The following is a 72089-nucleotide window of genomic DNA, read 5'->3' as shown; positions in this document are numbered from 1 at the left end:
TTATTGGAGTTGGAATTATGAGCAAATAGGTAGTGTGGATGTTACTCTTCTGCATGGTAAAAAGAATAAAAGGCACTTTGTTCTTTTACGTTTCTGAATCTTACAATATTTGTTTGATCCAGGATCTGGTGCCCTACATGGACAAAGGTCCCATGGACCATCATCCCATCCCTCATAAACGTCCAAGAGAAACTACGCCAGCTGCTAAAGCAACATTGCAAGGTAACTTTCTCAAAAAAAAAAAAAAAAGAAACTTTACAAGGTAAATCTAGAAATCTGTTGTTTTCAATATGCCGATTTAGAGAGAGAGAAGAAATCTGTTGTCTTCAATATGCCACTTTAGAGAGAGAGAGAGTTTCATACTCTCTGCATTCCTTGCAGATAAGCATACGGAAGATGAGGATGAAGAAATTCAACGTGCCTTTGCTGCCTCTTTGGAGGGCATGAAAGAGCCTATGGTCCCTTCTAATGGGGGTGATAATAGGGAAACTGATAGCGAGGCAAAGGTAGAGCAGACTTGCCCTAGTACTACGAAGCCATCATATCCTCCTCTCCCTGAGGAGCCAAAGGGTGATAGAAGCCTTCTCTGTAGAGTTGGTGTGCGCCTTCCTGATGGCCGTAGGCTTCAGAGGAACTTTCTCCGAAAAGATCCCATACAGGTAACCAGTTTTCTGTCGATATGCACTACATCTTTCTAATGTCATAGAAAATTATACAATTAGACTGATTATCTTCGGTAGAAATATCACCCCTAGCCATCAAATGTGAAATTGCGTGGCTGGGTTTTGGCAATGATCATGCGCAAAGTCTACGAAATAGTTTTTCATACTGCATACGACGAATTGATGCACCCCTCATTGCACTTGGAGGGTGGGTCGCGTTAGCATCTCCCCATGTGGGAGAATGCACGTTATAATTGATGCACTCCTGCTGTCTGATACTGCATCTGGTGGCATGGGGTGTTTGTGACAGTGGTGGGATTCATCCCACCAAATTACATCTTCTACAACATGAGTTCATTACTGAAATGCGGCTGTAAAAGCTAAACCCTAATGCTAGAAAGAAATAATAATAACAACATTAAATATAGCAAGGGACATGATCAGATAAGAATTGTTTGGCTTTCTTATGTATTTGACAGTGGTTGGATCCTAACCAACTTTGAGATGTAGGGTATGTTGGTTATTATTGGTTGAGTCCATCTCAATGTAAGCCAATGGTTTCATGTGCATGCTTACTAGAAAGATGTGGCAATTTTTATGCCTGATCATTTTATTTATGATAAGTACATTAGGAGACCATACCCTGGGGCATGCTATATGGTATACCGATAGGTTATTGACTAGTCCTTCCAAAGTCTGGTGGAGATTAAGTGTACCTTGGAAAGTGTTGTCATTGGAACTACAGTCACTCTCGATTATCCATCATTGGAAATGGGGTTGGATGCTCCCATGGTCTCCTATATGGTGTATATACTTAACCACTATATGGTTTTTTGTGTAAAAGTAATGTGCTTTTCTGGGTTATTGCATTATTACTGCCTATAGTAGTTTTCAAATCCAATTTTTTATGCAAAACACTACCATATGTCCCCTCGCTCATATAAATTATGTGTTCCTCCTCTCCCAGCCGTCCGATCTAAATGGATGGCTGGGATAGCTTCAGTCATAATGTCACAATGTGACAAGTCTGCCTTTGACCGTTTGATCTCAATTGCATGGCATAGAGTATTTTATTTTGAAATCGTCTTTTATAAATCAGCTTGACTTGAAATTTGGGTGTGCCCTATTCTCACAAGGGATCACCTAAAGAAATATAAAAAGAATATTTTTTACCGTTGTTTTAAAATGTGGTATTCGGACCTGATGCGGTCCAGGATGCGGCTTGATGCAGGCCCAATGCAGGCGTATCACGTCCACTGCTGCAAATAACTGGAAAAAAATCTAAAAAATATAAAAATATTATAATACATAGGAAAAACATAGATGTGATTTATGTGATAGCAAGAATTTTAATTTATCTTTAATATATTATTTGTCTGAGACTGAGTCCCCTGGTAGCCCAATAAAGAGTAATAGTTTGTTGTTCTAATTTATGATCTTTAGTCGTTTAGATTGTCTAATACAATTAACATGTAAAACAAAGCAATCTATTCCATCACATATAACATATCTAAATTTCAAACTTCACATAAACATCCAAAATTCCAAACTTTTAACTCCAAACAGGCAACCACCAAAAGTTTATGAAGACGTTAAAAAACAAAAGATAATCAACTCTGAAGTCAACTTTCAATCAGACAAGTCATATGATAATTCTTCATGTGCATATGCATCTCCCATGTCTGAAGCCAAGGATGTAAAGCACCATCATCGCTATCGTTAACCCCCTCCATGTGTACTTTGTCTTCCTCAATCTCCTCTAAGTTAGCCTCCTCCTCCTTCATCTCTGGAATTGATGTACAACAAGACCCGCCTTTTTTCCTTTGCATTCTAGGGCTAAGGCCTTACTTCTTCTCCAGCTCCTGTGGCTTGCTCAGCATCATACCAAGTTAGTTCGTCACCCTCAAACCCAAACTCTGATTGGCTGATCAACCGCCCACTCACTTGTGCCCTCGCTCTAGGGATGATCCAATCAAATTGGGTTGTTAACCATGCACTTCATGTACCTCTCCCTAAGGCACTCATTATATTGCACATACACGAGATCATTCAACTTCTCTTGCTCAAGCATGTTTCTGTTTTTGGTATGGAGCTGTGATACAAAGCAAGGAAATAAATAAAGAAAAAAATGCTATTTCCTACAAACTAGTCTTCCTAGATTTCAGAAAGTTGAAAACTTAGAAATAAAGACTAATATGCTCAAATGCGCTCCAATTGCATTCATAACCAGATGAAGTACATGTGACACTCAATACTGCTCCAATTGCGTTCATAACGAAATGAACTACATGTGACACTCAATACTTGAATAGTGAGATGTTAAAGATTTGGTGGCTCGCTTCCATATGATGCCCACCATGCAGCTGCATATTATATGGATATTTAATTATTTATACAATGGAACTATACAAGTACAACAAAATAAAGTAGACACTTTTTGGTTACTCGATTGTGTAGCATCCCTATTGTGAATTGCAATGTCTTTTCCAAAGTTTCCTAATGCACTCTTGAACTTGATCAACTCATGACTTTGGATCTCATCTAGGATAGCTGGGTCAAGGACCAACTCTCAAGTGCATCTAGGAACCCACCATTTATTGTATTATTTGATTCAATGGATGGCTGCTTATAGTGAAGAGATGGATTCAAAAAGTAACCAACTGCACGGAGGGGTTGGTGAAACTTGTTATCCCATTGGTCAATATAGCATGTATATGGTTTCATCATTCTTCCAAACCATTTTGATCTCTTCTTTCGCCTTAGTCATTGCCCCATGTATGGAGCCATGGCGTCTTCACTTCACCATCAACCAATCGAAGTACTTTTACAAAAGGGCGAGAAACATCCAATGCATAGTATACTTAGGTCTAAATTCCAAATAGATGTACTAAGGACAACATCTTGATGCTTTGACCACCTGCTTCTATTCCACTTTTCTGAAGTGAACATGGTCCTTACGGCAACTTTTTTCTTGCATAGGCTTTGAAGAGTGAGAAATGCTATGGTAAATCTAGCCACTTCTGGTCTCACTATTTATTTGTTCTTTGTAAACTCCCTCATCATCTTTAGGACTAGGGTACAAATATAGACAAAACCAGTGACGAACTTAGCTTTTGTAATTACCGCCATTTGGACGTCTTACCTTTGTTTTCTAGCATGAGATTGAGGCATGAAAATATCCAAAGATATTTCTTGTTTTAGTTAATACCTAAGAACGACCAAAAATGGTTCCAATGGTTTTTTGGGGGGTTATATACCTCCTCAAACCATTTCCCCACCTTTGCAGAAGGGAATGACCACCCATACCCATGGGCCAACTTTTCACCCACGAGCATGGGCAGCATATGCGCCCGCATATGTAGGTGATGCGCCACATGTGTTGGTGCATCGGTCGATGTATTGCATGTGTGGGTGCATCACAAAATCCCTCATATGCGGCCAAAAGCACATCTGAAGCCATGTGATAGAATCCACATAACACATAATGTGCCCACAGAATGCATTATACGACCGCATTTTAAAACTATGTTTATTATAAAATGAAATGTTCAAAATACTCTAGCAAGTTGTAGGGATATTTTGGTCATTTTATTTTATCATGAATATGTGTTTTTTTTAGGTGATGCTTTATGAAAAATGGGCATGCTGTAAATTTCATGTGATGATTTATAAGATTAAAATAAACATAAAATAATGTTACGCATGACAAGCTTTCCCAGCCATTGACAGGGGGGCATATAGAGGAGACAGAAATTTCTCCTGGTTTTTATAGGGAAAGAAGAACATGGTTTTGAATTTCTTTTTTTGTTGGAATTTTTTGTTCTCCTAAATAATATTATGAGTTAATAGCCCTAACAAGGAATATAGAGGAAATATGCAATGCAGAAACTTGATTGGGATTTTCTGTTGGCTGCAGTTACTGTGGTCTTTTTGTTGCTCTGAAGTGAAAGAAGCCAATATACAGCCCTTCAAGCTAACACAGGCTATCCCCGGAGCTTCAAAGTATTTGGACTACAACAGCAATCTGACCTTTGAAGAATCTGGCCTCTTGAACTCCATGATTTCACTAACTTGGGACTGATTGCCACAATATCTGTGACCCTGTGCCCCCCTTTTTTCATATTTATTTGGGCAGATCTTTTTGTTCTTTGGTTCCCTCTAAATTTATCTTGTCCTGTCATTTTCTTTATTTTTTGCAAATGCTTGTTCAGTTTTTTTATTTATAGAAATTTAAAGTCTCTTTGGTCTTGAAAGGGAGAACCCTTGAAATACTTTTCTCAAATTGATACAAAACCAAAAGAGGAAATGTTGATTTGGGAGATTATGTCTAATGTTTGCATTGCTCTTCAGGCTGGGAAAAGTATCATACCCTGGATTTGTGGCGTATGATTCAGTATTTCTATGTGTTTCGAAGGGAATAAATGTTGTTGCATGGACATGGGTATGTGTGTTAGTGTTTAATATGCGCATTAGGTATCGGAGTGTCAAATTTCTCATGCCGTGAAGGAGAGGTTTGGAAATAATTGATTAATATCTCATTTCATGATGAGCAAGAGAATCAATTATATTGTCTATGAGAGATCATTTATCATTTGTACATAGAGGTCACAATCATTTTAACTCATTAGATGTAAAATTGGATGGTTTGGGGTGAGTTACGAAGTTTGAGAATTTTTATTTTTATTTGGAACTTTATGTCTATTCATGACACTTTTACCATCACCCATTTTGAAATTTAAGGGACAATAATGATAGTGACAATACCGTCAATGTTATCTTGGAAGTTTCTGAAATATTTTTGTCTACTCTAAAGTGATAAAAGGAGATTGAGTCTCCACATTAATGTAATCAACGGTTGATAAACAAGAAGGATAGTAAATACTGTCTTGGTATGTGTTTTGGTATGTGCCTGACATGGGTATAAGACCCAGACATATGAATCCATGTTACATGCCATGGATACAACACCCAAACATATGAATCCATGTGACAGGAAAAGATAAGATTAGATTTAGTTTGTGGGAGATCATTTGGCTATGGTAATCTAGGCAATTGTATTTTGGTACATGTGATTACTCTAAATTGCACGTTGTTTGGAATAGTAGGTGGTGGATACATTGGCATCTTACGTTTTTGCAATGGTGTTATGGTATGGGATGTATATGTACATGGGGCATCCATCATAAGTTGTCCACTACAATGGGTGGTGATAACCGTACCCAAGTGAATGTATGCTGTGGAAACTCTGGTTGACTTCTTGGCAAGAATGGACTCTGGGTGCTTGATTGTGTATTGCATATCGTGCACAAGTCCTATGTGTTTTATTTAAGTATGCAGTTTCTATAGGGCCTAGGCTTCATAAAAACAAAATTAAGCCTCACCTCTAGACCCTCGTCTAGAAAGCACTTTGGCAATTGGAAATCTCCATGATTGTTATAAAATTAATTTCCAACACCGACTATGAAATTTGAAGCTCAAAAAATAGTACAAATCTTGCGGATTCATGAACAATTAATTTTTGAGTGAGATGGACAGTTAAGATAATATGTTATAATAAACACTCTTTTTACCGCTTGAATTCTTTTTTTTTTTTCCACAATTATAATGGTCAAGACCACAATGATTGCTTTGATGGTTTTCCAACTCTAAAACTACAATTTTAGATGAGTTTTATGGTGAGGCTTTACTTATTTTGATAGGGTTGCAATCCCATCAAAACATTTTCTTGGATGCAGTTTCTATAAGGATTGGGCTCTATGAAAACCCATTTGGAAAAAACTGGGCAATCTAATCGATAACCGGCCGGTTAGATCGGAACCGGCCACTTGCCGGTTTTGGTTTTGGGCAGTTTTGGTGATCGACTGATATTTTAAAAAAGCATAATTAAAAAAATGTATATAAAATCTCAAAAATAAGGAATTTAGTTTGTAATGTATTTTTTTAATATTTTTTACATTATAGTAAAGACTGTTTTGGTCCTTAATACTTATTTTTATATTTTCACATCTTTTTTAAAAAAAAATTAAAAAATACCCTTAGACACAAATCGATTTTTTTAAATCCCTTTTTCATTAATTTTCAACTTCATTTGAATGTGTTTTGTTTTAATCATTTGTTTCACATTTTAGTAGATTCTTTTTTTTTTGTGCCTTCTTTAATTTTTTTCTAACAATTTTTTGACTGCCCGAGACTTGCCCCGTTAGAACGGTTGTATCGACTAGTTTACCGGTTAGGCCAGTTAAACTGCTTCCGGCCCCATGTTCGGTTAACCGTTCCGGATCGATTTTGCGAATACTAATGAAAACAAAGTAAAGCCTCACGTCAAGTCCTCATCTGAAAAGCACTATGGGCGTTGAAATCTCCATAATGGCTTGAAAACCAATTTTCTCAAAAAATGATATAGATCTTAAAAAAAAAAAAAGTCGGTGCAACTCTAACGGATCTATGAGCACTTATTTTTAGGGGAAAATGGATAGTCAAGATAATGTATTATAATATATACTACTTTTAGGACTTGAACTTTTAAGTTTTGTTTTCACAACCATCATGGCCAATGCTGAGTTGAGATGACAGATTTGAAGGCTTTTTTACTCAGAAACTGCAATTTTTGGTGAGGTTTGGGGTGAGGCTTTACTTATTTTAACAGAGTTACAACCCTATCAAACCATTTTCCTTTATTTAAGGGTGTAGTTTGTATAGAGCCGAAGCTCTAAACAATCAAAGTAGAGCATACCTTCAAATAGTATCGAGAGATGTGGTTTCAATACTTAATCTTTTTGATAGCCTCAAAATATAATTTTCATATCTAATTATAAAATTTAAATCTTAAAAAATAGTATAAATCAAGCAGATATATGAAAACTTAAAAATCTTGAAAATTGATGGTCCAAGAGTGCATTATAAGATGTACTATTTTCGGGACTTGAAATTCATTTTTTTCTTATGTCCATGCATCTTGATATCGAGATGATCAATTTGAAGATTCGTGAACATCAAAATAACCTCTTATAGTCAAATTTTTTAGGTGCACTCTAATTTGATTGTTTAGAGCCTCAGCATCGTATAAACTTTTTCCTTTATTTAATGGAAGAAGTTTATATAAGGATGCTACCTTATAATGTAGAACTACGGATGCCCCTCAAAAATCTATCGGAAAAGGTAATTTTAATGTTGAAAAACTTATTGATTGATCATCTTGACATCGAGATGTATGACTATAAAAAATAAAAAAAAATTTAAGTCTCAGAAATGGTGTATTTTACAACATATTATCTACACCATCCATTTTCAAGATTTTCATATGTTTATAGATCTACTTGATTTTAACTATTTTTGAAATTTAAAATTTTATAATTAGATATAAAAATAGATTTTGAGATAATCCTAAGAACATTTTACATCAAAACTATATACCAAGATAAAATTTGAAGGTGCACCTTACCTCTACACCTACGGATGCATCCGTATGCAAACTTGACCCTTATTTAATACCCATATTTTTGTAACATACTAAAGAGTTGTAATTTTTATTGGGGAATGTATACAATGAGGCCATTTACTTTTGATACAAGGAAGTCACAATCATTATTGACCATTAGATTTGAAATCGGGTTGTTGAGGATGTATTATTGTTTATGCATGAAGTCTAAAACAAAACTTCTTGCACACTTCCGCATCTAATAACTAAAAGTGATTCTGACTTGTGTGTACCAAAAATAAGTAATCTCAAAATTTACAACCCCATTATGATACGGGTGTTTACCTTTCGTACGGTGACTAAAGTGTCTGAGTCAATTACCCCACCTAGAAAGACCTACAACTTATTAGAAAATCTTCAGCTGTAAACGCCCTGCCCTGCCCTGCCCTGCCCTGCCCTGCCTTACCCCTTTAAAGAAAATCATTAATAAGGAATTCTGAGGCTTTTTTGATACCCAAAGTATGCATTCACCGAGAATCAGTTCATGCCCCTTTTTAACAAAGGTTTAGAAAGATCAACTTCTCCCATCGATTCTAACATATGCTACATAAAAATGAGTAATTGTGTCCTCGACTTAAAGCATCAGAAATACCAATTTCAAAATTAATCTTTTGGATACTATAAATCTGTACAGTGTGAAAAGGGAGATATTAAATTTTTTTACAATGAGAATATAAAAGCGATATTAAATATTTTTATAGCAAGAATATAAAAAGAAATAATAGAAAGTATATAAGTTTCTAGTATGTCTAAACATGTTGCTTATCCATAGTAGGCAATCATTGTTAATCAACCACAACCATCTATTAAATGCCCAGAAGGTTTGGGAATTTATTTGCATTTCCAAAGAACCACTCTACGACCAGTTTTCAAAAGGTTTTCCTTCAAATTACTCAATATAATTTTTTTTATATTATTATCATTATTGATATTATTGTTGTTGTTATTATTATATATATATATATATAACAGCAACAACAACAACAATAACACTAATGATAATATTATAAAAGATAAAATATATTGAGTAATTTGAAAGAAAACCTTTTTAACACAATTTAAGGTGAGGCTTTAAATAATCACATTAAGGTGCATCTCAAAAATTCACTAGAAGAGGTTGTTTCGATACCCAAAACTCCTCAAAACGAATATCTTAACCTCAAGATGTATAGACATGACAAAAAATCGATTTCAAGTATTGGAAATAGTGCATCTTGTAATGCATTTTTTATACCGTCAAGTTTCAATATTTTCCGATCTGCTTGGTTTACACTATTTTTGGAGCTTTAAATTTTATAATTAGATATGAAAAAAAAATTTCTGGCCATCACAAATATTTCCAATGCCAATGCAATTTGAAGGCACACCTTACTTTGATTGTTTAAGGCCTCCGCCTTATACAAACTACACCCAATTAACGTGTTTTTTTTGGGTAATTCAGTGAGAAAAACAGGCCCCTACCGCTTTTTTCAAAGTAGATTAAGAATTAGCTTTTTGTGGTTGTGGGATGAAGTTTTACATCTTACTGTTAATAATTTGGGGTCCTTTAGGCCCTGTATTATTATACCTTGTTGAGGTTGGATATGGCAGATGTAGGGTAGTGGTGGAGGATCAATCATGAGGAGCAGGTTGCATATAGCCTTTTTCTTCATATTTTGTAGAGATGGGTAGATTTTGTGAAGGCTTTTGGTAATTTCGAGTGAAAAAGAAATGGAAAAAAAATATTACTTTGCTATGCTATTGCTTTCTTTCTGGGCCGGCGGGGGGGCTGGCCTTTTTCCTTTTCTTTTTCATTGTGATCGTAAACACAACACAAAAAGGAGGACAGAATCTTATGTGAAAAAGTTACAATTGTTGCAGCCACTGACCTTAGACAGGCTTTCATTTTATTTTATATAGTATTTTGCTTTTTCTATAACTTTCTTGGGGTTTTTTATATGTTGTCCATGCCACATTAGATTATACTTAAAATTGCTTTAAGTTTATTCTCTTGTTGGATTTTACCGCAACATTGTATACCATGATTTTTTATATCAAAATGTTGGAATTATCCATAGATGTCAAATGTGAAACTAAGACGCTCGAGATGCATTATTTTCCCAAAAAAAGATAAGAGAAATTTTTTTTAGACTTGCACATCGGCACATCCCGGCCTTTCAATTTCAAATTTGTGTTATTTATCATTGTCATTATCAAACTAACCTATGGGTTGAAATAATCAACATCTTACCCATACTTTTTTATCTTATTTCAAATTGCCAATCATTCTTTTGATCAAATTTCAAAAAGCCCATCAAATGACGTGTCAAAATGGATCTTGAAATTCATCAAAATGCACTTAGTAGGATAAATTGTTAAATAGTTGAAAGGTTAGGTGTATTCTATAAATTTCCCTTGTTTTAATTAGTATTATTTATTCATATTTATTATCATCCTTAGTATTTGTGTTATTATTTATTCGTGTTACCAACCGCATAAAGAAGGTAATCTATTCTTAATTTTAGCATATTTCACCTTTACAACCTAACCACCAATGCAAGAGACAAAACCTGAAGGCATAGGCAAGTTCAATGTTGTTTTTTATATTTTCTGAATTTTGGATGATTTTACAAAGCAACAAATTTAGTGCTTGTTTTTGCTATTTGCTACGGACTTTTTTCACGTTGTATTTGTAAATTTTTTTCAAGTTTTTTTTCCTAAAAATTATACTCCCAATCATTCGTGAGAAATTATTATATGAATGTGACTTAAGATAACAAGCCATCCAATATTTGTGGTCCCCCATTTCACAGTTTATTTAATTCTTTGTGTTTCGACCAACCAAAGTCTATCTTCTCTTATTGGACCTCACGTTTTTGCAATCACCCATCCGAACCGGGTCGCAAAATTCATATCCGGATCAGTAGCTCGCTGATTTTTGTTTTAGGTAATTAAGGATGCTAAATTTTTAATTTTTTTACAATATATAACCCAATTTGACTTGGGAATCACTCGAGTCAGACAGGAAGAAATTAAAAGCAATTCCCTGGTGATCCAGGGACCGACTCCATTTAGAGATGAAAAAAAATTTATTCAGCACCTCCCTCTAGTGCCTTGAAAGGCCCATTTATTTATTTATTTTCTTTTGGTTTCCAATTATTTCAAAAGGTGTGGTTTGTATAAGGCCAAGACCCTAAACAATCAAAATAAGGCACACCTTCAAATAGTATCAAACAATATTGTTTCAATCTTTGTGATGGTTTTAAATTTTATTTTTATCTCTAATTATGAAATTTAAAGTTTAAAAAATAATGTAGATCGAGCAGATCTATGAACACTTAAAAAATTAACTATCCGAAAGTGCATTACAATATATACTATTGCTAATACTTGAAATCCATTTTTTCTCATTTCTATACATTTTGAGGTTGAAATGATCAATTTGAGGAGTTTTGGGAATCAAAACAACTTGTGTTTAATGAATTATTGAGATGTGTCTTAATTTAATTGTTTAAGACCTCGCCCTTATATAAACATTTTTCTATTTGTGTATTCCTATCATTATTGCGCTAATTTAAATTTATAAAAAGATTATATGCAATTCCATACAACCATTTGTTATGAAATTTGATATTTTGGATCATACTAACAAATTAACAATTAACAAAGAGTACACTGTTCCTGGGGCCCCACCATTGATATCCGTACATCAGGGTCGTGCTTCTCATGTGGGGAAAGCAGGTAATTTAAAAAAAAAAAAAAAAAAAGTAGAAAATAAAATTATAAAAAATAATGAATATAACACCCCTTGCATGTTAGTGCTTTATAGGGCAATTTGGTCATTATACGATAATATTTTATTGGGGGCAAGTGACAGGACAGTACGATGAGGGGCATTCTCGTCACTCCTCAGTTTCAGAAAAGGAGACCGAGGGTATTTTGGTCACAAGTTCTGTTTGTCCTAAAAGGAGAGGGTTATGTGACTTGGTGTTGGAGAAAAGGGCGGCAGGATCGAGGTGGTATTGCTGTGGCTTTTATTTATTTTTAAATTTTTCTGCTTACATATTTTTTTCATCAATCACCCCTCTTGTATTTCTTATTTACACTTACGTCCCCACCATATCTCTTTTTATCTATTTTTACATATATTTTTATTAATATATTTTTAAAATATTTAAGAGTTCTTCTTATATTTTATATTTTACTCTTATGTTCTTTTTTCTCTTTTTTATTTTATTTTTCAAAAAAATTATACATAAATAAATTGTCTATTTTTGGTACAATGAGATAAGAATGATTCTTATTCATCATACTTCAAATCGGGTGGTTGTAAAAGTACCATTGACCATATTCAAAATTTAGTAAATGTTTTATGTTTTAGAGAATTTTGTTATACAACTCGATCTAATTTGATATTAAATGACTATAAGTAATTATGATTTCTTTATATCAAAAATAAATAATCTTATAGTATATAATCTCAAAAAAATGCCTCCAACTCTTATATGTTTTATGTTTTATAGAATTTTGTGATATAACTTAAGCGATCCAATTTGATATTAAATGGCTCAAAAAAATACCTCCAACTCTATATTCTAAGTGTGATTTCTTTTTTTGGCCTAATTTTCAGTTAAGAACTTCAAGTTTGATGCATTTGAAAAAAACAAAAAACAAAAAAAAGCAAGTTTGGAGCTTTGAGTTTCATACCAATTGAAGTGTAGGTTTTTCAAATAAATTTGGGTTTGGAATCGAACTTTAGGTGCCAAACCAAATTTCATAAAGAATTGGTTTGGTGCTTTAAGTTCCGAACTAGTTGAACTACCTATTTTTTCAAATAAATTTTAAAATTAAAATTCATATTGCTTTTTTTTTTCTTTTAAGAAACTATGTTCCGGAATAATAACTGTGCCAAAGGAAAAAACGCAATCCTAGTTCGAAACTTTCGAACTAGAAGCATTTTAGAAGCATTTAAGCACAAAAAGAATACATGAGCATAAGTTATAAAGGGATTGTTTACAAAAAGACCATTTATCTTTTATACATGGAGGTCACAATCATTTTTGTCCTTAAAATTTCAAAATGGGTGGTTATAGAGTAACGTTGAATAGACATAATTTTTTTTAAAAAAAATATTCTCGTTTCTTTAATAGAGAAGGGCATTAATATGATTTTAAGTGGTAGTTCAACAGTAGGAATAGAAATCAAAATATAGCATTATTAAACATCAGCAGCTAAACGATCAAGCCCAAGCTCATTTTTTGCCAAAAAGATTAATAATAAGAAGACTTTAAATCTAATAACCAAAGACAATTGTGGCCTCCTTGTTAAAAAAAAACACATACTCATAAGATATGCTTCTCTTGTAATCTAAAGTAAAATGAGGCACAATATATGTTTTATGACTTTCGTCAATCTATATGGGAATCAAGTGGGTTCTGAAATGTTATGGGTCCTGGCCCAAATCCACCCTCTTAGACATTTTTTTTCTTCTTCTTGTAAGCTAGTTTAGGGTTTTCTTAGGTCCTTTAAATCCCCACATTATAAATACTTATTTTTATTTTTATTTTATTTTATTTATTTATAAATTTATTTAGACCACTAATCTAAACTCGATTTGAATCATCGATCCAATAATCCAATACAGATTTATAAAAAAATAGCCTCCCATCCAATAAACACCGTCTTAAAAAGGGAGAGAGAGAGAGAGAGAGGGAGGGAGGGGCTACTCGAGCTAAATTGGAAATAAGTACCAATTAACAGCTCTTTTAATTTTGGCATGAATTAACTTATTATTGTAATTTCCATTATTATTCATTAATCACCGAAATAAAAGACAAAATAGGAAAAACAAGGAAAAGGTAAAATTGGGGTCTTCTGACGCACTCTGTCAACCCGACCTGACCAATGGCAGACATCAGAGATCCAGTCAAACCCTCGGTCAAATACCCCTTAAAAGCCCAACCTTTCCATCATGGGCAAAATTACTATACTGCCCCGATTATTTCCTAAAATTATATTAACGCCCTTGTCTTCTACTTCCTTAACCACGACACCCCACTGACCTTTTAGGGATGAGTCCAAAAGGAACTTCGTCGCCTTTTTCGATTATGACTATTATGCCCTCGAAAAGTGCTCCCATTTTCGAATTTTCTTCACCAGGGGAAAGTCGGCAGAGAATATAATTTCGGAGAAAGTGAGAGGTCTGATGTCCGAATTTTTTATATATTTCGAACCGAAATTTACCCACATTTATGTCGATACAATATTTTAAGGGCAATTTATCAATTTACTCATAAAAGATAAATCGGTAATGATCCTATGAGACCTTCCCATACCCATGTGTAGAATTCGAACGGATCGCAATTAAATTAGACACAGATCTTTAGAAAAGTCATCACATGACTGTGGGACTTGACTTTTCTAAAGATATGTGACAAATTTAATGGTGATCATTTAGAATCCTACACATATGGGTGTGAGAGGGTCTTACAACGTCATTTTTCAAAATAAAGAATCTAACACTTTTTGTATTTTTTGGTTTAATTTCAAAATAACCATAAAAAAAGGCATAATATGGTCTTGAGTTGTAGTTCCAATCGTGCAAAATATTTAGTAATTCAACTTTAATGAGTAGTTTGATAAATTTCTCACATTTTAATTGCAAACATAGGGCCTCTTTATTATTGTTGATGATTTACTCATCATCATCGTCAACGTCTTTTCTCAACTAATTAGAGTTGATTGTACGAATCTTGGTCTGCTATTCTGCTCTATTAAGAGTCTTATTCTCAGTGAGTCCATACTACCTTTTATCTTTTCTCACTACTTCCAACCATATTCTTTTGGATCTATCTATTGCTCTTTTTTAGCCTGTCACTTGAACTAACTCTCATCTCTTAACGGGTGTTGTATTGGATCTGCACCACACATGAGCACTTCACCTAAATCTACCCTCTATCATCTTATTGTTCATTGGTGCTATAACTAAAATTTCGTGAACGTATCCATTTCAAATTCTATCATTTTTTGTCTTGCCACTCATCTATCTCAATATCCTTGTCTTCACTATACGTATTATATGGGTATATTATTTTTTAACCGCCCAACATTTTGCTCTATAAAGCAAAATTGGTCTTACAGTTGTTCTATAGAACTTGCCCTTCAGCTTCATTGATATGCAGCTATCACATAAAATCCCAGCTGTACATCTGTACTTCGCCCCACCCAACTCTAATTTTACGTGCGACATCTTCCTTAATCTCTCTATTTTCCTGGATTATCGACCAAAGATACCAAAAGTACGTTCTTTTTGGTATTTTCTTGCCGTCAATCTCAACTACTTTCTTGTCTCTACTTCTATTATTATTAAATTTGTATTTTATACTTTGTATTAGTCTGCTAATTTTAAAACCTTTATATTCGAAAGCATCCCTCCAAAATTCTAAGTTTGTGTTGAAGCCATTTTGAGTCCAAACTGTGTCATCTACAAAAAACATGCACTACGGTACCTCTTCTTGCAATTGCCTTGTTAAGTCATCCATAACTAAGACAAAGAGGTATGGGCTCAATGTTCACCGTTGATGTAGACAATTGTCACTGAAAAACTCAATTGTTTCTCCACTAGTTATCCATACACTAGTTAGCACTCCTTCATACATATCTCTCACCAAGTCGATGTAATGTCTAGAAACTCCTTTATTTTCCAACACGTATCAAATCAACTCTCGATGTTCTCCATCATAAGTTTTCTCTAAATCAATAAAAGACTATATGAAAGTCTTTTTCCTCAGCCTTAAACTTCTCAATGAGTTGCCTAAGTAGGAAAATAGTCTCAATCGTTGTCCTCCTTGGCATAGAACCAAAATGGTTTTTTAATACTTTCGTTTCATGCCTTAGTCCTTGTTCAATCACTATCTCCTAGAGCTTCATAATGGCTCATAAGTTTGATCCCTAGATAGTTCGCATAATTTTGTATGTGTTTTTTATTCTTGTAAATAAGTAGCACAATATATTTATTTTATTCATCTAGCATTTTATTTATTCTGAACACCTTGTTGAATAGCTTGGTCAACTAGTCATTGCCAATCTCTCTCATGCACTTCTATACCTTTATCGGGCTACCTATGTAGTCTTAAAACTTTTCCTATCTTCAGCCTCTTCAAAATTTCATTCACTTTTGATATCATAGTCCTGCTAATGTATCTATGACATCCGCCCTTAGTTATGCCAATGGAGAATTCTACAGCTATGTTCCAATTGTGCTCGTCATTTAATAAATTTTTAAAATAAACTCTCTACCTTTTGTTGACATCTTTATCATTCATCAAGATCATTTGATTCTCATTTTCAATACATTTAATATGCTCTAAATCCCTACATTTTTTTTATGTTAATAATATTGTTGATGTTTACTATGTTAAGAAAATCAGGAAAATTTTATCTAAATACTCATGAGATGAATATTTAACATTTTATATATAATGTTTGATTTAATTTTAAAATACACATCAAAATCTGTATGATTACTATTTCAGGTATAATGTTAAATAGTTCATCTCTTATAAGTATTTTGATAAATTTCCCTAACATTAATCTAACAATAATGTATTTGTTGTTTGGTAGTATCCGTCGTAAAGTTCTCTAACACAAACTTAGGTAGTTTTACATAGAAATTTATCTTTTTGAAAAAACTGGTTTTTCTTTATTCAAAGTAATTTGCTAAAAATCAGATTTTTTTGACAAAAATAGCGAAAGATGAAAATACCCTAAAAGTTAAACAAGTAAATAATATTGCACATATCACAAGATACATCCCAAACAACTAGCAAAATAATATTATAAAAAATATATTAATTTTAAATAAGATAATATATTTAAAATAACATTTATTGTTACTATACTTGAATTTTTCTTTTCCTCTAGGTTAGGGTTTAACTTAAAAAATCAAAAGCAACGCACACCTTCAGCTCTATTCGAAGATGCAATTCCAGTGCCAAAAATCTGTACAATTGCCTACATCAAACGTACCTATAAACACTAAGAAATATTAAAAAAGAATACGATATCTTAAACTAGATAGTAAAGATCCTATAGGATGCTCCCCCACCCATGTGTGTAGGACCCCAAAGGATCACCATTAAAATTGACACGGATCTCCAAAAAAGTTATCACATAGGTGTGGGACTTGACTTTTCTATAAATCCGTGTCAAATTTAATAGTGATCTTTTGGGATCTTACACACATGGATGGAGGAAGGTCCTAGAGGATCATTTCTCTAAAATAGAATATCCACAATATGAATTACAAGAGGCAATACTTGAAGTCCTTCCGTGTTTAGGTCCACATATATAATGGTTGAAGCTGAAATGATCAATTTGTAAATTTTCCATCCCAAGAACAATTGTTTAAAGTGAATTATGAAGTGTAAAGGTACAAAATATGAACTTTTTTTTATAATTTTTAAAAAAAAAATTAAGGAGAGAAAACCAATACAATCGAAAAAAATGCGGGAATGTTTTTACTACCAATATTTGGTAAAGGAAAATGGTTTTGTAGGGCTGCAATCCTATTAAAATAAGTAAAACCTCACCTCATAACTCATCAAAAATTACAATTCAAGCATTAAAAAAACCTCCAAACCAATCATCTCACCTTGAACATTATGGTTGTGTAAAAAAATTAGGATTTCAAATTTTAAAATTAGGGTATATTACAACAAATCATCTAGCCCATTCATTTCACCCTAAAAATAAGTTTTCACAGATCCGCAAGATTTGTATAATTTTTTAATTTTCAAATTTTATCGTCGGTGCTAAAAATTAATTTTAGATATATCATAAAGAATTCCGATGCCAAAAATGCTTTCTGAATGAGGATATAAGGTGAGGCTTTATTTTGTTTTCATGAGCCTAGGCCCTATAGAGACAGACTTCATCCTTTGGTGAGAGGTGTTCCGGCCATCTCTATAAGGGAATTCAGGTATTTACCTCCTCTTTCAAGGAAAGGGTAATTTCGTACTTTCAGGATAACAAACCCAGGGAACAAGGAATATTCTTATGGGAAAAGAGGCATTCAGCTTAGGTGCCCCAGGGGTATTTCAGGCATTTCCGAAGGTTCCAATCAATATTCTGTAATCGTCTGAGGGGCATTCGCGTCATTTTAACATATACCAGGCGGAGGCATTTTGGTCATTTAGGCAGCTGTTGAGGGCAGAAAGGGGCACAACGCAAAATGATAAAGGGCTTTTTCGTCATTTCAGCTCACGAGATGATTTCTTGAGTATTTTCATGCCAAAAGAACGAAAGTACGTATGGATCCTCTCACTGAATACAATCACCGGTGAGGGGCATTATAGTCATTTTGAAAAGGTCGAACTCCCCATTGGCCAGCCCACTGGAGAGAGAAAAGAGGACGCGAAGCTAGAGAGAGAAAGATGAAGAGAGATGAGCTGTGAAGAGAGAGAGAAAATAGAGGGTAGAGAGAGAGATGGAGAGATGAGCTGTGAAGAAAAGAAAGAGAAGAGAAAATAAAGTGAGAAACTGTAGAGATAGGGAGACATGGAGAGGGGGAGAGATGAGAGAGAAAACGAACGAAAAATACGTAGAGAGAGAAGTAGAGATGAAGAGAGACAAAACAAACAATGGTTGTGTAGGACTGCACCACCAACCTGAGCATCTGCCGCTGCCATTCCAGCATTGAGCAGGAGCCTAAAAAACAAATTCAGAGAGAGAGGAAGATAGGCTTAGAGAGAGAGAGAGAGAGAGAGAGAGAAGTAACTCTCTTTCTCCATTTCTAGAGAGAGAGAGCGCTCAAAAACCTTCCATCCTATTTGGGTTTTTCCCCACTGAAATGCCAAAGCCATGGGTGACCCAAACACCGCAGTAGTAGTGGCTCAAGAACAATCAGGCCCCTCTTCTTCTTCTCCCAATGCACCAAGAGAATACAGGAAAGGGAACTGGACTCTCCATGAAACCATGGTGTTAATCAGAGCAAAGAGAATGGATGATGAGAGAAGAATGAAAGGAGGAGATAGAGAGAGGAACAAAACTGCCGAGCTCCGATGGAAATGGGTTGAGAATTATTGTTGGCAGAATGACTGCCTCCGAAGCCAAAACCAGTGCAACGACAAGTGGGATAATCTCTTGAGAGATTACAAGAAAGTGAGAGATTACGAGGCCAGAAGGGCTGAAGAACCAGGAGGTGGTGCTCCTTCTTATTGGCAAATAGAGAAACAAGAGAGGAAAGAGAAGAATTTGCCCTCAAATATGGTGGCTGAGGTTTTTGAGGCTCTTAATGAAGTGGTGAATAAGAGGTGTAATCCCAATGTTCAAAGGGCATTGCCTCCTATTCAGCAGCAACTTCCACCACCACCTCCTCCTCCTGCTCCTCCACCACCACCACCACCTTCACAACCATTTTCAGGCACTTATTCTCTTGTTTCTTGATTCAATTATCTTGGTTTTGTGCAGTTATTGTGATTATTTATTTGACCGTTTCGTTGCTTTCTATGGTGGATTTTTGGGGTTTGAGAATTTTGATTTTTATTATTTGTTTATTGGTTAATTGGTTTGTTTTCTACCATGGATTTTTGGGGTTTGGGGATTGAGACATGGATCGTTTGGATGCTATTTTTGATTTCTTTGTTTGTTTGCTTGTTTATCCTTGATTTGGAGTGTGCAATAAGGAATTGAAGCTTCTTAGACTTAGATTTATTTGCGTTCTTTATGGATTTTGTTATTGTTGTTTGTTTTCCCTTTGTTTATTTGTTCATTTTAGATTTATTTGGGTTCTTTATGGGTTTTGTTATTATTAATATAAGGGTGGCATGATGATTTGAAAATCATTTGACATTTATCCCTAGCTCAGTTACAAAAATGACTTCAATTTTTCATTTCATAAGAAAAAATATCACTTTATATTTATAATTTTCACATCAAGATATATGTATATATAAAAAAAGTGATCACTTCATATGTGACAATTGATGTTATCAGTTTTGTTGAAGTGCCTTCTATCAAGGTTTCATTTTCTCCGTAATGCTTTTGCTTCTGTTGTTTTTTGTTATTTCCCTTTCCACTTTGGTGTATTGATTTGATCTCCTTTTGTTTTTGTGAGTTATCTTCAATGTATCAATGATATATCAAAATCAAACAGTGTCCCTCTCTCTCTTTCACTAAAAACTTCGCTTTATTGATTTGCAATTCGAACCGAAACCATTAATGGATCTCTGTGACCTTGCAACCTTCAAAGTTGGGCTTTCTCTCACTGGACTTCGTGGCCAATCTCAAACCTCACACCACCCAAGTTTAGGTGCCTCCACGTTAACTCTTGCATAGATTTCGATCCCCCTCTCTCTCTCTCTAAACTTCACATAAAAAGCTATATCCCTCAACCCCACAAATAAACTGTTGTAGATATTGTCATTTTCTCTCTCTAAATAACACCTGAAATGTCTTATCATTCATGGTTAAATATCATCTGAAATGTCTTATCCTTCATGGTTTCTCTTTCTAAATATCATCTGAAATGTCTTATCTTTCATGGTTTCTCTCTCTAAATATCATCTGAAATGTCTTATCTTTCACGGTGTTACAGGTGATATCTATGAGAGTTCAGATTCAGATCACACTGAGAAAACTGATTCAGAGGCCAAGAGGAGGAAGCTCAAGAACTTGGGGCCAAGCGTGGTGAGAAGTGCATCAATGCTTGCACAAACTATGCTCACATGTGAAGAGAAGAGAGAGAAAAGACACAGAGACATTATAGAGATAGAAGAGAAGAAGCTTCAAATGGAGGAGAGAAGAACCGAGATGAATAGACAGGGGTTTTCGGGCCTCGTTTCATCTGTGAATAATCTCTCTAACGCCATTCTTGCCCTGGTCTCCAATAGAAATGATGGGAAATAAGAAACCCAACAAATTTTTATGTTGAGAATCATTTGTATAAAAACAATTGGCCCTCATTTTTATAGGGAGGTATTCTTAGTGTTTCAAGTGTTTGGGGTTTTACTTTCTCACTCATCAACTCTTGGGTTCTTATCACTCATCGAGTGTGACTAAAGAGTATGAAGATCTGTTCCTCTTTCTCTCTCTCTCTCTCTTATTTTTAAAGTTCATCCTTTTGTTTATTGTTTCTTTTTGGGGGGAGGAGAGAGAATAGTTATTGCATTTGAGGGTGCAGGTCTCCTTTTTCTGTCTCTTTTTAGCAGGTCGAGAGGTTCCCCACCCATGGGGTGAGATGAAATCCGGCTCTTTACGAGTGTGATATATTATTATACGACCCAAAGCTTTTGCTTCTTTCGAAAAAACTGACCAAACAGAGAGGGGGAGAGGCTTCGTTTTTTAGAGAGAGAGAGAGAGGGTGGTTCCGTTTTGAGAGAGAGTGGCGTGGTGTTTTAGAGAGAGAAAGAGGTTTGGTGTTTAGAGAATGAGTGGTTTAGTATTTCAGAAAGAGAGAGAGAGAGAGTGTGGGCTTGTAATGGTTTGATAAGGCTGGGCCTATTAATGCAAGTAAAGCCTCGGTTCATAACTCATCAAAAATTGTAATTCAAGCAATGATCAATCTTGTACAAAAATTTTAGGATTTCAAGCTTAAAAAATAGTGCATATTGTAAAAAATAATCTAGACAGTTCATTTAGCACTAAACATAAATGCTCATGGATCTTATCTACAAAATAGATGGTATATTTTTTGAGTTTCAAATTTTACTGAAAATTGATTTTAGTACACCATCATATGGCGCATAGTGCTTTTTGGAGAGGATTTGAGGTGAGAATTTATTTGGTTTTCACAAACCCTAGGCTTTATAGAAACTTTTTTATTTTATTTTATTTTGTTGCATGGTTAGTGAGTGAGGAAGGGTGGCTTGTTTGGGAGTTTTGGGGTTTTTCCAACTTTGCGTAGTTAGTCAGTGAATGAGGAGAGGGCTTCAAAGGAGGCTTAAAAGTAAAAAAAAAAAAAATGAAAAGAAAAGAAAAGGGGGAAAAGATAAAGGGAAAAAGGAGAAAAGAAGGTTGGTGCTGCTTTTGGGTAATATGATGTGCTCCTTAGGTTTCAACATGTTTCGATGCTCCGTGAATCATAGACAACCTGAATAAATCATAACAACCTCCTTGTGTTGTGTGTGCTACACGCACGCACGCACGCACGCACGCACGCACGCACTCAAGAGAGAGAGAAATAAAGGTTAAATTTAACTGCCATGTGCATCTAGTTTCAAAACAACTTTCTGCTATAAAAGAATCTCATTGTTTGGGTTCAGGCACTCATAGTGATAGAGAAATTAGATTAAAGCTTAATTTATAACCTGTATGAAATTCCATGTGCATCAAGTTAACAAGAGAATCTCTTTGTCTGCTCACAAGCATTGCTAGAGAGAGAGAGAGAGAGAGAGAGAGAGAGAGAGCTCATGTATTCTGCCTTGCCTTCTGAAAAACTTAGTAAGATGTAAATGCATTGATCAATAAAATGAGTTGCCTTTCTCTCAAAGAGACAAATAGGTTCATTTTTAGTACTGTTGGGTTCAAGAAGTCAATAAACTTCTCTAGACTTTCCCTTTGAATATGATGAAACCTCTATGATTTTTCCATCCTTTACTTGGAGCTCCCTCGACGACAATAATTAATACTAACCATCCTTCGTTTCTCCGCAGCTTTCTTCTGAGATTTTGATTCATCATGTTGACGTATCTCGGTACCAAGCAACTCTCTTAAAAGTCCAACCCCACTCTCAAAGCCCATATAAAAGCCCCACCCCAAGAAAACACTCCCTCTCAAAGCCCATATAAAAGCCCTGGCCACAAGAAAACACTCTCTCAAAGCCCATATAAAAGCCCCAGCCCAATATAACACCCAAGGCCCGTACAACACATCGAGTAGGCCAATCAACCATGTCAAGAGCTCTCTTTTTTTTTTTTTTCTTTTTTTTTTTGGTGAGTCAACGGAGAGGGGGACCCAACCGTCGGTAAGAATTAAGCCTAGAATATAGTGTTGCAACTCATCGAACGCTAACCAATTAAACCCAGGTTCTTTCCTAGGGCAAGAGCTCATTTTCAGTATACTTATAAGGGTAAATGAGTATACTTATAAGGGTTTTTAACATTTTTGAGGTGCATTTGTGAGCCACTCAAAAGTACTTTTAAGTCTTTGAAAGTATATGAATGAAACGCTCTAAAAGGGTAGAGGGAAAACCGATAAGGGCATGTACGGAAGCAATGAAAAAAGATATAATTGACCTAGAGTGAGGGTACGACATTTAATAGAGTAGAATGACGGAATATAATTCATATATCAAACTTCAAATAATTGAGATAAAGATTAGATGATGATCACGATTAACACTCAGCATTCAATTCGGCTACACGGTTTGGGCATGGATCTTTTGCACTGTTTTGTGCAAGTTTTATAGAAAATCATTAATAAATATTAAATTTATTATTAATATTGCCTTGGCAATAATTAAATGAATCCAATCAAGTGTATTGATACCTTTTTAAGAGTTAGTGACACCTGAAATCCATTAAGCTTTAATCTAAACAAACTCAATTTACACTATTGGAGCTTAATTACAATTTGGTGACACCTCATCCATTATTGAAGTCTGACTAAGGTAAGGCGAGTCTGACTAAGGTAAGGCGTCCTGTCCTAGGTTTCGGCTTAGTGCGGTAAGTTTATCATTAAATTTATAAAAATAAAAAGTTAACTTCTAAAAATAAATTTTAAAAAAAAACTTTTAAAAATAAAAAATAAAAATTATTTTTGTGATGTTCTATTAATACTGTTCATTTTCAGTCTACGTGAGACCACCATTTTTTTACATCCATCTTTAAGATGGATGCGGAATGTTTAAGGGGACGAACATGTAGAAATGTGTCCCCTAACGCATGAAACAATTCACCTTTAAGTTTATTACCTTTTTTTTTTTTATAAGTTGAATTAAAATCAAATTTGATATGTTTATACTTCTCCCTAATATTTATCTATGAGAATATTAAAATACAATTTAAAATAAAAAAAATTACCAAACTACTCCCATACTATTTAGGGGTACCTTAATAATTTTATTTATTTTAATTTTTAAAATGTGTTCTATTGGTATATAATAGTGAAAAGTATGAACATACTAAATTTGAACATAATCTAACATATAGAAAATGAGATAAAATTTAAAAACTCTCTATATTATTAAAAAAATAGACATAATTGTAAAATATGAAATCTTATCGGTAAATTTCCCTAATCTAAACACTTATTACTAACCTTTTTCTTTAAAATATTGCTATGAAAGCACATAACTCACTCACCATCCTACATCCCCTACATTAAACTAAGCTCGTGGCTTCTAATACTCATGTCGACGTTGATGCTGATACGGGACTCCATGTCCATGTACATTCTCCAAATATCTTAGGGCAAATACTACCCTGTCTGAGAATGGTGTTTGGAGAATCTTTGTAGTAGTACCACTTAAGCTCTAGCTAAGATCTAAGCTCTTATTTTCACCTAACGAATTAAAAAATAATTAATTTATTTTAAAAAATAGGTAGAGGCTCGTTATCCCCACTAAATTATCAAACAATATGTATATATATTACAATGTGTAGAGAGAGTTAAAATTAGCATTGTCTTGTAGAATCTATACATTTTGCTTCATTAATAGATACAATAGATGGGATAGTTTGCAAAGAGAATTTATGTTTTGTATATGGATGTCACGATCATTCTTGTGCCTTAAATTTTCGAAGAACAATTGTTTCATGCGGGATGGACCTCATTTCTATAATATGCGGTCCAAAGGTATAAAGTATACATCTTAAAGATAGATGCAAATAGGTGGTCATCTAAAAACATTGTAACTAACGATCCAAATGTTTTTTTTAAATATTTATTATTTCTAGTTTTGAAAATTTGTTTTGTTTTTCATATTCATGATCTCCATGTTAAAGATTATATATTTTCTAAAAATTAGGATCAAATTATATTTAAAATATATATTTATTGTCTACCCTACATTTCTACAACATGCGGGCTGGTCGCATGCTATCCGTCGTACATTTTAAAACGGGTGGTTGTAAGAGTGTCATTTAATAGATACAAAGTTCCAAATAAAATAAAATCTCCAACTTTGTGACTTACCTCAAGTCTTCCAATTTTAACATCTAATGAGTGGGAATGATTTTGACCTCCATATAGATAAATTGTCTCTTTGTAGACAATCCTGTAGTATATTGTCATATATAATCCATGCTCTTTGCTTTATTTTTATTTTGAAAAGGATACATGTGTTTTTCTTAGTAAGTGTTTGAAGAATCAGATTGGCCACCAAACCAATGCAAGGTCTTGTCTACTCAAAATGAGTTTGATTGCTGGTTAAATTGCATTTCAAAAAGTAAAAAGTAAAAAACATAAAAAAAGAAAAAAAAAAAAAACAAAAAATTTGTTGTTTAATTGGTCTAACATATCGAAACTAGCCCATCTGACCAGCTAAAACCACTAAAAGATTGATCCTAATCAACTTTTTGTTCAGCTTTGGACGAGAACTGCCAAGACATCATGTGAGCCATTAGTGGTAACTATACTTTTGGTTCATCACAATGTTATGGTATATAGGGGATCCTTTCTAGAAAAGTAATACTAATCCTAGTGAACCTTCTATCATGATTTTTTTAAAAACTATTTTCCTTTTTTTTTTAAGTCAACCTTCTACGGTGACTATCATGGCTAATAAGCCGCATCAAACAAGGTATATGGGCCTTTATTTTTTATTTTTCAATCATTAACATAAGAGGTCCTTTTACTTCTAAAATAGGAAGAAAATTCCACTACCCATCGTTTCAAAAAACTAAAAAGAGGAAATATCCAGAAAAGAGAAAACCATTTATTTACGGAACTCATAAGTTTGGCATACCAAACACGTTGAAATGTATTTCTCACACTAAAAGCATGGGCCCTCCAACATTTCGAGGCCTATTAGAATGGGGTATTGAACGTGTATGGTCATTTCCGTCATTTTAGAATTTAGAGAGAAAGAGAAAGTGGTTTCTGGATTTGGATGGTTGTGCGCATTGATTGGGGGTGGCCTGCTTATTTTGTTGCTACAATATGATATCTGCGTACCACGGAAACGCCAGCCGACATAAATGGCACTCCCCAACAATAAACCCAAGCCCAGTCAAATCATAGTCAAAACTTGTTTTGATTATTATTATTTTTTCTTTTATTTAACTAAATTTTTATCCACTTTTTTTTATCTATTTTATGTTTCTAATATGGCCAAAGGTGCACCTCAAAATTTTTGGACGTTATGCTCCAATGTATCCATTTGGACCTCTATATGTGTGGATATGAAAAAAAGTAGAATTTCGAAAGATAATGTATCTTATAATAAGTGATCTGGATCATTTATTTTTTAGATTTTCAAATGTTTATAGATATGCTCTATCCTGTGTTAGAAAAACATACCGGTTAGAACCAAAATCGGAACCGGCTGGTTAGATCAGAACCGTTAGGGTTCTGAGTCCGGTTAAAGCCGGTTTTAGGTGTCTAGTAGCCTAAGGTACACCCCCGTAAACTTTTCTGCCCAAAACCGGCCAGTTAGGGGTTGAACCGGTATATTTTTGTCAAACCGTATGGTTTTCTGCTAACCATCCTGGTTAGACGATATAACATACGCTTTCTATTAAATAACGGTAATGTACCCGTTATGGCTGTTATTTTAAAATAGGGGCCGTTATATGTAGCATATATACGTGAATCCAAAATTTCACTTTTTTTTTATTCGTTTTGTGCCATATTTTGTCTTTTTTTTTATGATTTATTACTGTAAATCATCATCTAGAATCTGAAAAATAAGAAATTTGGATTGAAACATCGAAAAAGAAATATTTTTTTGGGTTAAGATGGCAGATTTTTTAGGTTTTTGAAAATTTCCAACATTCTTTCAATAATCTCTTCAATACCTAATGATTCTTGAAGAACTTTGGGGGGTTTGATAAATAGTCAAATTATTTATCAGATTCATGTTTCAATTTGTTCAAAAAACCAAAGATTATTCCTTGATTTTCACCCAAAAGGCTATTGCTCAAAGAACCTGCTTTCGATCCAAAAACACAAATTTTTGATCAATTTATTGGTCGTTTTTTATCAAATTCAGTTGTGGATTTTGATCATCAAGGCTTAATCTCTCAAATAAAATAGGTATGTCTATTTATGATTGATTTTTTTTATACGAAATTTTTTGTTGCACGATATCATGAAAATTTCGTAGATTTGAATTTTTTCCATTTTTCAATTAAATTAAAAATAAAAAATATTTTTTGATGAGATCTGGTGCGTTTGAAAGATGATCGGAGCCTTTACAATGCATGTATGTTGATTTGTTCGATTATCCAAACATTGAGGGTTGTTTCTTACTTGAAATGTTGCTCGATTTTAGGAGTTTTGAGAAATCAATTTTTCTAAAAAAAAAATATTTTACTTAACAAAATTATGTTTTTTTGATGAATATGGGAATTGTTTTTTATTTTGCTTAGTAAAATTATTTTTCTAATAAAATTATGATTTCTTTAATAAAATTAATTTTTTTGATGAATATGAGACGTGTTTTTTTATTTTGCTTAGTAAAATTATTCCTTTTGATAAAATTATTTTTTTAATGAAATCGATTCTTCCTTTAAATTAGTGCATGATAATGTCGTTCGATCTTTTGCTTGATTTTTTTTTTGCTCGATTTTTTTAATTATGTTTTTTTAAGTGCATAATATAGTAATATTTGTAATAATGGAAATGAGACATTTTGTTTTTTTAAGTGCATGCAAATCCAGTAGATCTTTAAACACATGAAAATATTGAAAATAGATGGTCCAAATAATATGTTGCAAGATGCACTATTTTTGTGACCCGAAGTTCTTTTTTTTTTTTCATATTTATGCATCCCGATATCAAGATGTTCAATTAGAGGGTTTTCCATTTTCAAAAAAAGCCTTTTACAATGGATTTTCTAGGTGCACCTTAATTCCACATTGAAAAAGTATTTGGCGAGTTAGCCAACTCACAGTATTTTTGTGTGGTCTCCCTACAAAAAGTATGTCAAAGATATATTTTCAATCCAAAATTTAAGAGTTCGATAATCTAAACCATGACAATTATGTAAATTTGATTTTTTTTTTCAAAAAAAATAAATGTTATTTTTTGCTTTCCTTTCTTCACTATTCATTTTAACTTTTAATGGATGTAATATATTTTGATATCCATCTTAGAATAGACATTGATAGACAAGGGACCGCATGATAATAGGTGAGTGGCTGACCAACCAAATCTGTGTGCGCCTGCATTCTAAGGTTGCACCTTTATATAAACTTTTTCCTTCAAATAAATACGATGGAAGTTTCTTTAGCCTAGAGGAGAATGATTGAACTAGTCCCATACGAACTGAACCTATCAAATCTTTCTCTTTTTTTTTTTCTACATATCACTACGAAATTATCCATTTAATTAATTTCCATATTTTAATCAAATTTATATTTTAGTCCCAGCAGGAGGGAGAGCACACGGCAGTATGAACCACTGCTTTATGGTGGATGTGGCCTTAGTCACCATCCATTTTTTATGTTGAAGGTAGAGATTAATATATTTAAGTAAATAATTTTTTCTTTTGGACAATTAAATGTTAGGATTTGAACCTGAGACCTAGCATTGCAATTGGGAACATTAAGCCCGAGTCCTAATTCTTGATTATCGCTTATTATAAGCCTAAGTTCCTGTTAAATGTTATACTTGACTTTTCTGTTGTATACATTCATTTGAGCTCCTCTATCTCTCCCCCTAAATAATCTCTAATCCAACGAGTTAAAACGTGGTTTAGGCTAGGGACTCGGCCCTTTGAGTAATTTGGGGCGACTCCAAGAGGACTCACCTGCGATATTAGTCCAAAAAGAATTAAAAATTAATTTTTTTAAAAAAGTGTTAACAATAAAAAAGTAAAAACAAAAATAAGCTATAAACAACATTAAAAGTCCAAAAATTGATTTATAAGTTATAACTAGAAGCAAATTAGAAAAGCCCAAAAAAAAAAAAAAAAAAAAAAACTAAAATGTAGAATTAAGGTGCACCTCAAAAATCCATCATAAAAATTTGTTTTTGATGTTGAAAGACCCTCTAATTGATTATCTCGACATCCATATGTATGAATATGAAAAGAAAGTAAAAATTGAATCTTAAAAATAGTTTATCTAGCAACACATTATCAAGACCATCCATTTTCTAGATTTTCAAATGTTTATAGATCTACTTGATTTGAACCTATTTTGGAGTTTACGATTTTATAATTGCATATGAAAATAGATTATCAATAATTTTTAATAATTTTTTACACCAAAATTATATTTATGATAAAATTTGGAAGTGCACTTTAATTTGATTGTTTATAGTTACTACTTTATACAAACTACACCCAAAATTAGATACAAATATATTTATGTCTAATCAATGACACTCTAACAACCTCCCATTTTAAAATTTAAGAGACAAGAACGATTGTTACCTCATTATACAAAAGGTAAATAGTCTCTTTGTAGACGATCTTTTATATATATATATATATATATATATATATATATATAAAGTCTTTCCAACGTCTATAGGCGAAAATTAATAGTAATTTCGCTTATCCTCATCACCGTCTATAAAGTCTTTTCAACGTCTATAGGCGAAAATGAATAGTAATTTCGTTTATCCTCATCACCGTTTATATTTCATCACGCGGTCACGATTATCTAATAGTATTTTGTTATTATTATTATTATTTACAAATCAGAATGACCTAAAATTTGGAGGGTATGTATATCTTACTGAGGCGCATCTAATAAAAATATATAAAAAAAATATCCATGAAAACTAGATTGACCAAAATACCTCTAAAACTCTTTGGGGGTATTTTGGTTAATGTTTTTCATATAAAATATTTTTTTTTTAGTTTTAAAATATTCCACTATTTTTGATGAATACACACTCCAAATTTCAGATCATTCCGATTTGTAAAAAAAAAATGAAAAATGAAACACTACTAAGTAATCGTGACCGTGCGATGAACTTTAGACGGTGATAAAAATAGGCGAAATCACTGCTTATTTTCGTCTATAAGTATTACGTAGTGTTTTTCTCTCTCTCTCTTCTCTCTCTCTCTCGATATATATATATATAATGTATGTATTTTTTTACGTTTGTACACGTGCCTATCCGACCCAAGTTAACTCGAAATCCGAGTCAACTTTTTTTAAAACCTCATTTGAATCTCTCTCTCTTTAATTCACAATGCACTCACCTCAATTATTATTTTCTTTTATTTTTCCATAATTTGCTGCTCAATATGCTCTCTTTTTTTTTTTTTTCCAACTCTCTCTGTCTCGAAAAATGCTACTTTGGCTCGAGTTTATCTCCCTGCGATTCGGTGTTCTGTCAAGGTTTTCTCTTTTTTGGGAAACTGTACAATATTCCCTGTAACCGGAATTAATGTTGTGAGTGTCATCACCGTGGAGTCGAAGGGTATTGAATGGACAGTGGAGTTGTAGGTCCCTTCCATCTTTATCACCATTCATTTAATGAATTTACCTTTTAGATACTTATTACCGCATGCTTTCTTTTCATGGGTTAAGAATTTAAGTTTTTGTTTTTATTTTCACCATTTTCATTGCTAAATTCCTATTCTTGTTTTTAGCAATTTTGCTATGGGATTGTATACAATATAACTATTTACCGTTGAGACAAGGAGGTTACAATTGCATATGGGATTGTATACAATATAACTATTTACCGTTGAGACAAGGAGGTTACAATTACATACAAGCATGTGATGTGAAATCTCCGATAGCTTAGTATGTCACAGAATTTGAAAAAATTACTTTTGAAGTTTGAGCTTGGTCAATTGGAAAAAATATAACTTAATTTTACATCCAATGGTCAGATTCATTATGATCACATTGTATCAAAAATAAATGGTCGCATTGTATATTTTTCTTTTTAATATTTTGAGTGCAAATACCGTGTACTAGTTGCTGAATTTACCAAATATTAGCAAATTGGCATCTCATTATTTTGGAGAGGAAAGGTATAAGATTGAAAAGAAAGAAAATGGATGAAATGTTTTTTCCAGATTAGTATGAATATATAAATTAATTTTAAAAATTCAAGTAATGAGAATATCTTTGAACATATTTAAAGATATTTTGATCAATTTATTATTTAAAAATTATTTTTTATATTTAAGTACACTTAGGTGTGCAAAAACACCTTTACATACTTGTTTTTAAGAATTATTTTTTATTAAGAATTATTTTTAAGCACACCTAGGTGTGCAAAAACACATTATTTAAGAATTATTTTTTTATTAAAATGCTACATTAAATCGTGGCCATCCTTGTTTTTCCCTTCTAATATGAACAATCCTATGAAGCTTGTGTACTCCTAGAAGGAAATTCTCAAATTCTAAATGGTTTTCTACATCAATTCAAACATTGCCCATTTAGACTCGAGGCCCGAGTCTAACAGTATATGCCTATAATTCTAGGCAGAGAAGCCCATAATTGCCAGATTCTCCTTTTTTCAAATTTTTAAAATATTTTGTTAAATATAACAAGTTTTGACTCTAAAATGGAGGGATTCAATATTGGTAGATTCCCCTTTAATAACATTGAATTTTTTATCAGTGTTTTAAAACCCATCAATCCGGATCAAGAATTGGTTGGGATCCAACTAATTTTGAAAAGGCATTACTACGAGCTGAGTTCCTCCTAGAACTCCATATTTTATCTATATATTTTTTCAAGTTATCTTATGCTTTCCCAAATCCCCCACCATAAACTCTTGTTTTAAAATTTTTATGTTTTGTTTCTTATATTTTTTTCACGACATATAACTAGACTACTTCAGACAGACCCTCCAACACAGATATGTAGGGTGGATGATGAGGCCCCACTAATCCAGATTTTGAAGCATTATTTTCCACTCTTGCAAGAATTCTGAGGTCAAAAAACCCAAATTGTCACTTTTTAACTTCTGCATATTTGGTGTACGTAAAAATATTTCTGTATAAATATTTTCGCATGAAAGAACTCCCCGGTATAATTACATGTGAGAGTTTTTTCATGCCAATTAACCCAATTGATGTGGAAAAAAAGTGCAGACAGTAATAACTCCCGCACCTAATTACATTAGGAATTTTTTTTCACATAAAACTAATTTCGTAAAATTATTTGCACTCATAGCAAATATGCACCTTTCCAAGTTTCTCCTCAAATGTATGATACTATGATGTACTATATCGCTAATCAAATACTTCGCAATAAATATGAATCGCAGAAATAGTTGAAAAATTGATAATAAATTTGGAGATGCCAATTCTACGGTGATATTGATTGGCCGTGGAGGGTACTGAAAGCTCCCCTGACATGACTTGCTAAGTATAACAACAACTCCATCAAATGTGAAGCCAAACTACTAATTTACCAAAATACCCCTTGCCCTAAAATTTCTTTTAATTCCCCCTTGACTTCTGCTTAGGTGAAAATGGTTAAGAGAAACTATCATCAAAATTTGTAATTCATTTGAGAAAGTGGGATGGTGCCCAAACTCACTAATTCATTAATGATGGTTACTTTTTAGAAAAGGATACGGTTCATGTAGAAATGAGTCCCCTCTTGAAAATATGTTTTGAGATGGATTTTTTGACCTAATTTTTAAGGGCATGTAATCTCTAACATCGACATCATGGATATGAAAAAATAAATAAAATTTAAAAATTAAAAATAATAATTTTATGAAAAAAATATTTGGACCGTTAGTTTCAATTATTTAAGATTGATGTTTTATATCTCGGGAATCGCAAATATAGAAATGTGGTCCCAACGGCATGAAACAACTTTCCTTAGAAAAATTCATTTTATTCAAGTACTTTACAAATTGTTTAGTTAATAAATATCTAGAATATCCATTTGGGATTTGGGATCTTGAATAAGTAGATTTATTTTGGTAATTTTTTCAACTTAAGTTGTTCAAGCTAAATGATGTAGATGCTCTTTTTATGTTTAGAGTTTCAAACCAAAACACATGTTTTTATGCTTAAATGATGGAGTTTATGTAAGGCCTAGGCTTTATGCAAACAAAGTAAAGCCTCACCTTGAATCATCGTTCAGAAAGAACTTTAGGCATCATATATCTCTATGATGGCTCTAAATTTAATTTCCTACATCGACTATGAAATTTGAAGCTCAAAAAATGGGACAGATTTTACAGATACGTGAACACTTATTTTTAAGGTGAAATGTACAGTCTAGAATCTAGATAATGTATTATGATATATACTATTTTTAGGGTTTGAAATCATAATTTTTTTCACAACCATAATGATCAAGACCAAGACTATTGATGTGAAGGTTTTGGACACTATAACCATTATTCTCAGTGAGTTTTGAGGTGAGTCTTTATTTATTTTGATAGAGTTGCAGCCCTATCAAAACATTTTCCGCTTAAATATATTATTTTTGAGTTTGGAACCTGGGAAAAACAAGTGTATTTGCTCCATCGGGTCAACTCAAGTAGCCAAACCAAATGATGAAGCGACGCTTTTTTATGCCAAAGTCTAAATCTTGTATGTTTTTTTAATTCAAATCCCCTTGTTCCAGATTTGAAAGTTAGAAGTAGAGGTATTTTGATTAGAAAAAGTACATAAAGAGACCATTCATTTTTGGTACAAAAAGATTACAAACGCTCTTGTCCATCAGATCTCAAATTGGATGGTTGTAAGAGTGCCATTGTTTCGATTCAAAATTCAAATTTTTTTATTAAACTTCTTGACACATCTTAAGCCATCCAATTTGACATCTCTAATGATTACATATAAATATAATCTCCTTGTAGCAAAGATAAATAGTCACACATTATACCATCCCTTTTAACTATTTGACCTCTTGCAACATAACCGACCTTGCTTATTCGCCGTTCATAGCGTTTTGAGATTTTTTAACAGAATAGGTAAGGAAGCCCTTGAGTAAAAGAAATTCATGAAAATGATTGTTTTACCCATAAGTTAGTCAATTTGTCTCCCCAATGATTTTTTTTCCTTTTGAAGTGATTTGAGAATTTCAATAATACAATTTAAGTGATTTGACAATCTCAAATAAACACCACCTCTATATAGGGTTGACACAAGCATGCGGCCAAACCTCCACATGTACCATATTACGGGTTTGGTAATAAATATATTTTTTAAATATAATTTAATCTTAATTCTTCGATAATATATAAAATTCAATATGCAGATCATGAATAAGAATAAAAAAAATAAATTTAAAAATTAAAAATAATAATTATATTAAAAAAACATTTGAACTGTTAGTTACAATTGTTTTTAGATAGATCACCTATTTTCATCCATCTTTACGATGGATGCTTTATACCTCTGGACCACATATTATACAAATGCAGTCCAGCCCGTATGAAACCATTGTTTTTGTATATATGGACTAATTCATGCTCATTTCTTATTTGAATTTTGGGTTCTTATCAATCCAAATTTAGTCACAGTTGCAATGGTGATTTACGTATGAGAAAGGTTTATGCGCATTAGCAACTGCACTTTATTTGGGTGCTTCCATCTTCTATAATATACAGTAGAATGGATTTTGGATCTAAAATTAGGGGTGGCAATGGACCCAGACTCGACCCGGGCCCCAACCCGAGTCCAAGTATAGGTTCAAGAATTAGACCTGGCGGGTTGGGTCCAGGTCCAACTATTAGACCCGAACACTATTCAAGTCTGCGTCCGGTGCATGTGGACCGACACCGATGCCGACGCCGACCTGATCAATATTATTATAATTTTGGGCTTTTTTGCCCTCCTTCAATTTTAATAAGGGCATGGTGTCGATTAGCGACCCCCCGTTTTTGAGTCTCAAACCCAAATCAGGGCACTAAAATTGCTGCCCCCTCTTTTTGAAGGTGCCCATGAGTTTGTTTCATGAGGTTTTTCAGATGAGGTATGAGTGAGACATGCATTGATTGGTATGAATCTTTGTTTGTTTTTTGTATGAAATATCCACTTGGATCTCTATTGAACTTCTTTGTCGGATAATGGTGATATCCAAAATCACCTCCATAGGAGAATTCCATATTATATGCCATTGATATTGATATTAATATTAATATGACGAGAAACTAAACCCACTGAAACACTTTTACAGGATTTTTTGGTGCTATACAACTTAAGAAAATTTTGAAGAACATCAAGGCCAACCTGATTTGCTCCTTGGCTGGATATGTTGTGGAACTCGATCATAAACATAGGGAAACAAGTTTAAGATAAAAAATTTCAATAAACAATGGTTAGTTTTAACTTGCAGCGACAGAAACTATCTGTATTTTTTAATCAGAAAGTGGGATCTATTTGTTTTAGAAAATGATACGGTAAGCAAATGTCAAAATCTTGTAAAACTTGAAAACAAGTGTGTTAAAAGTGGAACATAAATGTTAGCCATAACGGATCGCCCTTATTATTATTTTTTTGAGCAATTCAGTGGGGAAGACATGCTTCAGTGGGGAAGACATGCCTTTTTACTATTTTTTTTTTAGTATTCAGTGAGGAAGACAACCTCTACCCATTTTTTCAAATAGTCTTGGAGTTAGTTTTTTTGAAGACGTTAGTAAGTTTTCTCAAATAGCATAGGAGTTAGTTTTTTTATTAATTTTTGTTGAGTAATTCAGTGAGGAAGATAGACCCCTAGCCATTTTTTAAAATAGTTTAGGAGTTCGTTTTTTTTAAGGCGTTAGTGAGGTGGTATCAGTGGGAATAGAAACCATAACGTGGTCATTACGGTGTGAGGATTGTGGTGGTAGCATCTCCAAATTGAATTGAAAAATATTTTTTCTTTTGAAAATATATTTTAATTATGTATTGAGAATTTCGGAGCCCCAAAAAATGGTGCCTACATAGCATATCTATGGACACCTGAATGAGTAGTCTAGATAATTTATATAAAATGCTCCATTTTAAGGATTGAAATTTGTGATTGTCAAGGTAAAGATGATCACTTTGAGGGTTTTATGATGTTGGAAGAGTAATTTCCGGTGAGATTCGAGGTGCAGGTTTAATGTTTTTCATAGAGCCTAGGCTATATGCCAACCTTTTCAAAGAAAAAGGTGAAAATCATGTGTATGGTGACCATGAACGTAAATTTGGCGAAATGCACGATTTTTATTGCAGATTTGGGAGACAAATGTCTCACCTAATATGTATAGGAAAGTTCAAGAGGATGCATTGGATCATCTAAAAAATTGACCATTATCATACCACTGGTTTCGAGATCGAGTTTTTTGTTTTCTTTTTTTGTTTGGGGGAGAGGGGCCTTCAATTATCGTAGGAATTGAACTTAGAACATTGTATTGCAATCATCAACAACCAACCAATCAAACCCAAGCCCGAACCCCCTGCTGAGTTGGGTTCGATAAGGATTCAGTTTTCAAATCATAAATCTCAAATTCGTTTAGTTTGTGGTATGCATGAGCTTAAATCTTTAAAGTAAGCATTTTTCGAAAATTAATCATTGTTAGTCGTTAATCTCGGCATGTAATTTGGTTTTAAGTTTAAAATATCGCCTTGGCTGGCCTGCAAAAGTGTGCATCAAATTCAATTTTATACTTTGTTACCATGTAATCCAAAATTTTATTCAAATTATTGGATTTGTAATTCCCCATTTCCTACATTTGACTAATCGAAACAGTTTAAGGTCAAAAAGCTAAAAAAATATTCGATGGGGAAACCATCCTCGACAATTTGTTTATCTTTCTTTTTTTTGTATTTTTCCCGTTATATACAAAATTGATGTCCAAGTATAGGTTGTTTATCGAAATTATTGTATTAGAGTGATGCTTGGTTCCTTGCCGTAATGGGCAAACTTTCATTGGGATTGAGCTCTCTCTCTGGTTCCTTACCGTAATGGGCAAACTTCCATTGGGATTGAGCACTCCTCTCTCTCTCTCTTTCACTAGTGTTTTCTCTCTCTTGTGTTTTTGTGTTTACCATGGACGCCAATTCTATTGTCACATCAAGGAAAAAAAATAAAAAATGATGCAGTTTGTATAAGGCTGAGGCTTTAAAAAATCAAAATAAAATTTACCTTCAAATAGTATCGAAAGACGTTTCCATATTGGAAATCTTTGTGATGACTTGAGAATTTATTTTCAGTTCTAATTATAAAATTTAAAGATTTAAAAATAATTTAGATTGAACAGATATATAAACACTTGAAAATCTTTAAAATTGACGGTCCAACAAATGTATTACAAGATGCATTATTTTCAAGACTTGATTCCTTTTAATCAGGTCCATACATCTTGAGGTCGAGATGATAGATTTGAGGATTTTTTAGCATTGAAGCAACCTCTTCTAGTGAATTTTTGAGGTGCTCTTTAATTTAATTATTTAGGGCCTAACCCTCATATAAACTTTTTCAAAAAAACCATTTGAAAAAAAAAAAAAAAAAACGAAAAAACAAGAAACCGTAAGCATTGGACTTGATTCCAATACTTCATGGTTGGTGTGGCAATGTGTCGGGGGGACATGTTAATTGATAGGTCAACCTGACCTAGGTCCAAGTGTGGAACCAAATATTAACCTGATGGGATGGGATGGGTTGGGTGAGGTTGGGTTGGGTTGGGGCCCAACTATCATGGACCTTATCGGGTCTGGTCGGGTCCAAGTGGGGTTCTTCTTTGGCCCGTACGCCTGCACGCCAGTCTTATATGAAAGACGATAAAACCCATGCTATAAGATTTTTGTAACCTCAAATCTTATGGGGATAACCTCTTGAACCTAAAATAATAGTAAGTTCAAAATATTGAACTGGTTTATCGTCCAATTTTTATTGTATTTACAATTCCAATTGAATTGTAAAGGTGGGACCCACTTACTCTTCACCGTCCAACCCATTGCTGAAATAATGGTGATGACCTCAATTTCAGGCTGTCCAGATAATAAGAATAATATTATATTATTATTATTATTATTATTATTATGTTGCATTTAAGAAAGAAAAGGGTCCTCAGCAACCGCGCATCTGCTAGTCCTACTTGGAGAGGAACCAGTAAAATTTGTCACGTCCCTCATTAATTGGCTTTATGATTGCCATCAAATTTTTTATAGAGTGAGATTTTTTTTTGTTGAACAATATAAAGTGTGATTATAAAAACTACTAGCATCATCATCATCCAAATTAATTTTAATTTTTTGGAGTCGGTATATAAATTATGTTTCTCAACATGGATTCAGAATTCATGTTAAGATGTGACAAAATTTTATATCAGATGCCTGTAACTCGTCCCTTTACCTAGGTTTGAAAAAAACCACCACCATCATCATCATCATCCAAGTCAATCTTAATTTTTTGGGACCGGCTACATAAATCATGTTCTTCTACATAAATTCATAATTCATGATAAGACGCGGCAAAGTTTTATATTGAGTGTCTGCCTAACGTAATTCTCCCCTTTTACCCAGATTTGGAACATGTTAAGAGAGGATTTAAGGTTCTCACCCTAATTAGGCCATAACATTATACAAACCAAGATTTAAAAATACAGTTTTGTGATGGAAATCACCCCCTTCAAAAAACCGGTTCTAAATGTCAGTTCAGAATAATGATTTGACCGCATGAATCGACAAATAAATTTTTTTAAAAAAGATATAAAGAACAAAAATAAAATTTCCTGACATTTAGGGAGAACTAGATTTGCCTCGACAATAAGTCGTCCATAAATAAAACAGATGTATGAACTCAATGTTGATTCTGATGTAGACTTATTGTCACTGAAAAATCATTCATCTCCCCGCTAATTGTTTGTAAACTAGTTTTTATTATTTTATTTACAACCTCTAAATTTATATATTTATTTTTTCAAAAGCTACTTTAAAGTGAACTCCAAAAAGCAACTGTAAAAGGGAAAACACACCTTCTTGTGATATCAATTCCGTGGGAAAAGAACATGTAATTTGCACATATTTTGGAAAGTAGTAGTAATTGGAGCATTTGTATGCAATTAAAATAGAAATATTTCAAAAATTCCACCGCACGTGTTACATGTTTCCAAAATTCCAATTGTTTTTTCTGTCCATTTTTCTTAAGTCGAAGACAAATCCCATTCTCTCTGTCTAACACCTCCCATCTACACTCCTCTCCCTCTTTCTCTCTCCCCCTTATTTTAGGGGAAGTATGAAAGGTTGCCCTTTATTAAGGGAAAGGTTTTTATATGTCTACTAATTAATTTATGGAAAATGGTTTGATAGGGTGCAGCCTTATCGAAATGAGCCTCACCTCAAAACTTATTGAAAATTATAATTTAAGCATTGGAAAACTTTTACATCGATTATCTCGAATTGAACACTATAGTTGTTAAAAAAATTAGGATTTTAACCTTTAAAAATAATGTAAATTGTAACAAATTATCTAGACTTTCCATAAAACCCTAAAAATAAGTGTTCATAGATATGCAAGATCTATACACTTTTTTGAGTTTCAAAATTTATTGTCGGTGTTAGAAATTGATTTTAGATCATCACGAAGAATCCTATTGTCAAAAGTCCTTTCCGGATGAGGATTTCAGATGATGCTCTATTTTGCTTTCATAAAGCCTAGGTCCTATAGAAACTTCACCCCATTAAATAGGTGATGTTTTGTGTAACATCAAGGTGCATCTCAAAATCTCATTAAAATATCTATTTCGGCAGCTAAAACTCTTATCATTGCCTAAATGTCTAATTTTCACCCCTATAATGAAATTGAAAGCTTCGAAAATGGTGCAAATCTTGCATATCTATGAGCACCCGAAAATCTTAAAAATAGACGGTCTAGATGATGTGTTATAAAATGGACTAATTTTAGGACTTGAAATTCAATTTTCTTTCATATCTATATATATCGAGGTCAAGATGATCAATTCGAGAATTTTCCAATAATGAAAAAGCCTTTTTCAATGGGCTTTTGAGGTGCACCTCACTTCTACAGTTTATTAAAAGTTTATATAAGGTTGCAACCTTAAAATGTAGAATTATAGATGCACCTCAAAAATCCATCGGAAAAGGTGTTTTAATGTTGAAAAACTCTTTCATTGATCATCACGACATCGAGATGCATGAATATGAAAGGCAAGAATATTTTGAGTATCAGAAATACTTCATCTTAGAACACATTATCTAGACCGTCCATTTTTAAGATTTTTATATATTTATAGATCTACTTGATTTTAACCATTTTTGGAGTTATAAAATTTTTATAATTAGATATAAAAATAAAATTTCAGATAATCCTAAAAAACTTTTTGAGAAATTATCAACAATATACCTTAATTTTAGCCTAACTACAAAGGAAAAAACCCCAACTTTCATAAACCTCATCTACACCATTTTCCTCATTTTTGGCTTTTTGTTTTTACCAAAATAACCATCACGGTAGTCTTTTTACCGTGAAGAACATTGCGGTACTTTAAGTACCGTAATATTTAGCACATTTTATACGGTAATTTAAATACTGTAATGTTTAGCGCATTTTATATGGTAATTTTACTACCGTAATGTTTAGCGCATTTTATACAGTATTTTAACAACCGTAGTGTGCATTTATACGACACTCGAACTATTGTAATACTTTCCATAGATTATACGGTATAAAAATAACTGTAATTATTTTTCGCCCTTTTTTTGACAATTTCTTTATCAAACCTTATTTTCACGATTTCTTTAAACATTTTCTCATTTTCCTTGGCCTCATCTCTCTCTCTCTCATCCATTTTCTATCCTCTCATCTATTTATTAATCTCTAAATGATGTCTCTGAGAGCTATTTCCTAATCCATGAGCATCAAATATACACACCAACACTATTTTATAGTTATGTCATCAAAATATTATATTGTTTTTTTATAGTTACTTGATGCAGTTGGGTTGGCCATTGTAATTTTTTTAATTAAAATATTGCATAAATAAGTTTTAGATTTGTATTTATATTGTAGCATAAGTATTGCAATCTAATGTCCCTCTATAATACAACCTCCTCATTATATGTAAATATTTTGAAACTTCTCAGCAGTATTTTATATTTGTTTACATATGAAATTTCTATGCAGTGATTGAGCTTGTACGCAACAATATGCACTAGTGGCCTCTTTACAACAAAAAAACATAAAATATCATCATAAACGCTTTCGTCGTATTGACAATTTCTGACCCTACTGTGGCAACTGCAATTCTGTATTTAAGCTGCTCTTCTCCTGTCTTGTCACGCGATGACATAATTGTCATCTAGGCTCCTCTGGTTGAACTGATGTAGGGATGAGTTGTGTATTATTGGGCCCATCATCTGGTTGAGAAGGGAGCCATACTGGTAGTATGTTATCTTCCATCTCATCATCCAACTCCAATTCCTCAGATGCATCCTCATCCACTGCAGTTTTTAGGTCATAAACTTGCAACAATTCTAATGCATCCCCAACTAGGTCCCAATTTTTTGAATTGTAACCTTCATGTATATGTTGAGTTGCATGGCTGATGTCCCTAGGCTGTATCAAGTCATATGAAAATAGATTATTGAGACTTCTAAAATTAAATGTCATGAATAAAACAACAACGGTTCTCAAATATTATTACCACTCTATCTTCGTCATTATAATCTCGATGTGCGTATTTAGAGGGATGTTTCCTAAATGAATTATAGATTAGGGGTCTAGTCTTTAGCTTATACCACTTAATGTATTATTGTGTCGGCTTTCTATTGAACATATCTCATTTTCCTGACACATATAATCTAACCTATTCATCTACATATTAATTTCACTTCGAAGCTCATATGCCCAGTTGTCAATCCTCTTCCCCATTTTCTCCCTCCTCTCCCACTGCAACGGATAATCGGTAACCCTTGGTGAAGTCCTGTAAGGGATCAGTCAGTATCACTTGGTGAAGTCCAAACTGCCGGAGCACACGATCTGGCATGTATCTCTCACAAATGTGTCAACATATGAGGTATGTGCGATACAAAGCAATCTGACAGACAATAAGCCCATAATCTCTATCCTTTTTAGTTTCATTTCATATGTCAGGATAATCATCGTATGGGGTCCATAAGACCAATGACAAAAAAAAATTACATATTTTAAGTTAAATAAGCTGCACAAAAAATTAATTAAAATATAAATAAACAAAATCAATGATAATTATTCTATACTAACATCATTTATCTGCGTGTTATCAATCTCCTGTTGCCCCACAAGACCAAAGTTGTGGGAGTTATCACATTCTCTAGGAGGGGCCCACTTGAGTGATCTAGGTTGCCCTGTCCTTATTTCTTTGGGAATTGGGCGCAATAATTTGAAATGTTCGTATGCACATCACTGAAATACATGTATAAACAAATAAGAATTACAATAAAACAATATCTATCAAACTTTAAAAAAACTATCAAAACATTAATATACTAACATTACCAGCAAAACAGTGATTGATCCACTTAGGTGTTGATGGCCAAGACGAACAACTTTTGACAAGCCTCGAAACAAAAAAACTAGGGCAACTGCACCCCATGCATACTAACCAATTACTTCCATATCCTCAAAAAGATGTAAATATATTGTAGGCACCGTACCATTTTGTAGAAAAAGATTGTACAACCGATTGGATATAGGAGGTCGGCAAAGGTGTATCGTAAATGGGTGATACAGTTATAATTATGTGGTAGCTACTTAAAAGTGTTCATCAACCATGTCGGCCGGATAATAGAATAGTTACAATCAGGTGGCAGCTGTCATATCATGCAGACTATATAATTCTCGTAGTTCTCCACTTTCTTCAAAGTTGTAGCTACGCCATTTAACCAGAGAATTTTTCATGCATCTTCAAGAGTAGGCATCATCTCTCAGAGGTCTATATTGAAGTGCCCGGTGTTCGTCTCTATGTGCCACCTCTCAATAATAATAGACAATATGCTATGGTCGTGGTGAGTCATCGGTACTATGGTCAGAGGATGCAATCCTGATCTCCGGACCAAATCGATTTGATCATTGTTTGTTAAAGGCCATAAAGAAGCTGCATTGAGCTTCTCATCAACCCTGAGGGGATTTTTCCAGTCCTGAAATGAAATTTGTGATTTTAGATACTAAAATAAATAAATTGATTAACCAACATGATAGACAAAGTATATAATTTCAAACAATTGTACATACATCTCCTTCCTAGATCTTCTGTGATATTTGTTCTTTCTGTCTATTAAGCAATAGGAATCTCAAGACATCTAGGGCAGGGTGCATCTTCTGCCATGATCCCTATTCAAAAAGCCATCATAAACAACCTATCAGACATCTGATCAAAGACATTCAAAGTAAAATGACAAGATAATAAAAAAACTATTAGTCTAATAGACAACAATTTTGCATGCTTGCCCACCTGATCAATTTTTAGCCAAAATATTGTTTAACATTCAAATTTTCTTTGGGTCCAATTTAGAAGAACTACATTAATATGCAACATCTTTTAATCAACATGATTTAAAAATGCAGAACTCATTGAAGTTTACTATATCGTGATTCACATTCAAATTGGGACTCATTTAAATCGTCATATCACTCATTTCATTCAATTTATGAATTGGATGAGTTAATTGCTCTAGTGAATAAAGCTTGCATGAGTGAATTAAGTAGGTTTAATCACATTTTTTTGTGAACATCTTACTATACTCTTTTGGTACAAGTGAATCAAGTATGTTTAATCATAGTCATTACTACACAAAACGCACAATAGAGCTTAAGACTTAGGTGTAAGTATATATCCTGAATTTGGTTGTCTCAAACGATGAAGATATAAATCCCCAACCATTGCATACATGAAAGATGAACACAAGATAATTAGAATAAAGTGCAAAAAAAAAAAAACAACACAATGCTGAACAACTTCAAAGAAAAGATGATTACAATGTGGAAACAATACAATCGATCATCACACGGTAGGCTCGAAATGTGGGAAAAATAAATAATGATACAACTTCATTTATAAATTTGGAGAAACATTTCTTACCTTAAAGATATGATGAGGTGATGGAAATGAGGGAGAGAGACCCGTGAGAAATTGAGCGCCACAAATCTTGAGGTTGAGAACCGTAAAGGTTGAGAGCTCTACCACGATAGAATGCAAAAATGGCTTCAGGGTATGGTATATAGAGTGCGATAGTATTATGACATTTCGAGTGCCGTAATAAACCTCCAACTTCTTATGGTAAAAAAAAAGCCGTAAAAATAAGTTAAGTTTTACATTAATTAAATTACTTCAATTATTATGGTATTTGAATTATCATATAAAATGCTATATGTATTACAGTGAAATGACTATTGTGAAGATTATTTTGATAAAAAAAAAGCCGAAAATGAAAAAAAAAGATGTAGACGGGGTTTATAAAAGTTGAGTTTTTTTTTTCAATTAAGCTAAAGTTATCGTATGTTTGTGATAATTTTCCAATTTTTTATACCATAATTGGACAGTATGATAAAATTTGGAGGTGAGCCTTAATTGAATTGTTTAAGGTTGCAACCTCATAGAAACCGCACCCTTTACTAATTATTAATTGAGTCTTTCTTTCTACAAGTTTTGGTCCATATTCCCCATCTAAGAGTCTCCTCTAAGCTTGTCGCTGTTCATGCGATCGTCAACTCCAGTTTCCTCGATAATTCGCATACCTAACCATCTCTCTCTACAATTTCTTGGATCGAATTCGCTTCTCTCTCTATCTGCAACGAGAAATTGATCTGCAATCTTCATGGCTTCTGTGGGCAACAATAATCTGAACGCTAAGCTCGTATGTCAAAACCCTCATGCTAATTTTTTTTTTCTCATACTTTCTTGTTTTCAGTTCATTTTTATTATTGATACTTTTATTTCCTCTTGCCTCTCTTATATTATCAAAAAAATATTATTCTCTCTCTCTATAATCCAGGTTCTTCTCGGGGATATGGGTGCAGGCAAATCAAGCCTGGTCTTACGGTTCGTCAAAGGACAATTCATGGAATTCCAGGTCTTCCAGCTCAACAATTTACTTTAGGGCTTCATTTGCTCCTCTTTTTTGTTTATTTGATGTGGGGTTTCATTTTATTAGATTATTCTTCATTTTTATTTTTTGTAGGTTTTTATTTTACTGTGATTTTTTTGGTTTTCTTCTTTCCTTTTTGGGTTTTGTTGGTTTTCATTTTCTTACGCTTTTTGTGTTTTAATTTTTGGATTGGAATTGGGCCATGAATGAATGAGTCTTTGGTTTTGTTAGGAATCGACAATTGGGGCAGCGTTCTTCTCTCAAACTTTGGCTGTTAATGAAACTACTGTAAAATTTGAGATATGGGACACAGCTGGTCAGGAAAGGTATCATAGTTTGGCACCCATGTATTATAGAGGAGCTGCTGCTGCCATAATTGTCTATGATATCACTAACATGGTAAGTGATCAATATTGAATATATTTTCTCTTATTCAAGCAAACCCTATTGACTTCTTTTTGTTTAGTTTTCTTTTCTTGTTGCCAATTTCAATCACTGATTACTTCTGTAGAATTCATACTGGTGTACTATATGTATCCATCACGACGTTTAAGCAATTGTGTTTTTGCCTTTTGAAAATTGAAAAATAGTGCTTTTTAGTTTTGGATTGTTTCCTGTTATGCTGTCTATGAATTGGGGTAGGTACCACCTGAATGGGAATTTTGTTTATGAACTTTTATGAAAGTGGAGACGGGTTCTTATTCTTTGTTTTCAAGATTACAGAGATTATGATTTTGTTTTTGGTTATTGTGTTTGAGAAATTTTGGATGTCATTTTGTATGTTTGAGCAACTTTTATTATAAAAAAGATGTTTGGTTTTCATGGCTAGTTTGGTTCTGGTTCATCATGTAATTATTTGGATAACTTCGTTTCTCATACAGGATTCCTTTGCACGAGCAAAGAAATGGGTGCAAGAACTTCAAAGACAAGGTGGGTCATTTACAAAATTCTCAATCATAGTCTGCCCTCTCTCTCTTCCTGCAATAATTTTGCCAGTGTTTCTTACGAAGTGCCTATACTTCATTCTCATTGTTATTTTGAAATATAATTTTGCCAGTGTTTCTTACGAAGTGCCTATACTTCATTCTCATAGTTATTTTGAAATTCACATGCTCTTGTTGGGAATTTAGTCGCACCACAGATAGATTGAACGATTGGAGCAAGTCAAATGGATAACTAAAAAAAATTTATTCTTCCTTTTGCTCTCCGAACATCTCGGGTTATATGCTTGGTATTCTATCGGGTGCTTCAATACTGAAAATTGTTTGATTTAGTGTTCAGTAATTGAAGATTGTACAGTATAGGAGTTTCACTGTTGTATTTACAAGTATCATAATTATGAATGTTTGATTAGTGTTTTATGGGTCTCGCAACGTTTCTTTAGGTAACCCAAGCATGGTAATGGCACTTGCTGGGAATAAAGCTGATCTAGAAGAGAAAAGAAAGGTTACACCAGAGGTAAGTGGACTATTGATCAGGGAATTAAATTCTGTTGTATCTAGTGATTGACCTGTGATTTGTTTGATATATGTATCTTAGTGAAGAATTATCCTCTTTCAATGTGGAGTGTGGTGGTTTGCCATTTTTAAAGCGTTATCCATCTTTGTTTGCAAGCTAGCACTGGATGTACTTAGTTCATCTCAAGCTTTGGGCTACTCTGAAAATTTGAATGGCATGCTGCTATATTTGACTTTGTGGACAATCACCTTTGCTTGCAAGGTAGCTTTTGATGCAATATTGGACTCATGATTGGGTACTGAGATACACTTCAGTTAACTTGGCGGAACCGGCTTTGGAGTTTGATTATTTTTTACAAATTTACTAATGAAATATTGCTAGGGTCTGAAGGTTGTTGGGTTTGGTAATCAGCATAAGTAATTTTTTTGTTCAAAACCTGCCATTGTGTGTCCTTTATTGGTTGCCCTCTTGAATTGCTTTATAGTCCAGATTTTTGCATTGTTACCCTGGGCTACCTTTATGTATCCACTTGGATTACTTAGTACTTCTGGTGTCCATTTGTTGTTATTATTGCATTAAGCCGAGATTGATAGAAGAAGTGAGAGATAGAGAATCCGAGCCTTGACTGAAGATTTTGCTATTGAATTAGAATGCAAGACTCATGTATGTATTGCATGTATACTGCCTATAACAGAATGTCGTCATAGAAAATGACAAGGGGACAATGTGTAATTTTTTTTGGGGTAAGAACAAATGATTAAATTCAAATAATGATTAGTCTCCAACTGGCTTATAGTACCATAGCACATGAGCAGTGTATGACAGGAATGCCCCTGTTAACAGTTTCCTGTTTCCCTCAAATAGTTGCTGTGGAATCCCAAGAGTTTTATTTTGTCAATTGAATCACGGATTTATTGAATCGGTTACTATTCCTGAATCTGGAAAGGATATTGAAATCAATAGTCATGATATCTGATTACTTCTTACTTGGCATCCGGAATAAACTATATGATTAAAGTAAAGACAAAGCCCAAGTAGGAGAGTTGAGAAAGAGAAACTACTAATACGAGACAGTCACAACCTTACTAAATTGTCTGCCCACTGATGCTGAGAGGTGGGAGTGGAAGAGTGGACCATGCGTGTGCATGCTATTCATGATTTGAGGGACAAGCTGACAGGCAATCTCAATATACACTCAGCATTGGGTTGCATGTTATGTAGATCACATTAGTTTTTGGTGTTATTGCCATGCAAGAGAATCAAAGTATGAGGTTACTTAGAACTGGTGATCAAAAGAATTGCATGTAGTCGAAGTGCATATCATATTCTTTAACATGGTATTGGCTTTCTTGCTAGAGTGAGAGACCATGACTTGCTTTATACACTTCAGGAACTTAAGGAATGTGCCTGAAACATGCAATAACTTGTGTAGGACATCAAGTGTCAGGGCATCCAGTTGTATCTACATATTCCCTAAATTTGTGGGTGTGATAGGAAACAGAAATGAATCTTTGATATAGAGTGACCCGTTCAAAAGCATATGATTTGGGGAACTACAGTTAAGTGAAAATGGTGAGTTTCCAATAGAAACTGGCTTAATATTTGGACAGCATGAGAAATGTATTCTTGGCATGTGATGGTAAGGTAGAAGACTCCCAACTTTCTATCTATGAGAGTGGGATTATGGAGGGTGTTGCATCTATTTTGGTTTATGGAATACCCATCAAGGGGATCTCCATCGCATTGTGGTAGTTAACATTAAGCCTGGAGGGAGTGTCAGCAACTTCCTTATTTGTGACAGTATGGTCAATGAGGTAATGAGGTGTTTTTGCATGACATAGATGAAAGCCATGGGGCAAGTTAGCATCTTCAATCCCTGGAGATAGGCCACGAGTCTGAGAGCTTTAATTCAAAATTGTGTCTTGACTTCCTAAAGGTTCTTTGGATGAGGGGTTACATGAATATTGTTATCAACTGCATGCAGGTCATCAGCATATAGTAAACTCTCCTTGAGGGTCTTGTGCTTGAATTGAGAGTAGTTAATAGAACTCTGGTGATATCCTGTTTTACTTGAACAATAGAAAGTTTCTCAAACTAGACTTACAGAGGTTGTTGTTTAGACTATATTTGGGAGGCAGACAAGTCTAAAACTTGAGGATATTTAATATTTGTTTGGTTGCTATAAGGTTATAAATGTCAATATGGCCTATTGCCTATATTATGATATGATTTTTTATTACAAAGAGTAGTCATCTTTTCTGCTGAAACAAATGTATTATAATCTAGGCCAGTGCTGTGAATATGCTGATTATAACGAATGAAGTCTTAAAAGCTTTCTATCTTATAGTTTCTCATTTGCGGCCAAATTGTTTTATTTTTATTTTTTTCCTATCTTATGGCTTCTCAATTCTCTTTCCTGATTTTAATTTGTTATTTTTGGAGATATGCAGCCAAACTGTGTTTTCCTTTGATAGATGCGGAACTAGATCCCAAGGACCATTGTTTTACTGTGCTTGCTGTCCCTCATGCACTGAAGCCTTTTTTTGTAGTCCCTTATGCATTGCAGCCCTTAACCATTTACTTGAGAAGCATCTGTATGAATTAAGGTAAAAATTGGTACCTATGGTGGCCCTGTATGTGGTATAAGTTGATTCTTGAGGACACAAAAGAGATTAAGAAACTGCAGATATATGCGCTGTAAGGATAGGTTGATTCTCATAAGAAACTCTATCTAGGAGAGAGGAGGTCTGTAATGGGATGTACTTTGGTGTTGTGTGATAATCCAATGGGAAAAGTGAAATGAAACATGTATATGGTTGGAATTCCACACCAAATGATGAAGTGTGTGACCTTATAGATGAGAAATCCAGATAGCATGAAAAAAATGGGTGCAGTGGTTGGTGATGGGGACTGGGGAGTTCACTGTAGGGGCGAAGTCTCATAAAGTGCCTTATAGGAACTCAACATGATGAGAAATTCGAAGAGACAGGGTCATAACACCAAACAGTGTATCTTTATTTCCCCTGACGGTTAATACCTTTTTCTGTTCGCCATGTCTAAGAAGAATCCGTTTAGAAGAGCTAGCAAATGATCTACCCATTTAATGAGAGGGAACAAAACACAGCAACCGCCATCTTTCCCTCCAAGAGTCCATATTTTTTTGAAGATGCAAGGATAAGAGAGGTTTCCCAAAGTAGAAATAGCCATTCTGTTGTAGATAAATAGCTATTAGTGCAATTTCTCTCCAAAGAAATATTGAACATGGAATTCAGAAATTAAGGTGTTTATTTATGGTACCAAAATTATGACAATGAGTTACAAATTGTTTTGCTTGTCAAAAAAGAATCCTAATATAATGATTGTTGCTTTCAACATTTGGTGGGTTGATGGGGTGGGGAGGAGGGTGGTGTAATAACATGGCTGCTGGTGGATAATACCCTTTTCAGTTTAGAAAATCTTGAAATACATGGAAGTGTGATCTTCTGGTGAGTTTGGATAGAGAATTTTACTCTTCGTTGAATGGATTTTCTACTAGTGTAAAATGCCTGAAGCTTTTAAAAATATGTCTAAAGTGAAGGAAATAAACCCTCACATGATGAGAACAACCATTAATGAAAGTAAAAGGGTATAATGTACTTCCTTTAGTGGCTATTGGCGATAGCATCTAAACATTCATTTGAATAACATCAAATAATATCAAATGGATTCGTGGCTTTACTATCACTTGAGGTAAAGGGGGAGGGTGTTATGTTTTGCCAGTTAAAAACACTTATAAAATATACTGACACTGTGGTTGTGAATTTGAGAACTACTGGATACCACCTCGAAGTTCATCGCAGCCAGAAGTTTATTATAATATGGAGGCCTAAGATGGGATTTCCACTAAGAACTATAATGGAAGATATACTTAGATGGTGGGAGATCCCTTCCTCAAGTGTGCAAGAGGTAGATTAGGGGTTTTGGAATGACACTATTCCTCATAAAAGAGGCATCCATCTTTACATCCTTCTGGCCTTTCTCATATTACCCTCCTTGCACAAGAAATCCTTGGATAGATGCAGATACATGGAACAGTAGAAGGAATAGAAGAGGTTGTGGGAGAATGCCAGTATTTAGGAGGATAGTGTAATAAGTGGCTGGGGAACAAGGTTTTGGGAGTGGGATTAGTCATGTATTATTGGGTTTGTATTGCCAGCCTTATTCTGAGGTTAATACAACTAAGGCAGGATTAGATGCTATAGAGGAATAAGGTAAGGGAAAATAATCAAATTGTTATAAATGTAAAATGAAACCTAGTTATCAAGACGAATGAGATAAATGAAAGATACATGAAAGAGACTTACATCAAACAGATATTAGAATTTAGAACCATTAGTATTCTTTGAGAAATAGATCCAAATACTTGGAGTTAGGTTGAAAACTTGACCTATTTTCTAGTTTCTTTTCTTTAATGTTATTTCTTCATCTCTTCTGATCTCCTTGATTATAGATAAGTGAGGAGATAATAGGTCGATCACTGGCTTCTAGCGTAGCCATTGGTGGGGGTGAATGGTTACGAGCTACTAGGTCTAGAAGGAGGGTGTGATAGAGATGTTTTAAGGTATAGGTTCCTAGTCAGGGGCTCCTTTTCCATGGGAAGTTTGATATCATAATTTTGGAATTGTAGGAGACCCCTTGGAATAGCTCCATTTTTTAATTTACAGGGTGTTGGCTTGCAGAAGATGTCCATTTTTCAGAGGCTTTCACTGACTGGACTAGCAAGCAAGAAAAGTTTTCATATTTGACGATTAGTGATGGCTTTAGTATGTTTTCCATGACAAGTGGTGGGGATGGTGAATGTATTTATGAATTATGAAACTTAGGGTGCATTTAAGCAAATATGGACTAACATTAAAAATAACCAAAAAGCAGACTTGTGAAAGGTTTAGTAAGTGTGAAAGATTGACATTTGATTATATATTCCACTATAAAAAGAAGGTTAAGTAAGTGTGAAAGATTGACTTTTGATTATATATTCCATTATAAAGAAAAGGTTAGGGGTCCACTGCTTGCAATTTTCGATTTAGATCATGTATCATTAAGTACCTAAAGAAATGGTCAGTGGTTAATCAAGATGAAGTGAATGGCAAGAGAGGGAACCCGTGGAACTTATCTAGAAGATGATTGATAAGATATGATTTCACCTAAAGGATCTGAGAATGATAAATGTGAGGAGTGGGAAAGTGGAGATGACCATAACTGTATGTATGTTTGTTGTAGTCAATTTTGGGTTATATTATAATTCTCTTAGTTTAATTTTGTGGGGCATTATTTTTCATTTCATATGGTGCATAAATATCATCTATGCATGCCTGTAAAATTATAGTGTTGTTATTTTCCAATTGATTTAATTTCTGAACCAAGTGGTGTGCTCTTTACCTGCGAATTCAGTCATGGTGACTTTTTATGTCTACTTTGCAGGAAGCCAAATCGTATGCTGAGGAGAATGGGCTTTTCTTCATGGAAACCTCTGCTAAGACTGCTATTAATGTGAATGACATATTTTATGAAATAGGTAGCCCTCTACTTCTATAACATGCGAATCACTAATTTAGAGCAATCAGCAGGGATCTTGTACCCCCCCGCCCCCCCAACCCACCCCACCCCACCCCCCCACAAAACACCAAAAAACAACAAAAAAAAGAACCTCTTCCCCCTCTCTCTCTCTCTCTCTCTCTCTCTCTCTCTCTCTCTCTATCAATATACATATATGTGTATGTATGTATGTATGTTTGAAGACATTATGGGCTTCATTATTGAAATTTTTGAGTATCTCGTGTGCACAGCAAAAAGGTTACCTCGAGCCCAGCCTGCACAGAATCCAACAGGAATGGTTCTTGTGGATAGACCAGCAGAGCGTGCAAGAACTGCTGCCTGTTGTTCCTAGGTAATACGAACATGAGAAATATTTTCCCATTAGTATGGCTTGATATTAAGTAGTTTGTGAAGTGGTGATTTGGTATTTTTAATGTTCCATATTAAATAAATAAAAAAATGGTGATTTGGCGGTTTAATGGTTTTGCCTATTAATATAACTGGTTATTCCTTTGATTGATGAACAGACGATAGAACGGCTTGAGTTGAGATGCTGATTGATGTCGAGCTCCTTTCACCTTTTGAAAATGGCCGATGGGATTTGGCCCAAATTTCTATAGTGAATGGTTTATTCACCTCAACAAACACATAGCTTCTTGCTTCTTCACTATTTGCGGTTCTGAACTGTGTAAATAAGACATCTCTATATATCTTCTGTCCTGTAGACATGATGCCACAACTTGGTGGCCGTTATTATAATGTTACTCTGGGTCTCTCAACTGGCTTTATATGTTATATTTGTTCATTTGGGCTCTTAATGCATTGCTTGTTGGCATTGTTAATGGCATTTTGCAGTTCACATGTCGGGGAGGTTATATTCTTCTTTTCCTTTATTCTTGGTGATAATTTTCATGGGCAATGGAGAACTCCCAATTAGGAATTCGTGATTCCCTCGTTTGTTACTCGTGTGAAATATTTTATTTTTATTTTTATTTTTATATTTATACATCTTGAGGTTGAGATGATCAATTTGAGGGCTCTTCTAGTTAATTTTTTATGCTTGCTTTAATTTGATTGTTTAGGTCTTCAACCTTATATACTTTTTCCTTTTATCTTTTGATTAAGGAAAAAGTTTATATAAGGTTTCAACCTTAAAATGTTGAATTACGGATGCACCTTAAAAATCTATCGAAAAAGGTTATTTTAACGTAGAAAAACCACGTGATTGATCATCTCGACATCGAGATTTATGATTAAGTCAGAGATTTATGGCTATGAAAAATAAAAAGATTTTGAGTCTCATAAATGGTGCATCTTACAACATATTATCTACCTTGTCCATTTTTATATGTTTATATTATCTACCTCTATTCTATTATGGACGAGATTTTGCGTATCATCCTGGGAGCTTTCTCCCCCCGCTTCTGTCCCTCCACACCCTCCGTTTCTGTTGTTCTCTTTCTTTTTTTTCTTTGTTACTTTCTCTTTTAACATCTTCGTGTATTTCAGAGCAGTAGCTCCTTTATTTTGTTTTCTTTCTAATGATAGTTATTGTTAACAATAAATAAAAAAGAAAAGAAAAAAAGGGACATCATTCTACTCATAAGATTTTCCACTATAAAAGAGAGAGGTTTCTATACTCCCCCTCCCCCCACTGAAAAGTTCTATACACCCCTCCATTCAGTCGTCTAATTTAGATCAAATAAGTCATTGACCATTTGATAGAGATTTGACGTCTCATAGTATTTCATTTTTATTTTTTATTTTATAGAATATATGAATATGAAATTTGGTACGTGCCATTATCTCAATGGGTTGCACTTAAAAAAAAAAATAAAAATAATATTTTTAATAAAGTAAAATGATCAAAATACCTCTGAAACTTTTAAGGGTATTTTGGTCATATTATTTTCTCTAGGATATTTGTTTTATATTTTTATCAGGTCCAAGTTTAAGAGAAGAGTGGACACCCAAAAGTTGGTGTTAAAATGTTTTGCATAAAAAAAAATAAAATAAAATAGTATAGATGTGTGACATATTAATTGGATCTATCTCAGCCGTTCATTCAGATCTGACACCTAAATAAATGAAAGTATAAGCCCAACGGCTCATATTGAATCTGGGCCGATCTGACGATCACGAATCGACGGTAGTTCTTGAATTTTATTTATTTATTTACAACTCTAAATTACTTGAAATTTTAGGTGTGTGTTCTTCTCATCAAGGCGCACCAAATAAAAATATAAAAAAATTTATTCGTAAAAAACAAGATGAATCTTTTCGGGGGTATTTTGGTCAATCCATTTCATGTAAAATATTTTTTGGATATTTTTCAAAGATTCACCTATTTTTGATAAACACAGGCCTAAAATTTCAAGTCATTTGGATATGTAAAAATAAATAAATTTCAAACACTACTGGACATCTGTGATCATTAGATCGGTCCAAATTCAACCTGGACCGTTGGGCTTATATGTTCATATGAGCTAGTAGGCTAATTCCTGCTTATATATATATATATATATATATATATATATATATATATATATATATATATATATATATAAAAGATACTACAAAATGCCTATATGCGAAAACGAACAGTGATTTTGCCTACCCTCATCACCATCCAAACTTCATCGCACGGTCAAAGTTGTCTGGTAGTATTTCAACTTTTATTTTATTTTTACTAATTGAAATGATTTGAAATTTGGAGCATGTGTATATCTTAGTGAGGCACACCTAATAAAAATATGAAAAAATAATTCACAATGTAAATTGACCAAAATACCCTCGTAAATTTACATAGGCTATTTTGGTCAATTTATATTTTGAGAATTATTTTTTTCATATTGTTATTTGGTGCGTCTTACTAAGATGTACATACGCTTCCAATTTCAAGTAATTTGGATTTATAGAAAAAAATGAAAAATTGAAACACTACTGGATAACTGTGACTGTACGGTAAAGTTTAGATGGTGTTGAATGTAGGCGAAATCACTGTTCATTTTCGCTTATAGGCGTTGGGAAGAGTTTATATATATATATATATAAACTCTGATATTGATATATATATATATTCCAAGAGAATCAAACCAATACTGATATTTCATCTTTAAATATGGGATCCCGAGGCAATTCTCGCAGGGATAAACAACCCATGAAATCTCTAGTTCCTTATGAAAAAGAACCTTCACCTTTGAATATCCGCTCACCCTCTCAATCTCCAATCCATCAAATAACCTATCCAGAAGCACATGCTTCTACTCCTACATTTTCACCAGCCCAGTCAAAATCTGTTCCTCCATCCAATATCCCAAGATCTGTGTATATTGAAAGAGCTTTTTTAATGGATATCACCATTGATGAACATCAGGTTCACATGGATCCAAGTAAACTTGCACCCTTATACCTGCTAAATCATCTTAATCCTATCAATGGGGTTAAGACTCGAGAATACTATGAAGCCATACTCATGGAAACAGAGTCCATCTCTGTTGTCCATTACTTCCAGCAGAATACTAGAATAATAGCTTATTCTAAAGTACAAATAAAGAAACTTCTTTCTTATGATGAGTGGGGTAGCAATCCCGCACAGGGAAAGAAATTACAAAACCCAGAGTTTTCTTATAAGTATTTCAAATATGCCGAGTATATAGAAGCCTGGCACAAATTCTTTTACTACCAAAATCCCAACAATACTCACAGCTGGTATTTACAGTTCCGGCTGCCTATTTTTGAAAGATTCCCCACATGGTTTCAAAACTGGTATTTTGTGTGGGGTTCAACTGCTGTGATTTTACCTACTCCTTTCAAGGAGTTACAGGAACAATTCATACAATACAATAATAGTGATACTTCAGTTGACACTCACCTTTACTTTATGGCATTGTACCAAATGCCTTGGATTATGAAATGGGATTATACTATATCACCCAATACCACAAATGATTATACCTACATCCCTCGTTTGGGAAAGACCATATCTGTTAAATGGTGGGATATCTTCCAAATGGATCTCACCAAAACCACTCCAAAGAGAATACCTCCAAAAGCACCTAAATACCAGGAAAACCCAAATACTGCAAACACCTCTTTTGACTTTCCAACTTACCTCCGAAATATGTTACAAACCAATCCCCATGCATCCAAAGAGGAACTGGAAAAACAAATGAAAGAAATTTTTGCTGAAGCCGGAAGAAAGCCAACATCTTCCAAAGAAACCGTACAGTCCTCTCCACTCCATACCAATAGATATCTCCAATTAAGCCAGAATGATCTAGAAGAAACAGATCCCGAAGAAACAGATTCGGAAGAAGATGATCCGGAAGAATTCAGCCAAAGACCATAACGACATCCATGACGGCACAAAGAAACAAACAACAATCAGCAATAAACGACAAAATGCTATTCCAAGATTCCATCACCGACATATGCGACAAATAGAATGGTTTTGTCACCGACAAAGAACACTGTGCTTCACTGTAGCAATAATGTAATATGGCCAAAAGAGCCATTGTACATAGATGCTCTTTTCTTTTTCTTTCTTTTATTTTTTGTCTTCTTGCTTCCACTCTCTTTTGTCTTATTTGAGGCGAATCTCTTTATGCCTCCACTCTCTCACTCTCTCTTGTCGTCTAGTACCGACAATCCTCCACTTGCTCTTGTCGTCTTGTACCGACAAAACTTTCCCAGTTTGTCGTTCTCTACTCCCCTTTATTCCTTTCTTCCTGAAGAAGGAATTCCTCTATATAAAAGAGGGGCAGACCCTCTTCATTCGGCAGGGTCCTCCTCCTCCTCTCTTCTACTCCTCTGCTCAAAACCCTCAAGGGTCTCACTTCTCCTCCTCTTCTCTTCTACTCCCTTGCTCAGACCCCTCCAAGGTGGCTCACTTCTTCTCTCTCTCTCTTCACCCTGCTTCCTCTGCAACCTACCTACCTGCAACCTACTTGCAACCTGCAACCTACCTGCAACCTGCAACCTACCTGCAACCTACCTGCAACCTGCAACCTACCTGTAACCTGCAACCTATTTCACTTACAACCTTTGCTATTTACCTGCAACCTTTGTTACCTACCTGTAACTTGTAACCTACCTTTGTTACCCACCTGTGACCTTCGAACCGACCTACAGAAACCTTTAACCTTTAACTTTCAATAACCTTCAGAAGCAATAACAATTGGGAGCTATCCTTACCCTCATAGCTCGACATAATCAGGTTCTTTCTTACCTTACTCTGTTTAATTATGTGTGATTGTAATATCAACGATTTACCCTCATACTGCCCACATCACTGGAAGTTATTTTCCAGTTACTGTTTGTGTACACAGTAAGTCTCCCTTCTTTATCTATTTCCAGTTTGATCTCTCTGAACCATACTCTTTTCTTTTCTCTCTTACTTTTCTTTTCTCTCTTCTTTATCTCTGTAATATATCTTGTAAAGAGCACATGTGTGTAATAAATATATGTTTGAGTATATGTTTTCATCATGCAATTTAAGATTCTGTTTAATATTAAGATAGGAGAAAATAGTTATGCTCAGTGGATAGTAGTAGATATATCGATAATCTCTTTATTAGGAATAATCTTGTTTTGCCTTAACTATTATAGAATTTTACAAGCAATAATTACTTACAACGGTTTGTTGTTCACATACCTGTTATAAAACAAATAATCACATTCCTAAAACATAGGTATCAATAAAAATAAACAAAACTTGACAGTACTGTAGATCCTGGCAAAAGTGGTATCAAAGCCATAACAGTAAAATACTGTCAACAAATTACAACAGTAGAACTGTTCAACAGTGGAACTGTGTAAACAGTTACAACTGGAGAATTTGTAAAACTGTTCTTTTAACTCAATAAGTTAAAGATAAAGTTACATTTTACTATAAGATACTAAGTGAGATTGACCACCAAGAAAGTTGGTCCGAGAGTTAAGACAAGAGACAAGTGAAAGCCTGAGGCAAAGTACCGCCAAGGCCAGGGAGAGCCGCTTAGGGAAAAAGCTAAGGCCACTGAATGTCCAGATTGTCATTATCCGCAACCTACGGATGGCTAATCTCATAAGGAATCTTACAGGAAAAACTGTAGCTTCATCTTTAAAACTTAAAGTAAAAAATAACGAACAAATTATTATAAATGATATTGAGGAAAATATTCAAAACTGGAATATTCCTAAGGTACCAATTCATGATGTTTATAATAAAGGATCATTTAAACTCAAGATGGTTTATGCCATCAAGACTGTAGAAGAAAGTCTACCAGTAACTCAAAACCAAGAAGACTTTCACCTACTCTCAAAGAAAGTAATTGAAAAACATAAAGAAAATAATTACAAATATTTACACATTGGCCTTATTCAAATAGCCGTAAAACTTTTGACCCACTTAGGGTTGAACACTTCTGTGCTTGTATGCCTAAGATATACAAGACACAATATATTCACAGACTCTCTACTGGGCATAGTCGAATCCAGCCTTTGTAGTGGTCCCATATATTTTAATTGTTTTCCTAATTTTTTTGTTTCTTTGACTGACCCAAATATTTTAGACATATTAACAATAAATCTAAAAACACATGGATTCAACATGATCCATGGCTCACAAAATTTGGCCATAGTATATCGAATATACTATAAAGTCATGAATACTTTAAGTCCAAATACTTTAAAACTTGATCAAAAAGATCAAACAATATTGTTTCAAACAAATATAGAAAAATCTAATATGATTGTTCCAAAAACTATAAAATGGTCAGATATTGTATTACCTCAATCATGGGCATTACAAAATGCCAACCAACTACAAGAAATTCCTCAACATCAAATAATAGAACATACAGATGGTAATATTGAAATTAAATTTCAACAACCACAAGTACAGGATGATGTTAATATTAATAGGAGAAGAAATATTAAAATAAAATACCAAGTAGAAAATCCTATTCTCACAATCCAAATGTAATTATATTACCTCCTCCTACTCAACCTTCTTCATCCAATTCAGATATTCAATTTCAGGGAACACAAAGAACCACAGATAATGTTGTGATTTCTACATACACATCTAAATATCATACAACACATACTACTGAACCCAGTATCGAAGAATTACAAGATTTTCAAATATGTACTCTGCAACTAGAAGAAGATACTTATGATAATCATCAATATTCAGATGAGTATATAGCAGCCTATCTAGCAGCAAAGCTAGAAAGAAAAAAGAGGAAAATAAATAAAGATTTTATCAAAAAAGATTATTTATCAGAAGAAAATAAAAATATAAGAGAATGGTATTTGAAAAAATTTCAACCAAGATTACTAGAATTGATACATAAAAAATATAATAAATTTTTACACAAAGAAAGATTAAATATAGGATTCTTTCAATGGTTCAAAGAAATGTGTATAGAAAAGAATATTACTATTCCCTCATTTGATAAAATTCAAACAATAGAAGAAAAAACATACATTAGTACTGATGGTACTACAACAGCTAGTATACATCCACCTGAAAAGAGTATTATAATCAAGGCAGCTATTCCAAAAAAGAATGAGCCTACACAACCTCAAGCACTATATGACATAGTGGCTACACCCTATAAGATCATACCTAAAGAGTTAAATAAAAAACAAGAGTACATTCCTCATATTGTGGAACAAAACAATTATACAAATTTATATTTACAATCTTTAGGAAAGCAAACAGAAAGAATAGAAAGAATTGTATCCCAAGAAAAATCTGTTGTTACCTCTATTCCTAAATCAGTATTATTTAAACCACCTCCAGAATTAAATAAAAATAAATTTCACATTGGAGACAATAATAAATCCCTTATGGATCAGTTAATATCCAAACTATCCCAGTTAGATATTAAAGGAGTACCATCACTTCAAATTAATATTCCTCCACCAACCATTATTCCTCAACCACCTGAGTCTTCTGACAAAGGAAAAGCCATAGTTATACCTGAACATGAAACAATGATGCTTGCAGAAGAAGAACCAATTATAGAAGATACCATCCAAAACCAAGAAAAAGCCTTTATGGATACTACACCTATAACTGAAACCATCAATAAAATAGCTTATGGAAAATATTGGAAACCCATAACAGCTTTACCCTATCATAAGAGACCTACCCCTGTTGATATCCAAATGGAAGAAGATCCGATTCAACAGGCAGTAGCCTATTCAGGACGATCAATAGTTAATTGGCAAATTGATGGGTTATCAGAGTTAAAAATATTAGATGTCATGAGACATATGACAATGTATGCCTCTGCAAATAAAATGGCAGGCAACTATGATCAAGAAGTTGCTAAAGCAATAGTTAATGGATTTACCGGATGGTTAAGAGGATGGTGGGATTTTTATGTTGATGATGATACAAAACAAAGGATTCTCAATAATACAAGACAATGGACAGGAAGAAATGAACAAAATCAAGAAGTAATATACACAGAGAATGATGCTGTGAACACTCTAATATATACAATTACTTTACACTTTGTAGGCAGTACATCATTGCTAGCAGCAAGATCAGAAGATCTGCTATCTAATTTACGCTGTCCTACTCTATCTCATTATAAATGGTATAAAGATGTATTTTTCTCAAGATTATTACTAAGAGAAGATTGTCAGCTAGACCACTGGAAGGAAAAATTCATAGCTGGTCTTCCATATTTATTCGCAGAAAAGGTCAAAGAAAGACTGCAAAGAAACATAATGGAATAATTGTCTATTCATCATATACACTTGGAGAACTCTCTGCAGAAATATGTGCTGAAGGTTTAGCCTTATGCACTGATATGAAATTAAAAAGACAACTAGATAAACAAAAGATCACCAAGAGAAAGGAACTAGATGATTTTTGTGAGCAATTTGGATATTACCTTGATAAGAAAAATATGCCTGACAATTTATACAAGAAAAAGAAAAAATACAAAAAGGAAAAATATAAATCCAAAAATAAGGAAAAAGATAGAAAGTATTATAAAAAATCAAAAAGAAAGCTAATCAATAAATTTTCCCCTAATACAAAGAAAAAGAAAAAATTACCAGTGTGCTACAAGTGTGGCAAAGTAGGACATTATAAACACCAATGTAAATTAAAAAAGAAAATAGAATCATTAAATCTAGATGATACAATAAAATCAAAATTGTATAATATCATATCTTATGATTCTTCCTCCTCTACTTCTAGTGATTCTCATTTAGACCAAATAGATGATGATGATCTTATGTGGACAAACACTTCTGATTCTACCACTGATATCGAATCCTCTAATTCAACAGAAGACAATGATTGTAGTTGTCCTTTACCCCAACATAATGTTCATACACTTACTCAAGAAGATAATTTCATCCTAGATATTATTGACAAAATTAGTGATCCTAATGACAAAAGAGCTGTCATTACTCAATTTATTAATATTACTAAAAATAAATCCAAACCAATGCCTCTCAATAAAAATCCAGATGAATATAATTTTTCTGCTATAATAAAAAGAGTAAGTGAGCAACATACTTCCCAACAAAAGGAACCAACCATCTCAGATCTCAAAAAAGAGATTAAAGAAATAAAAACAAAAATAGTCCAATTAAAAAATAGAATTCAATCACTCGAATTACAACAAATGTCTCAACAAGAGTCTGATACAGATGAAATAGAATTCAATGACTTAATAAATTCTGATCCAAATCAATCCATAGATACTCCTGAATCCTCAGAAGTACACACAATACCAATTCCTTCTGTCAATTTAATAAACAAAATAATTGTACAAAAATGGTTTGTTCAAGTCAAAATTATAGTTGCAAAGAATTATAGTTTTGAAACTTCAGCTCTTATAGACTCAGGAGCTGACCTAAATTGTATAAACGAAGGACTTGTACGTTCAAAATATTTTGATAAAACTACTCAAATATTAAATACAGCAGACGGCAGTAGATTATTATTATTATATATATATATATATATATATATATATATATATATATATATATATATATATATATATATATGGAAAACAATGTTGTGCGCCCAGGTGCGTACTATTACAGTAAATGCCTACGGCCCAAATTGAATCTGGAGCGATCTGACGATCACGGATATCCGATAGTATTTGAATTTTATTTTTTTCCTACAGATCTAAATCACTTGAAATTTTAGGCGTGTATTCTTCAAAAATAGGCGAATTCACAAAAAAATATATATATATAAAAATTTACATCAAATAAATTGATCAAAATACCCCCGAAAAGTTTTGGGGGGTATTTGGTCAATTTATTTTTTATGAATTTTTTTTTTTAATATTTCTATTAGGTGAACTTTAATGAGAAGAATACACATTTAAAATTTTAAATGATTTGTATTTTTTTTTAAAAAAAATTAAAATTTAAATACTATTAGATATTCGTGAGCTTCATATCGACCACATAAGAATATGGGCAATTCGTGTAGGGGAAAGCTTGCCTATAAATGGCTAAGCCTTTGGAGTACCAAACTTTAAAACTTTTACCATTGATGTCTCTGCTTGGCTCACTACTATTTATGTAGTACCAATTTTTCTTAACTTATTTATTTTTAAGACATTCTTAATTAATGGTGACAAAGGGACTTTTGATATGTTTATGACCACTCAAGACTACAGCTTTTAATGATTGTACTTAATTATAAAAAGGAAAAATTATAGATGCCCCACTAGATCCAATCCATCAATGTTTATCATATTTTTTTCTTTTACCCCCCAAATAAAAAATTGTAATTTGCATGATAAAATTACCCCTCTTACATGTACCTTCACGTTTCCATCGACTCACGTGGCATGTCGCTCGAAGCAAAAATGGGAATCGGTCTGGCACAAAATTTGCCAGACCGGCAGGATTTACCCAAAATTGCAGTCCGGCATAAGCACAACAAAGCAAGTGCTAGATTGGAAGAACATTGCTAAAAATTTGGTTCAATAGAAATGTGTGCTGGACTGATCATTACAAGTTATAAGTTGGTCCAACACATTTTTTGTCGAACCTCATTTTTTTCCACATTTTTCTGCTCTGACACATTTTTTTCCAGACCATAGCAAAAACAATGAAAAAAGCAGTATGGCACAAAGGTGTGTTGGACCGTTATTAAGGCTTTTGGAATTTGAAACCTAAAGCCGGTCCAACACACTTTTGTGTCTAACCGACAATAGATCTAGTGGTGCGACACAAACGTTTGCCAAACCGGTAGTTAGGCTTTTAGAATTCGAAGCTTGAAGCCGGTCCGACACATTTTTTGTGTTGAACCTACAACAGCTTTAGCGGTCCGGTACAAAAGAATGCCGGACTGGACTCTGGCTTCAAATTTAAGAAGCCTCATCAGTTGGGCGCACTTTATACTTTTTCATTTTGGGTGGAGAGAGAGAATTTTAATGGGTAAAGGAGGATTAAAATGGTAGTTTAATATTTACTATATTAACTTTTTGATTGAGGGGTAAAAGCAAACAAAAATTATAGTTGATTTAAATGTATGATATAAAAAATCTTGAGGAGATTGGGTGTCTATAAAGTATATTTAAAAGAATATCCATCATTTTCTTTCATATGACTATTAAGGCATCCAAAAGGAGTCTTGTACGTCAAAAGGCATCATTTGTGTGGATATGTTCCTAACTAATGTGAATTTTGAATAAATGAAAAGGAGTTGTACATGTTAAAAAAAAAAACAATTATCAAAGGGTGCTATTTGGATAGAGCCTAGGCTCTAAACAATCAAATCAGAACCTACTTTCAAATAGTATCGAGAAATGTGGTTTCAATACGGGAAATCTTTTTGATAGTCTTAAAAAATAATTTCACCTTCATTTATAAAGTTTAAAGCTTAAAAAATAGTGTAGATAAACATATCTATGAAAACTTGAAAATCTTGAAAATTGACTGTCTAAATATGCGTTACATAATACACTATTTTCAAAACTTGAAATCTATTTTTTCTCATATTCATACATCTTAATGTCGAGATGATCAATTTTAAGATATTTGGGCATCAAAACAACCTCTTCTAGTGAAATTATTGTGATACTCTCCAATTCGATTGTTTGGAGCCTCGGCTCTATATAAACTTTTCCCAAAAATACATGTAAATGATCAATTGCGTAATATTTTGCTATTTGGCAACTATTTTAAGTACATCGTGATGGGAAATTTGAAATTAAATAAAAAGAATAAGTAAAATGATAAATAGTTTACATCTTAGGTGTATTTTGATAAAATTTCTAAAAAAATAATATACATAAAAAAATCTTTAAAAATATATAGCTAACGACGTTTGACAAACTTATTCAAAGGGAAAACAGAAAATTTTCTCCTGGTTTTGGAAAAGAGCACATATAGCAATTTCCCATGGCAGCATATACTTTACAACAATTCCCTTTCAAAATAACTACTTGGGAATTTTTTTTAATTCTAGATTTTGGATCCATCTAAATATTACTTGGTGATTATTTTCAAAGAAAAAGATTTGGATTTTGAGTTCTTGAACATCTGTATCTTTTTTCCTCTAAAAATTGGACAGTTCTTGTGCAATCTTGGGATATGTTTTGAAGTATATCAAAAGTGAGAATTAAATTCCTTTTTCTCTTAGAGGTTGGTCACTGTTTTCAAAAGATTGTATCCTTAAAATTGGAGATCTAAAAGATGTTTCTTGTATGAAATTTAACTCAAGACGTAAATAGACACTATACTCTTAAGGGAGTAGGAAATCTTTTAGCTTTAGAAAGAGTCAAAGAACTACGTGGTTAGCATGCGGCCAAGCCTGCATATGTTGAAATGCGGGCTTGATAATAAATATATATTTTAAATATAATTCGATCTTAATTTTTGAGAGAATATATAGTTTTCAACATATAGATTATGAAAATAAAAATTAAATAAATTTTAAAAATAATAATTATATTAAAAAAACATTTAGACAGTTAGTTACAATTATTGTTTTTAAATGGATCACTTATTTGCATGGACCTTTTAAGATGGATTTTTTATTGCATCGATCTTTTAAGATGGATTTTTTATAGGTGTGGACCGCGAGCAAATTACAACTTTCAAGTACGCTCTTTGTGGCCAAACGATATCTACTCCCGCGGGAGCAGACTGTCCTTTTGAAATAGACATGCCGCGCCATTCTTTATTTTGAAATTGGAACGCTCGGTTAGTCCACACGCGCGAGTACACTCGTGCGAAACTTCAAGCGACGGGCTTTAAATACCGATACCAATCTCCAACGGTCAAAAGAGAAGGGAGAGAGAGTGAGGAAGAGAGTGTAACGCATTTTTAGAGAGAGAGAGAGGAAGAGAGTGTAACGCATTTTTAGAGAGAGAGAGAGAGAGAGAGAGAGAGAGAGTTGCTCCTCTTTTCAAACGGTCGGAGAGAAAGGACACTCCCTCTCTTTTTGAAACGGTCGAACATCCCTTCTTGGTCATTTAGTTTGTGAAAAAATTAGGGTTTTTCAGGGTTTCTTTTCTCTCAGTTTGTTAACTCTTACAGTTGCCTTCGAGCCATTTGCTCAATTCCTAGGTTTTGAAGGGGTTTGTTTGTGGTACAGAACACTATCTTCTGCAAATTCTAGGCCTATGTTGGAGTCCTTTTTGGGAAACTCTCTTTCTCTTCATTTCCTTGGTTTTGGAAGTGTTGCTGTATACCAGATGACGTACTGGTTTTGGAGGTTTGCAAGGTTTTGAGCATTCTCTGAACTTCTAGGGTTTTTAAAGGGGTTTCCACATTCTCTGAAATCTCTGGTTTGTACGGGAATTTTGCATTCTTTTGAGTTTTAGGGCTTACGGGGCTTTCGTGCAATGATGGAGCTTTCTCCTGAAATAGATAATTACATTAAAGAGACAATTGCCTACTCCTTAGGTCTCCCTGTATCCTCTGAAACCCTAGCTATCAAGCTTCAAGGATCTGAAACTGCAAGGAAAAGGCTTCAATCCGTGGTCTTCTCCTTGCAAGATCTTCTCAGGGAGAAAGATGATAAGATCGAGCATGCTAAGGTTTGTCAACACCCCTTGGTTCTTCCCTCTTAACTCTGATCTTTTTTCTCAGTTTTTTTTTTCTTTTTTGACTTGTTCCCCTTCTTTCTTTCTTTCTTTCTTCATTTGTTTCTCTGTTTCTCTCGTTCTTTTTTTTAGTGTGTTTCTCGCATTATCTCTTCATTTATTTCTTTTTTTCTTTCTTATCTTTCTTCTTGATGATTTGGGATATGGGTTTTCAGGCTGAGGCTACTATGAATGCTCAAGCTGTGAGGAGGCAAATCGAGGAGAATCAGAAATTGGTTGCAGATTGTATGGAACTCTCAAACCAGTGTGCAAGGTTAGAGAATGAGTGTGCACTTTATTATCGGGACCGAGAGCAATTGGTGGATTATAGTGATGAGAGGATCAAAGAGGCCGAGAGTCGCGCCCAAGGCGCAGAAGATCAAGCAAGGAAACTCTCTGATCAGATCAATCAATTAAGGAAACTCACTGTACGTTTCAGTTCTGTCTTTTCTCGCTTGTAAAGTCTATTTTATCTCTTGATTTCTTTATCTTTCTTGAAAGATGGAATTCTTGATTTTGGGTTTTTTAATGCAGGATGATAAAAACAGGATGAGTTCAGAATTGGAGTTTCTGAGGAGAAGGGTCCATGAACTCGAAGGCCAAAATAGGTGTACATCTACTTTTGTAATCGTTGTTATTTCTGATTTTTCATTTTCCTTTTCTCGAGATATTTAGACATTGGGTGTTTGTATGGATTCTTATCCCATATGCATTGTTTTAATCTTTATTTTTTTGTGTTATTGATGGTTGTGCTGCACAAGTAGAGGGCAGGGTCAGTTGGAACGACGAGGAGAGAATCTTGGCTGTAGTCGATTCCCTCGATTGGAGGTGGAGAATGAAGAATTAAAATCACACATACAAGCAACAAGCTCAGTAAGTATTGATTTAAATTTCTATTGATATTTGATGGAATTCTCCAATATTTTGTTGTTTACATTTCAATATTTGAAATCCCCCATGCTGGAGCATAAAGAGTTACTTATAAATGGATTCTTTGATAACTCCAGCATAGATCTTGTTTGAGCCCACTCTTGAGGAATGCATAATATTGTGTTGGATACTCTTGTTCCTCAAACCGTAACGTGATCATGGAACTTCTTATCTTGTTGCTTGCTGGAATGACAATGAAATGGGGATGATTTGAGTTGCTTAATTTCCTGCTGCATACTTATTTCAAATTTGCACACAAGTGATGGCTACTATTTGTAGGCGTTGGGCAAGATTCTATGCTTATTCTAGACCATTTACGATAAATAGGTATCGCAACACCTGAGTCTGTCAGAATCGCTGGTTCGGAACTTATTTAAGAAATAAAAGGGGAGCTGAAATCCGACCCCCCTTTCCCCTTATTTGTCTTATACCTCTTGTAGTATCAACCACAAATTTCATGCATGGGGTCTTTCTTGCATTGAATAGATCAGATTTGAGAGAAAAAAAAAATCTAGTTCTATGAATTTGAGAGATCACAATTATTTGAACTGGGATTTGGCTAAAGTTCGTATTCTTGTGGTTTCTTTGCAACCTTTGCTTGATCTTGGTTGATATTTGTCGCTTAAGCCTATTTTTTGAGTTACTTTATCAATCATAGGTTTCTTTCAAAGAACCATAGAAAGTCACAGATTCGCAAGATTTGAAAATTGATGTTCACTCGAAAATTTCAAGTGCTCAGATTAATTAGACGCGAACTCGAATCCCAAATCTGGATTTTTCCTATTTTGATTAAAATTGAAATACTATTGCGTATATGCCTTGGCCTTGATATTTTTCTTATTTTTAATTTTTCCTCCTTTTTTTTTTTTATGTTCTTTATGATTTCCCTGATAATTTTTAGGCCAACTTGGCCACCTGGTGGAAACTTGGCAAGTCACTTGGGACTTGTGACATGCCACGCTGACTCACCCCTGGCTCATGCCAAGTTCATAAGCGAGTTCGAGTATTCATAGTGATGCATTTTGTCACATGTATGTGAATCTTCTTCATTTATATTTTAAGGGAAATTTACCGAAGAGCACCAAGAGATGAACTGTTTAACTTCTCACCCATATCTTTTGTTTTAAGTTCAAAGAGCCTATCAAATGACACATAACCACGAGTTAGAAAAATAATTAAAAAGCACCTAAGAGATGAACTATTTAACATCTCATCCATTTCTTTTGATTTAGTTTTAAAAAGCCCATCAAGGACATATAATCATGACTTTGAAAATTGATAAGTGAGGTGTGGTTTGTCAATTGGGTGAAATGTTAAATAGTCAGTATTTTTGGAGTGGTTTGATAAATTTTGCTTTCAATTATTGCTCCAGGAATTTCTAGACAATCCCAAGAAGTTATTGTCCCAATGACTATCCTTGTGTCGAACGTGCTTCCAAGGCTACCCTTTTACTAAATTCAGCTTTAGTGTCATGTTTTTGAATTAATTTTCAGCAGGAACTTTAGTGCATGCTTGTTGATGGGCATTGAGGCAGTTGTAGACAACTTGTAGGGGATAGTGAAGAAATCTTAATTCTAATTTGTAGAAAGACATCAAGAGATGGAGTGTAGATGTTCTAGTAACGATTTGAACTGTGGTGCTAGAACTTGCTTAGTAAACTAGCAACTTACCTGAGTTGACTTCAGGTAATCAAATGGCAAGTGGTGTTTGCCACTAATTGTCTTATTTACTGACATACTGAGTTAACTGTCTTGATTTAGTTGAATCCTTGAAGGTTGCTTACATCCTAATGTATGGGATCATAGACTAGTATAGCTTTATTAGAGGGGGTTCTTAACGACTTTATGAAATTGTTTGTTTGCTATTGGCGATTCTCTAAGTTATCCGTACTGCTCCTCATCCATTTGCAATGAAAAACCTTGCCTTCCTATCTTAATTTCTTTCCCCTTGTCAATTAGCACATACCAATAATCATGTTGGCAGCCTCAAGCAACCTTGAAGAACAATACCTCCTCACACAACCTGGCAAAACAGCACCTTTAATCATCATGGATATTTTGACAAGGTTGTCTAGGGGATTCTTTTGAGCTTTGAGGGTTCCCCACCTTATGAATCATTTGCTTGTGTCCTACGTGGGCTATTCTGAATGTACATGGAGAAATTATATCTTGATGTAACTAAATCCAAGTTTGGATAATTATGAATCTTGTTGCCCTTAAAAGACAATTAGATTTTTTACTATGTGGGGTAACATGACTTTCTTGAAATCAATTGCTTGCCTCTCTCATGATTTCATGTGGTTTAGTCATCATGGTATCAGGTTCTATGTGTGTGAGCCTTATGCTCCTTGTGGCCCCTTTTGTTATTGTTTCATTCAAAACAAGTATATCGTAGGCATGATATGTTTCTTAACCACTAAGTAGGAGGAAGGCAAATAAATTTGTTGGTTTTTCCCATTATTGATATCATTCGTTATCTTTTGAGGGGAATTTGATCAAGGAGCACCCCTTGATATTTTCATCAACAATTTGAACTTCACTCAATTGTGCCTAACAATCGAACCATTTCCAGCGACTTTCAGGAATTTCATTCAAAGTTGATACCACTGAAGCAAGTTTTTCTATATAATCACCCCACAGGATACAAAGGATTCCCTATATTATCACGAAATCACGATCACCATCACCATCACCATCATACGTACAATAGCATTTAAAATAAGATGGTTTCACTTGGAAAAGATGCCAATTATGGTTGTGGAAGTGAAATCTCTAGGAATCAAAGCTTTTGATGCTCTGAAGTCATCCTAAATGTTGCAATATATTGGATATATATCATCATTGAAATAACCTTTTTAGATATAATCATTCCCACCATAGGATATGAAGAAATCCCAACGCTCATCATGAAATCTTGCATTGTTAAGAAAAACGACCTGTTCAGCACCTAAGTGGTGGCCCACCCCTTGCCTAGGTGGAAATTGCTCTTAGGCAAAGGAAATTCCCGCCATTTTCTCCTTTTTATATATATATAGGGTGCGGTTTATATAAGGTTGCAACCTTAAACAATCCAATTAAGATTCACCTCCACATTTTATCATAACATGTAATTTTGTTGTAAAAGTTTTTTAGGATTATCTTAAAAACTATTTTCATATCTAATTAGAAAATTTTAAACTCCAAAAATGGTTAAAATCAAGTAGATCTATAAACATATGAAAATCTTTAAAATGGACGGTCTAGATAATGTGATGCAAGATGCACTATTTTTGGGAGGGACTCAAATTTTTTTTTTTTAAATATTCATACATCTCGATGTTGAGATGATCAATTGGAGGGTTTTTCAACATTAAAACAGCCTTTCTGATAGATTTTTGAGGTGCATCTGTGATTCTACATTTTAAGGTTGCAAACTTGTATAAACTTTTCCCATATATATATATATATATATATATATATATATATAATTTTATTTTATTTTTATTTTATTTTAATTTTTTTTGGGGGGGCGGGGGTAGGTATTCTAAAACCACCAAACTTGTTTTAGTGATCTTCAGATCCAAAAGAAAAACATTTGTGGATATTTAAAATATATATTGATAAAAAAATCAATATCGTATCATATGACCTTTTTTTATTTGAGAGTTTTGAAGAAAGTTCATGCTTGATTGCAAGCTGGTGAGGATTTGGAGTAGTTTAGTTTTTGGCAATTTCCAATCTCCTCCTCATCTTGCTATCTTATTCATATACCATGAGATTTTTGTTTATCTGCGTTAGTCTATATTATGGGTGCTGACTCCTGATCTCTATGGCAATTGGGAGTATTTGTGAACTGTCATATCTCAAGTCTTGGTTACATGAACAAAGAAAGGAACGAGATGTAACTATTGCAAGCAGTGGGAACATTAGCACCAGCAATTGCAGCCATAGATTCCAAAATTAGACCACAATAGAACTCAATAAAATTTTTCTCTTCCAAAAATAACAGATATTTTCTTACTAGTCAAAAAGCATCATCCATAAGAGAATAATCCATGTAAACCGCAACAAAGAGGGTAGTAGAACACAACATCAACGAAATTTGTGGATTGCATGCACCTTGAAACCTTCGTGCCTAGGCAGCCAGACCCTCTGCCTGCTTAGGCAGTGCCACCTGGCATTTTGTGAACTTTGCGATTATCATCATATTCACAATGATGTTGAAAAGAAATCATTTCTGCTGATTGTTCAGGATCCTTGGTGGAATAAACATTTCTATTGCACATGCTATGGGTGTGCTTCTTGTGTCATCCAGAATACTTTTGGCCCCATGCACTGTCAATGTACTGCCTTTCAACGCCAATGATGACTGGGTCAAATTCTTTTGCTAAAATGATCTCATATAAAGGATACCATTGTAGTCTTTAAACAAGTTAAATGCATCAAATAAGAGGGCCTTGCATTAGAAAAGTGGACCATGAATCTTCTCACCCCAAAGTAGCCATTTGGATGCGAGTATGGAGAGAAATGATGGACACCTTGGGTAAGTCTCTAATATTATAAGGTAGTGTCCTTGATTTCATTAGAAAATGCCTTGCCAAGAAGTTTGGGGCTTAATGTCTTGCCGTAGCATGGAAGACGTGCTGCTGTACTATGGGCCCTTTGGAACGCGAGAAACGAGGCCATTCACAATCAGCATAGACCTGATTCGGCCACCATTAGGCGTTCGTTAAGCGTATGATTAGAGCACCACAAGTGGGTTAACACTTTAAACAATCTAACCCCATGTGCACTATTAAATAATTATTCTCCTATTGTATTTTTAGGCAGTTATGTTGAGGACTTGAAAGT

The 72089-nt window shown here is 33.8% G+C and overlaps 4 protein-coding genes across 8 annotated transcripts in view; all 4 read left to right on the top strand.

The window, feature by feature from the left end:
* The window catches only part of LOC18445366 (UBX domain-containing protein), a 15201-nt gene extending 10208 nt beyond the window's left edge, over positions 1–4993 (top strand). For all 3 annotated transcript variants that reach the window (XM_088847169.1, XM_011629181.3, XM_011629182.3), the window contains 3 exons: positions 123–222; positions 382–659; positions 4579–4993. In XM_088847169.1, the coding sequence (XP_088703295.1) occupies positions 123–222; positions 382–659; positions 4579–4743 (543 nt within the window). In that variant the 3' untranslated portion in view covers positions 4744–4993. The remainder of the gene's footprint in view (positions 1–122; positions 223–381; positions 660–4578) is intronic.
* Positions 4994–18526: 13533 nt separating this feature from the next.
* Positions 18527–21111, top strand: LOC18445405 (trihelix transcription factor ASR3). Its single transcript, XM_020674286.2, has 2 exons — positions 18527–19540; positions 20714–21111. Exons 1-2 carry the CDS (start codon positions 18979–18981, stop codon positions 21022–21024), a joined length of 873 nt encoding a protein of 290 aa, XP_020529945.1. The 5' UTR covers positions 18527–18978; the 3' UTR covers positions 21025–21111.
* Positions 21112–44617: 23506 nt separating this feature from the next.
* LOC18445622 (ras-related protein RHN1) lies at positions 44618–53094 on the top strand. Its single transcript, XM_006855503.4, has 8 exons — positions 44618–44989; positions 45128–45205; positions 45452–45619; positions 46102–46150; positions 46605–46678; positions 52139–52232; positions 52504–52604; positions 52780–53094. The coding sequence occupies exons 1-7, from the start codon at positions 44951–44953 to the stop codon at positions 52602–52604; spliced, it is 603 nt and encodes a 200-aa protein (XP_006855565.2). The 5' UTR covers positions 44618–44950; the 3' UTR covers positions 52780–53094.
* Positions 53095–65521: 12427 nt separating this feature from the next.
* Positions 65522–72089, top strand: part of LOC18437766 (uncharacterized) — a 9615-nt gene continuing 3047 nt past the window's right edge. For all 3 annotated transcript variants that reach the window (XM_020669295.2, XM_020669296.2, XM_088847168.1), the window contains exons 1-4: positions 65522–66285; positions 66507–66758; positions 66865–66938; positions 67095–67203. In XM_020669295.2, coding sequence (XP_020524954.1) covers positions 66091–66285; positions 66507–66758; positions 66865–66938; positions 67095–67203 — 630 coding nt within the window. In that variant the 5' untranslated portion in view covers positions 65522–66090. The remainder of the gene's footprint in view (positions 66286–66506; positions 66759–66864; positions 66939–67094; positions 67204–72089) is intronic.

The sequence above is a fragment of the Amborella trichopoda genome, chromosome 9 (genome assembly GCF_054954075.1).
Source record: "Amborella trichopoda isolate Santa Cruz 75 chromosome 9, AtrichopodaSantaCruz75HAP2 v2.0, whole genome shotgun sequence".
Taxonomy (NCBI): Eukaryota; Viridiplantae; Streptophyta; class Magnoliopsida; order Amborellales; family Amborellaceae; genus Amborella; species Amborella trichopoda.
This window is presented reverse-complemented; position numbering and strand designations above follow the sequence as displayed.

Bases quoted from the DNA above. Each gene is read 5' to 3' on its own strand.
- LOC18445405 (XM_020674286.2), top strand. From the start codon at position 18,979: ATGGGTGACCCAAACACCGCAGTAGTAGTGGCTCAAGAACAATCAGGC. The intron at 19,541-20,713 runs GCACTTATTCTC...ACGGTGTTACAG, and splicing joins ACCTTCACAACCATTTTCAG to GTGATATCTATGAGAGTTCA.
- LOC18445622 (XM_006855503.4), top strand. From the start codon at position 44,951: ATGGCTTCTGTGGGCAACAATAATCTGAACGCTAAGCTC. The intron at 46,679-52,138 runs GTAAGTGGACTA...TCTACTTTGCAG, and splicing joins AAAGAAAGGTTACACCAGAG to GAAGCCAAATCGTATGCTGA. The intron at 52,233-52,503 runs GTAGCCCTCTAC...TCGTGTGCACAG, and splicing joins TGACATATTTTATGAAATAG to CAAAAAGGTTACCTCGAGCC.